The sequence below is a fragment of the Bos mutus genome, chromosome 21, assembly GCF_027580195.1.
Source record: "Bos mutus isolate GX-2022 chromosome 21, NWIPB_WYAK_1.1, whole genome shotgun sequence".
In the NCBI taxonomy this organism is placed as follows: Eukaryota; Metazoa; Chordata; class Mammalia; order Artiodactyla; family Bovidae; genus Bos; species Bos mutus.
The window spans coordinates 28,556,906-28,628,994 of NC_091637.1; the positions used below are offsets into that span (position 1 = coordinate 28,556,906).

The 72,089-nt window shown below is 41.4% G+C and overlaps 1 long non-coding RNA gene across 1 annotated transcript; it reads left to right on the forward strand.

Annotated features, from left to right (window-relative positions):
* Positions 1–5,475: 5,475 nt before the first annotated feature.
* Positions 5,476–58,938, forward strand: LOC138984409 (uncharacterized). Its single transcript, XR_011461673.1, has 4 exons — positions 5,476–5,626; positions 37,385–37,526; positions 46,447–51,725; positions 54,019–58,938. It is a non-coding gene; the product is annotated as an uncharacterized lncRNA (long non-coding RNA).
* The last annotated feature ends 13,151 nt before the right edge of the window (positions 58,939–72,089 follow it).

The window sequence follows — 72,089 nt, forward strand, 5'->3', positions numbered from 1 at the left end:
TTGGCCAGGTGTCTGTTCACATCCTTACCGAATTTTTTATGGGGTTGTTTTAGAGGTCTTTATCTGTTTTGAGTCCAGACGCTTTATTAGGTATGTAGTTTACAAATATTTTTCTCCCAGTTCATGGTTTGTTTTTTGACCTTATGAATCAGGTCTTTCAGAGTAGAAATATTTAATTTTATAAAGTCCACAATATTTTTTTCTTTTATGCACTTGCTTTTTGTGGGCTAACCTCAAAGCTCATGATCTGCAGACCAAAGCCAAGGTCATGAAGATTTTCTTCTTTGTTTTTCAGTAATTTTGATAGTATTTTAAATATTTTGTATTTTAAATTTGTATTTTATAGTCATTTCATTTCATATGGTTTCCAGTTAATTGTTCTGTAACAATTTTGGAAAAGTCATGGGCTGTTTGGTTCTGTTTCAGTTTGATTTTCCCCAGTTTCATGGAGGCAGCAGAACTGCCCTCAGGGGGCAGGGCCTCCGCTGAAGGCAAGGGTGGCTTGATCTGCGCTTTCCCATTGGCTGGCAGGGAACGTAAGCCCACCTCCTTGAGTCACCCTGGGGATGTGCGTTCTGCCTTTGGACTTGGCTCCCAGCACAGCTGATGGGAGCCCCATCTCCTGAGAACCTGCCCTGGCTTTGGTTTCTGGAACTCGAGGGTGGGGGTGGTCAAGTCCATGCTAATGGGAGCCAGGATCCCTCAGGACCCACCAGGACTTCAGCTTTGGGACATTGTGGGGTCCTGTTCACTCAGACAGGAGCCTGGTCTCCTCAGGACCTGCTGGTAGGTGGTCCTGCTGAAGAAAAAGGTGAAGAAACGTGAGGAAGAGTGGGGGAAAGGTGCCTGTGTGTGGTTGACTGCTGAGGAGTGTCTGTCTTCAGAGGGCCGGGTGGGGAAGGACTTGGTGTGGAGAACCCAGTGTATGGCCAGTTTTGTGTGTGTGGTGTGGGCAAAGTACAGTGCTGCTCTTCAGCACGTGGTGCCCAGTTTTCCCAGCACCGTTTATTGAGGGGACTTTCCTTTCCCTGGTGTATGTCTTTGGCTCCTTAATTCTTGTGAGTTAACAAGAGTACATGCCCTTAGAACTTTTCTGGGCTCTCTATCCTGGGCCTCTGGTCTGTGTGCCTGTTTTTGTGCCAAGTCCACACTTCTTTATGGTGGCTTTGTAATGTAATGTAAAGTCTGGAAGTGAGATGCTTCCAGCTTGTTCTCCTTTCTCAGGTTTGCTTTGGCTATTCTGGGTCCTTTGTGGTTCCTCACACATCTTAAGATTGTTCTGTTTCTATGAAAAATGTCATTGGAATTTAGGTTGTTGTTGTTTAGGCGCTCAGCCATGTCCAACTCTTTACAACCCCGTGGCCTGGCCTGCCATGCTCCTCTGTGCATGGGATTTCCCAGGCAAGAACACTGGGGTGGGTTGCCTTGCTCTTCTCCAGGGATATCCCACACCTATCACCCTCCAATTCTGCATGAGCTACACTCTGCATCTATTATCTTTTAATTTTATGCTAGTCACATCCTGATGCTTAACTTTACAGCACTTTATCTGTAAACACCCCTTGTAGTTTGTTTTCCCCTCTTTGCATTAAGGAAAGAAAGCTGTAGTGCAATCCACAAAAGACAATGGACCTAACTACTGGAACAGAATCCCAGACCCAGGTTACCTGAAGCCAGCCTATTGACTGTTTTGAAACAATGCAGAAAGAAAGAATACAGGATCCTTACACCTTTGCTCTTTATCTCCAACCTCTGACTGTGAGCCCCGACTATCATCATCTCCTTGATTCCCCATGGCAGGGGCACAGTTCCTGAGGCACGGGCCTACTGTGTTCTTTACTCTGCCAGCTTGGGGATTAAAGCCATCTTTCTATTTCCTCCAAAAAAATTTATTTCCACGAAGGTGTAAGGATCGTGTATTCTTTTTCCTTTTTGCATTGTTTCGAAACAGCCAATAGGTTAGTTCTGAAAAGAAGAAAACTTAGTTATCAATTCAGACTGTAGATTAGGAACAGTTAAAGTAGAAAGGGACTCAAAAGGCAAAAGAGAAAAAGAAAACTCTTATTTCACTGCAATGTAAGCAATATCTTTAAGTTTGCTGTTGTGGGAAATGGCCACAAGGAGGCAGGATTTCTTCATGCCCTACTCCTGTTACTGCAGTAACCAGTGCCTCAGCATTACTCCTAGGTCACGATTGTAAATTAGAGTGGCATGTGCCAGAAGAAACCATCAAAAGTTGTGTCTCATTAATCCTTGGTTTGTTTGTTTGTTTGTTTTTTCATTTAATGTTTACCTTTTTTTGGAGGATAGTTGACCTATGTTTATGTGATTAAAACAAGATATGATATTACTACACTACCTAAGGGGCTTCCGAGGTAGCTCAGATGTTAAAGAATCTGTCTGCAGTGCAGGAGATGCATTTTCCATCCCTGGGTGGGGAAGATACCCCTGGGGAAGGAAATGGCAACCCACTCCATTCTTGCCTGGAGAATTCCATGGACAGAGGAGCCTGGTGTGCTACAGCATATGGGGTCACAAAGAGTAGGACACAACTTAGCGACTAAACAACAACAATCCTGGCCTGGATTCTTACAAAAAACTGTGAATTGGTCTCTTCAGCCTTTGTATGTTCCAGTCCCCCACACTTAGACACCCTTGGATGCCTCTTCCCACGTGTCATTTTCTGCTCAAATATCTATAATGGTGGGACTCTATTGTCTGCTCTTCAGCATCCCTTAAGGCCCAAATCTGCTCCACTAAGAGTCTGTTATGCTCCAAAAAGCTGGCTCACTCATCATTTGTTAAGTACACATATTGCTTTCTCTTCTTTGGAGCTTTGTTTATGCCTAAAAATGTTCTCTGTTCTGCATTACTACTGTTAAAACCCTTACCTATCCATTTCAAGCTTTAACCATGTTCATAATTCTAATTTCCTCCTACCATCTCCCCACTCACACCAGACGGCTCTTACTTGAGTTCTTTTAACACAGTGCACTCCTTTGACCATTTCCTTCTTGTTTGTCTTTAATTGTATGCTGCCTTCAACCATTTTTCCACTTTCAACTGGATTTTAACCCTACTTTTGAAAGGGGATTACATTGTCCTCAGTTTTGGACCATCCAAACCTTCCATCACAATGCTTTACAGGTCGTGGACATTCAGCAACCCTCACATTGGAGAGACAGTAACACCAAGTAGGAATGTATAAACTGGAGAGTCAGGTGGACAGGGATTCCAGTCTCAGGGAAATTTCTCAGTAGCTGTGAAATTTGGGCAAGGTAGTTAACTTCTTTGAGACTCAGATTCATTTTCTATGGGCATAGTATTGTATCTGATACACAGGAAAATACATGTAGAGTTTAACATTTATTAAGTATCTAACATATGGCAGTGGCAAGTGTTTGTTTCATAGAATTTTTCTTCTGGAATACCTTTAATTCCTTCTAACTAAAGACATTTTAAGTCTCTCTTTTTTAGTCTTACTTATGCTTACAATAATTTGCTAGCAAGGCAAAATTGGCACAAAGAAAGCCATTTTATAGATAGACCTGATATTGTATTTACAATAAGGTCTATGTTTATTTTGAAAATACTGTGAAGTAAAAGTCGCTCAGTCATGTCCAACTCTCCAGGCCAGAATACTGGAGTGGGTAGCAGTTCCCTTCTCCAGGGGATCTTCCCAACCTAAGGATCTAACTCAGGTCTCCTGCATTGCAGGAGGATTCTTTACTAGCTGAGCCACCAGGGAAGCCCTGAAAATACTGTAGTACTTGGCAATTAAATAGATTCACGTATATTTATTGAGCACCTGTTTTGCATCACTGTTGTAGGTATTGGGCATACTGCAGTGAATAAGATACAGCCCTTGCTCTCTACTTTCATTCTAATGTGTGAAGTGATTCCATAGACATCTAAGAAACATGGTGAAAAGCTTGTGTAAAAATGGGGCCAAACCTGCTTTTTACAATCCCAAATTCCATTTTTGGGTTATAAAACTCAACTGTTATGGCAGTTTTGGGGGAGTCCAAGAATGGTTACCTGGATTTTTATTAATCTTTTTCTTTTTCTTTTGTAAATTGAAGTGTAGTTGATATACATTTGTTACTCAGCCTTACCGCAGTAAAACCAACTACTGACACCTGGCTGTGGTAAAGCAAAGTGCAGCGTTTATTGGAAGGCACCATACAAGGAGTCTGGGACAGCTACTGCTTAAAAAGCCTGCAATCGCCAATGGGCAAGGTGAGGGAGGTAAGCCAAAGGGTACATGACCACCCCATGCACAATTCTCCGACTGGTTAATGGCGAGGTAACAGGGCGCGTCACAGGAGTTAACTTAGAGTTAGGCATTGTCCTTAAGCATCATGGACTCAATGGACAGGAGTCTGAGCAAACTCTGGGAGATAGTGAAGGACAGGGAAGCCTGGTGTGCTGCAGTTCAAGGGGTCACAGAGAGTCAGACTTGACCAAGCCACTGAACAATATTAGGCTCCAGTAGACCTGGAGGCTATGTACTCTGGTCATGAAGTAGTGAACTAGTTAGCATCTTCCACCTGGAGGTTTTAGCATCTGTAAAACTACTCAGGAAATGTACTCAGCTGCTACCATCTAGGCACTTATCAGAGGAGCTAAAGCAGAGGATATGGGTGAGGGAGTCTGTCCCTGGGAAGGCAGCATTTGGTTTCGCTTGGTTACACATTGTATGTTACAGGTGTACAATATCAAGATTCACAATGTTTAAAGGTATACTCCATTTATAGTTGTAAAATATTGGCTATATTCCCCGTGTCTTGTAGCTTATTTTACATAATAGTTTGTACCTCTTAATCTCCTACCCTATAATGCTTCCCTCTCTTCTCACTGGTAACCACTAATTTATTCTCTAGATCTGTGAGCCTGCTTCTCTTTTGTTATATTCAGTAGCTCCTCACATTTTTTAGATTCCATGTACAAGTGATATCATGCAGTATTTGTCCTTGTCGAACTGACTAATTTCACTTAGCATATGCAGGGTGTTTTGTTACCCAGGCTTTTAAAAGCTAGGACTCAAAGAAGCAATGTCGTGGAGGCAAGCTGAATATGTATTTTTCCCTCTGGTCAAAACTAGGTAAATCTTTAAGTCTTTGTGTGTGGCAGCTGGATCTGCGCTTTTTTCCATTTCTATTCAACTAACCTAAAGTAGTTGTCAGGCAGTGAAAGTTGTTCCTTGCTGGCACGTTGACAGGAGCTCCCAAAACACTGACACCCTTCCTTTGCAGCCACTTAGGTGAGTCCTGTCCATAGCACAAGGGTGCTTAGTCCTCTGCGCCATCCGCTTCCTGGGAGTCCAGGTCGAGTATGGGTGGCGGGGGCGCCCAGGTCGGGAGGAGCCGGGGGCGTGGAGGGCGTGGTTGGGGCGGAGCGCGGGGCGTAGAGGGCGTGACCTGAGTGTGGTGTGGGTGTAGTGGGCGTGGCCAGGGCGGAGCATGGGACGTAGAAGACCTGGCCCGGGCGGGGCGAGCCGCAGTCTGAGTGCTCCCTGGAGCCTGCAGAGTCTTACTCCGTAGAGGGTCGCCGTGAAGATTTTGAGGAGCCCGAGCCGTCGGCTGGCTCAGCATAAGCCCAGGCCGCCGCCGCAGCTCGAGTCCAGGTAAACGCGAGGGGAGGTCCCGCATCCAGGTGCTTGCGAGGGGGTTGCACTCCCCGGGCCGCAGCCTCTGCGCGCCTCCTACACCCTCCCGCGCTGGGGTCCTTGGCTTTCGGAGCTTCAGGCCGTAGTAGCCTGCCGCAGCTCCATCCGGACCTTGGCGTCGGCCCCCTCCCGGGACTCCTGCGTGCTCCGCGGCGCCCGAAAGCGGCCAAAGCGCCCTGAGGCAGCCCCCTGCTGCAGATCTCCCACCTGAGCCAGGAGGCAAGCACAGAGGAGGGAGAGAGAGAGAGTCATAGTGGCATCACCTGGGCGCCCACCTTCCGCCCTGGGAGAGGCGTTCCGTGCCGCACCCCTCCTGGCCACCAGCTAACTCGCAGAGGAAGGGGAATGGATGCTGTTTGAGTATTTTCAGCTGTCTGCAAAGCTGGTAGATGCTGTTGTTACCTGCCAAGTCGAAGGGTATTCACTTCCAGCAAGACATTAATTAAATCTGTTCTCTGGCTATGAGCGTGTTTTTTTGTTGTTGTTAAAGTTTTAATTTTGGCCATGCAGCGCAGCTTGTGGGATCTTCTGCTCCCCAACCAGAGATTGAACCCTGGCTTCTGGCAGTGAAAGCACTCAGTCCTAACCACGGGACTACCAGGAAATTCCGTCACCTCCCTCTGTTTTTTTTTTTTTTTAAGAGTTAGATCATTTGCAGTGAACTTTTGATGGTTTTAGTTATTGAATTAGGGTGGAATTGGTGGTGATGGGGAAAGAGTTCGCAGGGTGAAAAAATAGGAATACTAATAATAATAGAAAAAGAGGAGGAGGAGAAGAAATAACTTTTCTTTGCTGTTCATTACTTGCCAGGCACAGTTTTAAGCTCTTCTATTGATTCGTTTACTTGGATGGTAAGGATGGGAGTTTACTGAACTCCAAGATGGGCTGAAACACAAGTTGTGAGAATTGAGACATCTGGGAGGAGGGATGGAGATGAGTCATAGTGAAACAGGGGGATAAATGGTGAACCAGGGAAAAGAAGGAAATCAGTAGAGTGGAAATTTGAAAAAAGTTCTCGGGGTTGGGAATGGGGGTAAAACATTCAGAGTACATGGAGTAGCTGATTTGAACTTTGAGATTTCTGTTGTCAGGGGTAATTGGAGGATAAGAAAAGAAAGAAAAGATTTGAAGGGGGGGTTGTATTCAGTGATAGTAAAGCTGGAAAACCACAGGAGAAAACTGCTAAGATGCAGAGGAGAGGAAGATGGATCAGGCAATGCAGATAGGTTTGAGGGGATGTCACTGCTGCTGCTGCTGCTGCTGCTGCTAAGTTGCTTCAGTCGTGTCCGACTCTATGTGACCCCATAGACCACAGCGCACTAGGCTGCCCCGTCCCTGGGATTCTCCAGGCATAACACTGGAGTGGGTTGCCATTTCCTTCTCCAATGTGTGAAAGTGAAAAGTGAAAGTGAAGTCGCTCAGTCGTGTCCGACTCTTAGCGACCCCATGGACTGCAGCCCACCAGGCTCCTCCGTCCGTGGGATTTTCCAGGCAAGAGTACTGGAGTGGGGTGCCATTGCCTTCTCCGGGGGGATGTCACTAATGGAAAACAAATTCAGAACATGGACTCTGTAGGGGGCAAACTAGGCAGACATCATGAAAGTCTGTCTACTGACCTGGCTTGGATGGAGCTCTGGCAGAACCACTGTAAGTGTTCCTAAGCCAGGGTAGAGTTGAGCTGTGGTTGGCTGGTGGGTGGGAGAGTTGGTTGACAATCAGACAGGGAGGAGACATATAGGTGGGTTTGATTTATCTGCTTTTAACCCCTTGCTAGTTGTAAATGAGAGACCAGCTATAAGTGTGTGAAATGAGTATTAATTAACAGCAGGTAGCTCTGACTCTTATTTTCTTAAACTGAGAGCATCAAAAGTCCTTTTGCAATGACCTGCATTATCCCCAGGAAGCTCCATAACTCATGTCCCCAAGCCTTGCTCCTTGTGCCAGGAGATTTAGTGGGGCTGACTGGCAAGCCCCTCAGGAAAGCCTATGGAGTTCAGCACTGACACTGCATTTGGTGCCACTTTTTAAGCCATTTCACTGTGTGTAAAGGTCCATTCATTTACTCTAATGTGTACTTTCCAAAGCTTTTATGAGGTGGTCTCTTGAGCTTTCCTATTCATCCAGGAGTTGATGCAAAGTAGTTTGGAATAGATCCAAAAATCAGTAAGTGGAAGAAACTCCATAGCTGTCATATTTTTTTTTTTTTTTACAATCTTTTATTTTAAATTGGAGGATGATTACTTTATAATCCTGCAACGGTTTCTGCCAAACATCAACATGAATCCTCCATAGGTATACATATGCCCCCTCCCTCTTAAAAACCTCCCTCCCCATCCCACCCCTCTAGGTGTCACGGATTGGGTTCCCTGTGTCATACAGTGAATTCCCACTGGCTGTCTATTTTACATATATACAATGCTACTCTCTCAATTCTTCCCACCCTCTCCTTCCCCAACTGTGTCCACAAGTCTGTTGTCTATGTCTGCACTGCTGCCCTGCAAATAAATTCATCAGTACCATCTCTCTAGATTCCTATATGTGCGTTAATATACATTATTTGTCTTTCTCTTTCTGATATACTTCACTTTGTATGATAGGCTTTAGGTTCGTCCACCTCATTAGAACTGACTCAAATGCATTCATTTTTATAGCTGAGTAATATTGTGTTGTATATTTGTATTACCACTTCTTTATCCATTCATCTGTTGGTGGACATGTCCTAGCTATTGGACATACTACAGGACAAGCTTCCATGTCCTAGCTATTTTAAATAGTGCTGCAGTGAACACAGAGGTACATATCTTTTTCAGTTATGGTCTCCTCAGAATATATGTCCAGTAGTGGAATAGCTGGGTCATATGGTAGTTTTATTCCTAGGTTTTTAAGGAATCTCCATACTGTTCTCCATAGTGGTTGTATCAGTCTGCATTTCCACCGAGAGGGTGAGAGTGTTCCCCCTTTTCCACACCCTCTCTGGCATTTATTGTTTGTGGACTTTTTGATGATGGCCATTCTGACCAGTGTGAGATGGTACCTCATTGAGTTTGGATTTGCATTTCTCTAATAATGAGCAATGTTGAGCATCTTTTCATGTGTTGATTAGCTATCTGTATATATTCTTTGGAGAAATGTCTATTTAGGTCTTCTGTCCACATTTTGATTGGGTTGTTTGTTTTTCTGGTATTGAGCTTCATGTGCTACTTGTATAGTTTGGAGGTCAGTTCTTTGTCAGTTGTTTCATTTGCTGTTATTTTCTCCAATTCTGAGGGTTGTCTTTTCACCTTGCTTATAGTTTCCTTTGTTGTGCAAAAGCTTTTAAGTTTAATTAGGTCCCATTTGTTTATTTTTGTTTTTATTTCCATTACTCTAGAAGGTGGGTCATAGAGGATCTTGCTATGGTTTATGTCAAAGACTGTTGTGTCTATGTTATCCTCCAAGAGTCTTATAGTTTCTGGTCTTACATTTAGGTCTTTAATCCATTTGGCATTTATTTTTGTTTACTTTGTTTGTTTTTGTTTGGTGTTTATGGTGTTAGGAAGTATTCTAATTTCATTCTTTCACACTAGCTGCCCAGTTTCCCCAGCACCACTCACTGAAGACACTGTCTTTTCTCTATTGTATATTTTTGTCTTCTTTGTCAAAGATAAGGTGCCTGTAGGTGGGTGGATTTATCTCTAGGCTTTCTATTTTGTTTTCACTGGTCTATATTTCTATTGTGCCAGTACTGTACTGTCTTGATGACTGGAGCTTTGTAGTGAAGTCTGAAGTTAGGTTAATTTCTCCAGCTCCATTCTTCTTTCTCAAGATTGCTTTGTCTATTCAGGGTCTTGTGTTTCCATACAGATTGTGATATTATTTACTCTAGCTCTGTGAAAAAAATACCATGGGTACTTTGACAGGGATTGCATTGAATCTATAGATTGCTTTGGGTAGGATAGTCATTTTCACAATATTTATTCTTCAGCCCAACAACATGGTATATCTCTCCATTTGTTTGTCTTGTCTTTGATTTCTTTAATCAGTGTCTGAGTTTTCTGCATACAGGTCTTTAGGTAAGTTTACTCCTAAGTATTTTTTAAATTAAATAATTTTAAAATGAAACAAAGATGAATATTTGTAATGAAAAAAGGAACAATTCACAAATAAGGTATTCATCATAAACCATCAGACAGCTAACAACAAAGAAACGAGGATACACAAAGCAAAAATCAGAAGAAATATAAGTGAAAAGAAAAAAATATACAATCATAGGCATATTATCATTTTGCTGAGAATATTTTATCAAGTGCAGAAAAAAGTAAGCATCTTGAATGATGTCATTAATAATTTAAATATAATGATTTCTATTTATATTAATCTTATATCCTACACAAATAAATTTCCAATTTTGTATCTCGTACGTTGTTATTAGGTGTTCATAGGGCATTTTGAAAAACTAGCAAAAATAAGCTGACTAAATTTGAAAATGTGAAATTCTTTTTTTTTGTAATTCATTTATGCCAGTACACTTATTATTGGTTTTGAAATTTCCATTATATGTTACTGTAAAATATTGACTACAGTTCCCTGTGCTATACAGTTAACCTTGGTTGCTTGTTACATATCTATTTTTTAATAGAAATCGAGCATTCTATTCATAGTCAAAGAAGTGGAATCAAAATGTCATAAATTTTTTTAGGCAAAAGTTCATAAAATTTCTAAATATATATATTATGCATATTATTAATATGTATACAAGGGCTTTTCTACTATGCTTGATAAAGTCTTGAGAAAGAACATCAAAAAGAGGAGATGGAAAAATTGGAAAACATAAAGTGAATGAAATAGGAGCACTGAATATGAAATAGAAAAAGTAAAACAAACTAGATAAAAGTAAAAGATCCTGATATAGTCCAGTGGCTTTTAAACATGGCTGCTCATTAAAAATATATCTGGAGCTCTGCTGAAAAAAAAGCAGTATATGGGCATTTGTATTTTTCAAAAAATCCCAAGATAATTCTGATATGCATATGGATTTTAAAAAGTGATTACAGGTTTTTCTATTAAATGGTAGTTTTGGTGATACAGAATTCTGTTATTTTTCTGTTCACCAATCCTGATACAGTGGTATTAAGTGAGTGATCACGATGATGTGATCACTCACCTAGAGCCAGACATCCTGGAATGTGAAGTCAAGTGGGCCTTAGGAAGCATCACAATGAACAAAGCTAGTGGAGGTGATGGAATTCCAGTTGAGCTATTCCAAATCCTGAAAGATGATGCTGTGAAAGTGCTGCACTCAATATGCCAGCAAAATTTGGAAAACTCAGCAGTGGCCACAGGACTGGAAAAGGTCAGTTTTCATTCCAATCCCAAAGAAAGGCAATGCCAAAGAATGCTCAAACTACTGCACAATTGCACTCATCTCACACACTAGTAAAGTAATGCTCAAAGTTCTCCAAGCCAGGCTTCAGAAATATGTGAACCGTGAACTTCCAGATGTTCAAACTGGTTTTAGAAAAGGCAGAGGAACCAGAGATCAAATTGCCAACATCCACTGGATCATAGAAAAAGCAAGAGAGTTCCAGAAAAACATCTATTTCTGCTTTATTGACTATGCCAAAGCCTTTGACTGTGTGGATCACAATCAACTGTGGAAAATTCTGAAACAGATGGGAATACCAGACCACCTGACCTGCCTCTTGAGAAACCTGTATGCAGGTCAGGAAGCAACAGTTAGAACTGGACATGGAACAACAGACTTGTTCCAAATAGGAAAAGGAGTACGTCAAGGCTGTATATTGTCACCCTGCTTATTTAACTTATATGCTGAGTACATCATGAGAAATGCTGGGCTGGAAGAAGCACAAGCTGGAATCAAGATTGCCAGGAGAAATATCAATAACCTCAGATATGCAAATGACACCACCCTTATGGCAGAAAGTGAAGAGGAACTCAAAAGCCTCTTGATGAAAGTGAAAGAGGAGAGTGAAAAAGTTGGCTTAAAGCTCAGCATTCAGAAAACGAAGATCATGGTATCTGGTCCCATCACTTCATGGGAAATAGATGGGGAAGCAGTGGAAACAGTGTCAGACTTTATTTTGGGGGGCTCCAAAATCACTGCAGATGGTGACTGCAGCCATGAAATTAAAAGACTCTTACTCCTTGGAAGGAAAGTTATGACCAACCTAGATAGCATATTCAAGAGCACAGACATTACTTTGCCAACAAAGGTCCATATAGTCAAGGCTATGGTTTTTCTTGTGGTCATGTATGGATGTGAGAGTTGGACTGTGAAGAAGGCTGAGCGCCGAAGAATTGATGCTTTTGAACTGTGGTGTTGGAGAAGACTCTTGAGAGTCCCTTGGACTGCAAGGAGATCCAACAAGTCCATTCTTTAGGAGATCAGCCCTGGGATTTCTTTGGAAGGAATGATGCTAAAGCTGAAACTCCAGTACTTTGGCCACCTCATGCAAAGAGTTGACTCATTGGAGAAGACTCTGATGCTGGGAGGGATTGGGGGCAGGAGGAGAAGGGGACAACAGAGGATGAGATGGCTGGATTGCATCACTGACTCGATGGACGTGAGTCTGGGTGAACTCCGGGAGTTGGTGATGGACAGGGAGGCCTGGTGTGCTGCGATTCATGGGGTCGCAAAGAGTCGGACACGACTGAGCGACTGAACTGAACTGAAGACTGGAGTGTCTGTTTCCCCCGTCCTGTGGAAGTCATGTAATCAAATCCTGCTGGCCTTCAAGGTCAGATTCCCTGGGGATTCCCAGTCCCTTTGTCCGATCATTAGGCTGGGAAGCCTGACCTGGGGTTCAGAACCTTCCCAACAGTGGGAGAACTTCTTTGGTATTATTGTTCTCCAGTTTGTGATTCACCCACCCTGCGGGTATAGGACTTGATTTTATTGTGATTGTGCCCTTCCTACCATCTTGCTGTGGCTTCCTCTTTGTCTTTGGACGTGGGGTATCTTTTTTTTTTTGATAGGTTCCAGTGTCCTCCTGTGGATGGTTGGTCAACAGCTAGTTGCGATTTTGGTGCTCTTGCAGGAGGAGAGTGCAAGTCCTACTCTGCCATCTTGAACTGGAAGTCTCCTCCTAAGAGTTGTATTCTTTTTGTAGCAATGGTGAATGGGATTGTTTCCTTAATTTCTTTTTCTGATTGTTCATTGTTAGTGTATAGGAATGCAAGGAGTTTCTGTATATTAATTTTATATGTGACTTTACTGTATTCATTAATCAGTGCTAGTAATTTTCTGGTGGTATCTTTAGGGTTTTCCATGTAAAGCATCACGTCATCTATGAACAGTGAGAGTTCTACTTCTTTTCCAATCTTGATTCCTTTTATTTGAATACTAGTGGCAAGAATGGGCACCATTGTTTTGTTCCTGATTTTAGAGAAAATTCTTGCTGTGTTTCATTTTTATTTCAAGAGTAAGTAAAAAAAAGCACAATGGAGCAAAATATCCTAATATTGATGGCCTCATTTTAACAGCAGAGACATGAAAAGAGGGCTTTCACCATTGAGAATAATGTTCGCTGTGGATAGACCATATATGGCCATTGTTTTGTTGAGGTATATTCCTTCTGTGCCTACCTTCCGGAGAGTTTTTTTTTTTTTTTAATCATAAATGGGTGTTTGTCAAAAGCTTTTTCTGCATCTATTGAGATGATCATATGGTTTTTATCTTTCAATGTGTTAATATGGTGTATCACATTGATTGATTTGCGTATATATTAAAAATCCTTGCATCCTGGGATAAACCCCACTTGATCATGATGTATGATCCTTTTAATGTGTTGTTGGATTCTGTTTGCTGGAATTTTGTTGAGGATTTTTGCATCTATGTTCAGTGATACTGGCCTGTAACTTTCTTTTTTTGTGGTATATTTTCCAGTTTTGGTATCATAGATTGAGTTTGGGAGTTTTCCTTCCTCTGCGATTTTCTGGAAGAGTTTGAGCAGGATAGGTGCTAGCTCTTCTCTAAACTTTCAGTAGAATTCGCCTGTGAAGCCGGCTGGCCCTGGCCTGCTGTGTGTTGGAAGATTTTTTTATTATAGTTTCAATTTTCATATTTGTGACTGGTATGTTCCTATTTTCTATTTCTTCCTGATTCAGTTTTGGAAGGTAAAACATTTGTAAGAATTTGTCTCTTTCCAGTTTGTCTATTTTATTGGCATATAGTCGCTCATAGTATCTTATTGATCCTTTGTATTTCTGTTATCTTTTGTAACTTCTCCTTTTACATTTCTACTTTCTCTAACTTCTCCTTTCTCCATTTTATTGATTTGCATCTTCTCCCTCTCCCCCCCACTTTTTTTCTTGATGAGTCTAGCTAACAGTTTGTCAATTTTGTTTATCTTCTCAAAGCACCAGCTTTTAGTTTTATTGATCTTTGCTGTTGTCTCCATTTCTTTTTCATTTATTTCTGCTTTGATCTGTATGATTTCTTTCCTTCTAACTTTGGGTTTTTTGTTTGTTTTCTAAGTGCTTTAGGTGTAAGATGAAATTGTTTATTTGGTAGTCTTTCTTGTTTCTTGAGATAGGTTTGTATTGCTATAACCTTCCCTCATAGTATTGCTTTTACTGCATCCCATAGGTTTTGCATTGTTGTGTTTTCATTGTTAATTGTTTCTATGCATATTTATGTTTCCTTTTTGATTTCTTCAGTAGTCTGTTGGTTATTGAGAAGCATGTTGTTTAACTTCCATGTGTATGTGTTTTTTTAATAATTTTTTTTTTCTGTAGTTGATGTCTAATCATATTGTTGTGGTCAGAGAAGATGCTGGAAATTATTTCAGTTTTTAAAAATTTACCATGGCTTGATTTATGGCCCAGTATCTGATCTATCCTGGAGAATGTTCCATGTGCACTTAAGAAAAAAGTGAAATCTATTGTTTTTGGATGAAAACAAATATTGATTTGTGTATATCTATTAGGTCCAACTAGTCCAGTGTATCATTTAAAGCCTGGTTTCCTTATTTTCTGTCTGGATAATCTGTCCATTGGTGTGAGTGGGGTGTTCAAGTCCCCCCTATTATTGTGTTACTGTTGATTTCCCCTTTCATAGTTGTTAGCATATTGAGATGCTCTTATGTTGGGTGTATATATATTTATAATGGCTTTGTGTCTTGTAACGGTCTTTCAATTTTTTTATCTGAGATGAAATTGCTAATCTTTCTTTTGATTTCCATTTGCATGGAATATCTTTTTCCAGCCCCTCACTTTCATTCTGTATACATCCCTGGGTCTCAGGTGGGTTTCTTGTAAACAACATATATAGGGGTCTTGTTTTGTATACATTCAGCCAGTCTGTGCCTTTTGGTTGAAGCATTTAGCTCTTTACATTTGCAGTGATTATTGGTATGTATGATGCTGTTACCGCTTACTGTATCATTTTGGATTTGTTTTTGTAGGCCTCTGTTTTTGTGTGTTTCCTGTCTAGAGAAGTTCTTTAGCATTTGTTGAAGAGCTGGTTTGGTTATGCTGAATTCTGTTAGCTTTTGCTTGTCTGTAAAGCTTTTGATTTTCCTTTGAATCTGAATCCAGATCCTTGCTGGAAAAAGTAATCTTGGTTGTAGGTTTTACCCTTTCATCACTTTAAGTATGTTCTGCCATTCCCTTCTAGCCTGTAGAGTTTCTGTTGAAAGATCAGCTGGTAGCCTTTGGGGCTTGTGTTCCCTTGTATGTTATTTGTTTCTTTTCCTTTGCTGCTTTTAATATTTTTCTTTGTATTTCATTTTTCTTAGTTTGATATGTGTCTTGGCATGTTTCTCCTTGGGTTTATCCTGTATGGGGACTCCTGGGCTTTGTGGACTTGGGTAGCTATTTCCCTTCCCATTTTAGGGAAGTTTTCAACTATAATCTCCTCAAATATTTTCTCATGGCCTTTCCTTTTGTCCTTCTCTTCTGGGACCCTTATGACTCGAATGTTGTTATGTTTAATGTTGTCCTGTAGGTCTCCGAGAGTGTCCTCATTGTTTTTTATTCTTTTTTGTTTATTGTGCTCTGTTTCAGTTATTTCCACCATTCTGTCTTCCAGCTCACTTATGCGTTCTTTTGCCTCATTTACTCTTCTGTTGGTTTCCTCCAGTGAATTTTTTCCCTTAATTTACTTGTGTTTAGTTGAAGGATAATTGCTTTACGATATTGTGTTGTTTCTGCCATAGATTAACATGAATCAGCCATAGGTAAACATATGTACCCTTCTGCTTAAAAACCCCCCTCCCACCCCTCACCCCATCCCACTCCTCTAGGCTGTCATAGAGCCCTGGTTTGAATTTCTTGAGTCATACAGCAAATTCCCACTGGCTGTCTATTTTACATATAATAGTGTGTATGTTTCCACACTACTCTCTGCATTCATTCCACCCTTTCCTTTCCCATGCCCCCGTGTCTATAAGTCTGTTCTGTATGTCTTTGTCTCCATTGCTGACCTGCAAATAGGTTCTTCAGTATCATCTTTCTAGATTCCCTATACATGTGTTAATATACAGTATTTATTTTTCTCTTTCTTACTTTACTTAGTATAATAGGCTCTAGGTTCATCCACTTCATTAGCACTGACACAAATGCATTCCTTTTTTATGGCTGAGTAATATCCATTGTACACATGTATCACAACTTCTTTATCCATTCCTCTGTTGATGGATGTTTAGGTTGATTCCATGTCCTAGCTGTTGTAAATAGTCCTGCAATGAACACTCGAGTACATGTGTCTTTTTCAACCATGGTTCCTTCAGTGTATTTTTTATTTCAGTTGTTGCATTGTTGATTGTTTATTCTTTAATTCTTCAAACTCCTTGTTAAACATTTCTTGCATCTTCTCTATCCGTGCCTCCATTTTCTTTCCAAGATTTTGGGTCATCTTTGTTTTCATTCCTCTGAATTCTTTTTCTGGGAGATTGCCTATTTCCTGTTGGGTTGGAGAAGGGTTCTTTATTTCTCAGTGCTTCCATTTGTTAGTTTCCAATTGAAAGCAGAAAAGAGACAAATATAATCACTGATCATTGATGAGAGTCTTTCCCAAACTCACTTTATTTGAAATTTCTGGTACCATCACCACTAGGATCATCCTCACCATTAAGATTAAAAAATCTCTTTCAGATAAATTTTCCCAAGATCATGTCATGGTGTTATCTCCTAATTCATGTGTTCACAAACATCTTTTGCATTGAAAAGAGAAAGTGCCAGGCTAATCAATATTGCATTCATTATGCAAATAAAAGTTTTATAGAGATAAGGTTGTATGGAGATGAAATTAACTGTGACAGTTCAGGAGGAGTTTTACAGGAAAAGAAGATTAACATGTTAGGTCTTCAGTGGCTGTCCTCACTGATGTGTATAATGTTGGGCAAAATGAAATCCCTATGTGCCCAAGCTCAGTGGAGGAATGTTTATTGAGCCATAGAAATTTGAGTAGGGCATGTCTCTCTAGTTTATGACAGCCCATTTTCTTTTCTCCGTGTGAGGATGAATGGGTTCGTTCTTGTCTAATAATTGTTCTTTTTGATTGTTTTATTATTTATTTTTTGTATACTTGTTAAGAAACTTGTATAGAAAAAATGTGTTACCTGTTCTAAACTAAGTTGCTATTATTCTTCAGGCCAGAGTAGACTATAACATTTTATTTTTTTCAGATATTTATGTGTACGAGAAAAGGGATGATTTTATGTAGAGGGAGACCAGATCAAACTTAATTTACTGGATTCTTCTACAGAGGTTAAGATGTGCAATCTTTTACTGCCCACAAGTTCTATTTTCAAGCTTGATTTCCTTTTGAATGATTTTTGCAATGATAATACAGAAAAGTTATTTTGTGTATTCACTTTTTTCTTCTTTTACTCAAAGGAAACAGATGTCTAACAAAAGTGAATTAAAGCTGACCTACAGTGCAAAAAATAGCACTTAGCACAGCAAAGGGAACATTGGAAACAGAAGGAAGAGGAGAGGAAAAAGGATGATGAGGAGTGGAAAATGAAGGAAAAGGAGTTGAGAAAGAAGGAAGAGGAGTTGAAAAAGAAGAAAGAGGAGTAGATAAAGATGAGAGAGGAGAGGCAAAAGAAGAAAGAGGAGAGAGAAATGAAAGACGTAAGTACCGGGTGCTGCAGTGTGGTAGGGGGAAAGGAAAACCACTTGATTCCGAGAGGCTGGTCAAATGGATAAAGAGAAGCCTGTAGAAGAATGCCTTTACGATACCTGAATAAAATGAGTGATGTCTAACATACTCACAGTAGTAAGGGCATTGCCATCTGCTGTGTACTGGTCAGGTACCACATAAATGGTAGATAACCTTTGGTCTAAAGGTCCCCAGCCCCAGGTTTACCCCAACCCCAGACTTCAACAGAACTCTGAAAATGGTCTGTGATATCTCTACCTTTCACCGTCTCAGATCCCTATGCTTGACTTGGGAATAGCAGTGTGCAGTCATGAGGTTTAAAGAAGTTAGTCTTATAAAACACTCAACAATACCTGGGATATAGTTGCTCCTTAATAAGTGTAAAGAATCTGCCTGCAGTGTGGGAGACATGAGCTCAATCCCTGGGTCAGGAAGATCCCCTGGAGGAGGAAATGGCAACCCACTCCAGTATTCTTGACTGGAAAATCCCACGGACTGGGGAGCCTGGCCAGCTACAGTCAATGGTGTCGAAAAGAGACATGCCTGAAGTGACTAATACTAGTAAGTGTTAGTGTCATGGGAAGGTTTTAGAAAAACGACTGGCCAGAACATTTTAGGAGGAAAACAGAAAATGATTCAGGGGACTACCATGATTTCCTGAGGGTATATTTGTCAGAGTAAATAAGAAGTCTGGGTCTGCTGAAGGGAGAGCTCTATGTCTCTCCCTTAGTGAGAGTGGGGATAGTATAGCAGAGCCTGCCATAGGAGACATGACATCTAGAAGAAATGTTAGTGATCTTCCTTTGAGGCCCCTCTTCATGCCAGCAAGGCAGCAGAGACCCAGAGTGGAAGTGGAGCTTGTCTGCCTGCGAGACCTGAAATCCAGGACTCTGCTTTTTTTTTTTTTCCCTCATCTTTAGACAATTTAATAAGCACACTATAATGGAAAAGTTATTCTTTCTAAATCTTCTCTCAATTGCTCTCACTATTTCTAAAGAAATTATAAAGTATATTCTTTTTCTGTTATATTCTAAAATATTTTTTAAAATTTTTTATTGAAATACGGTTGTTTTATAATGTTGTGCCAATCTCTGCTGTACAGCAAAGTGACTAGCTGTACACATATAGACATTCTTTTGTATATTCTTTTTCATTATGGTTTATCACAGGATTTGCATTATAGTTCCCTGTGCTATACATTAGGACCTTGTTTATCCATTCGAATGTAGTCATTTGCATTCAGCTACCACAGGCTCCCAGTCCATCCCTCTCCCTCCCCTGTTCCTACTAGCAATCACAGTCTGTTCTCTTATGAGTCAGTTTCTGCTTTGTAAATATGTTCATTTGTGCCATATTTTAGATTCCACATTCAGTGATATCATGGTATTTGTCTTTCTGACTTATTTAGTATGATAATCTCTAAGACCCTACATGTTGGTGCAAATGGCATTATTTCATTTTTTTAATGATGAAGTAATATTCCATTGTACATAGACACCACATCTTCTTTATTCATTCATTTGTTGATGGACAGTTAGGTTGCTTCCATGTCTTGGCTACTGTGAATAGTGCTGCTATGACCATAGGGGTTCATGTATTTTTCTGGATTATAGTTTTATCTTGGGTGTATTCCCAGGAGTGGGATTACTGGATCATATAGTAATTCTACTTTAGTTTTCTGAGCAAACTCCATACTGTTTTTCATGGCAGCTGCATCAGCTTACATTCCCACCAGCAGTGTCAGAGTGGAATCCAGGACTCTTGGTTCTCGGTTCAGTGCCTTTCTGTCATAGCATGTTTTTTTCCCCTTCTATCTCAATCCAAAAATAGTTTATTTTTTAATTCTCCAATTTGTTGTGACAGTGTAGAAATAGCCCACATCTTGTACAAAAACCAGATGCCACATGAGTAGTTTCTAAGCAGGACAGTTTGTATAGTGTGATATGCTATGTGTATAGACAGCAGACCTGCTTCCCTCCTCAAGAGTTTTTCTTTAAAGGATGAAAGAATGTATTTTGAAGACTTACAAGCTAAGTGCTGTTTCCACTATAAGGCTAAGAGACCAAGGTAAAAAGATGTTTTCTAAAACATTATTTTTCAGTAAAGTAAAACATAATTGCATTGCCCTCTATCCTCCTGGCATTCTCTTGGTACATTACGCTTTGACTGATGCCATAGTTCATTTGCCCTTGACAGTGAGCATAATGCTTTTCTTTGGAGATATTTGCTGTTGTCCATGCCATTTCCTTCCCTAGGAGATCTTCCTGACCAATGGATCAAGTCCAAATCCCCTGCATTGCAGGGAGATTCTTTATCATCTGAGCCACCTGTGCCTTTCTGCATAGGGCATACATGATAGAAAGTTACAGAAAGTTATAGATAATATGCCTTAAGTTTATTCAAAAGGAAAAGACTAGACAGATCTTTTTCTGTTCCCTGTATATGAGCTTCATTAGAACTTCTCATGTTCATTACCACCAGCACCCTGCTGTCCTTGAAAGGATGAAGAAAGGTCAGATTTTGTTGTTGTTGTTGCTGGAATATAGAAATGGTTTTGTCATGAGCACTGGGTTGCCGGTAGTTTAGATAATGCCTTGTCATGGTGGTGGTGTAAAGGAGCTTTCTGAAGCGGGTATAGCTGGTGGGAATGTCCCAAAGGGTATATAAATCTTAGATTCAACAGCTATAGAATTACAGTTTCCAAAGGCAGAACATTTATTCATTGAACACATTTCTTATTATTTGAGCATTGACTTCTAGATGTGAGGATCTAATGGTAAACAAAGTAAGCATGCATCTGCTCTCAGTGAAGCTGACAGTCCAGTTATGACTTAACTCTTCACTGTCGCATGCGAACTCTTCACATGCTATTCCATATTGGCTTCCTTGGGTTTTTTTTTCCCCTTTTGTATTCAGTAGTGACAGTGGTGATTCCCTTTTCTGTCATTCCCCTGCCCCCTTTTCCTTCATTCCCTGTTTCAACCTTACAATAGGTGAATGTTGATGTAGATCCTTACTCTGCAAGGTCCTCCTCCTTATTTTAGTTCTGTCTTTGCCTCTGTTGTATGCATAAACTTTGGAACTTTGTTAGTTCAAATGTTTGAACTAACAAACATTTTTCCACAAAATTGGGAAAGTGAACATTCATATCTTCCAAGATTAAACTGCCGTTTCAGAATTCTTATGGATTACATGAGAGAGCCTGCTTCTTCTACCTTATCGATCCGCATAAAGGGAGTTTCTCCTCTGATGACAGGTAGTACCTGAGTGTATTCTAAGCCTGTGCTGAATAGTAACAGAGCCCAGCACTATGTGCAAAGATGTGTTTTGCTTGTGGTCAGGGTGTTGGTATACCATCTGAGAGTCAAAGTTGCGTGAACTCTTTCTGCTTTAGATGCCACCATGGAAATTATGCTTCACTGCTTTACAATGTACTTTGCACTCCCGAAAAAGATAATGTGTCTGTTAGGGAGTCCAGTTTGTCCCTGGGGAGAAAGGTGTGTCTAGTAAGTGGTTAATTGGCTGTTGACCACAACAGCCTCACTGCTGGAAACACACAAAGCCTTGTTGTGAGGTGGCTGCATGTCAAATAGAATGTTACATGTTTCAGATGTGGGGCAAATGCTTTAAGTCGTAACTGTGTTATGAAAAAGGAAAGAAACCTGAGTATTTAATTCCGCTCCCCACCCCCCCGAATTCCACTAGTAACCTTCTTTAACCTGTATTTTAACTTGTTTCTATCCTATAAAAAGACAAACCGAGCATAGGATGTTACTGTCAGAGGCTTACACACATGTGTTTTTAAGGCAGTGTATTCTTAGTGGGAAAGAATGTCTCTCTTCAAACTAACTTTTTGTTTTATATTTTTCTACATGCATAATTTTCTCGTTTGAATTAATATGTGTAATGAAAGCCTAAGAAAATTAGAGTTAAGTAACATTACTTACACAGGTATTGTTCACATGCCTTAATAAACATAATTTGGATTTGGCATAATCCCAAATGTGAGCCATCAATATTACAAACACACACTCATCATGAACTAGTAATATGTCTTCCCAGAAGGGACATGGGATCTAAAAAATACAAGGCAGAATTTTTGTTTAAAATTCACATCCCAGTTAGAAAATTTTTATCTCGACGATTTCTTCTGAAACTCAGGAAAACTCTGGTATCAGTGGTAGAGGCAGGAAAAAGCCTTCAACCCAAAGAAAAGTACTGGATTAGTAATTACTAAATGGAGTAGTTACAATGTTTTTTATCCTTTCTACCCACGATTATATCTATTTAGGACTTTTGCCTGGTCTCTGCAGCCGTGCATTTATCATTTTCAGTTTCATCCAGGAGAAGCATACTTTTAGCTCTGTTACGCACTTTTCTCTCTGGCATTTACTTTTGTAGGCTGATACACAGCAGACGAAAGAACAAGTTTAGGATGACTCTGACCTGGATTATAAACACTGAGAGACAGAGGCCCTGCTGCAAAGTATGGCAGTCTGTCTGGAGCTCCCTCTAGGTACTTCAGAATGCTTTGTGTTACTGTTTTCTCAGATTTGACTTGCGTGTGATGTACCATGGGCTTCCCTGATAGTCCAGCTAGTAAAGAATCTGCCTGCAATGCAGAAGACACCGGTTTGATTCCTGGGTTGGGAAGATCCGCTGGAGAAGGGGTGGGCTACCCTCTCCAGTATTCTTGGGCTTCCCTTGTGGCTCAGCTGGTAAAGAATCCACCTGCAATGTGGGAGACCTGGGTTCGATCCCTAAGTTGGGAAGATGCCCTGGAGAGGGGAAAGGCTACCCACTCGAGTATTCTGGCCTGGAGAATTCCATGGCCTGTACAGTCCATGGGCTCACAAAGAGTGATTGTACCATGTCCAGTGTTTACTATTCTTTTACATCTCTTTTTGTTTTCATATTTTAAGAAATACTTTGGCTTATGGTTCAGGTATATTTGCTTTTGAAATTGAGGGGCCAGAAGGAGATAGGAGGACAGATTGTAGAGTTGCTGGCAATTTGCTGCTTATTGGCTGATGCCCTGGTCAGCCTTCTCTATTGTGTTACTATTAGAGTATCTTATACTTGTTAAATGATTGATGTTGTTGTTCAGTTGCCCAGTCTGGTCTGACTCTTTGCGACCCCATGGACTGCAGCATGCCAGGCTTCCCTGTCTTTCACCATCTCCCAGAGTTTGCCCAAGTTCATGTCCATTGCATTGGTGATGCCATCCAGCCATCTTATTTTCTGATTCTCTCTTCTCCTTCTGCCCTCAATCTTTCCCAGCATCAGGGACTTTTCCAATGAATTGGCTATTCACATCAGATGATGTAAATAAATGAGCTACCCCATGGTAAATTCAAGAAATCTTGAATAAAAATGTTGTTTTTCATTTCCATTGCTAAATCCCAACCTCTCTCTGCCAGTGTAAATACTGTGAATCTGGTTATGAATTTCATAACCACCACAGGCACAGAGTGATGAAAAATAGAATGCTCAGTAGGAAATTTGAAGGAAAACTTAAAATGCTGACAGATTAGCAGCTAATTCACACGTTTAAATTTCTTTGATTTGCTGTATATCTTGGCTTCATTGGCATCTTTACTGCAGCGCCCTTCTTCCAACTCATTATCCATTTCCTCATTTTATCCACAGTTTGGATATTGAGCTATTTGTTTTATTTATGTTGAAGGTAACTTGTTCATAATGTTTCTTATGTCACTTAACCATATATCGCTCATGGATAAGCTATTTTTTTTTCTTTATCCATTTGCTCTTCATACATTTCAGAGTAATCCTAGGATGTCTGTAAAACTATATGATATCCAATATAGTAAAACAAAAGCTTTAAAAGTAATACATACAAATAAAAACAGTATCAGATTTCCTTTTATAAGTGGTTCATCTTTTAATTCCATCATTGGCTTTTATATTAAAATAAATTTTCATTTATTTCCATAATTACTTAAATTAACAATAAAAATTATCCTGTCTACAATAAATGGTATTCATATCAATATAAATAAGAAAAAGCTATATATAATAATAATATAAATTATTTCTGAATATCATTCAATACATATACACAAAACTAAAACACCATGGAAAAGCATTTTAAACCTCAGTTTGTAGTAGGTAAAATCATATCTATAACAATGGTATCATAAACACCAATGAGACGTTGATTGTTTTGTTAGCTTCCTTGTTGTATGGAAGAGGTAAGCTGTGGGATATTTGAGTGATGGAGCTTCTTTGAGGAGCTGACAAGCCTTTTTATTACTTAGTTGCAAGTGATAACGTATTAGACACTGTTCAATTATATTTTTGCTTCAAAATAGCCTTTGAAGTTCTGTTGAATGTGAACACTGGTTAAACACAACAGTAGAATATCTTCTCCCCTAACCTGCGTAATGGAGAAGGAAATGGCAACCCACTCCAGTGTTCTTGCCTGGAGAATCCCAGGGACAGGGGAGCCTGGTGGGCTGCCGTCTATGGGGTCGCACAGAGTTGGACACAACTGAAGTGACTTAGCATAGCATAACCTGCATAAAGCCAGCAATTAAGCCTTAAGAGTAAAACGGATGAAGCATCCTTAAACCATGATCAAATTCTGAACTACCCCTGCATCTCTGCCAAAGGGCCTGGCCAGGGTAGACCCCATTTTCAATTTTTATCCATGTCTCTGACCTACCTTCTGACTTATGCAGAGGGTAATCAGTGGATTAATTGTAGAACCACATGAAAATTCCTGGTATCTTAACAGATCCGCCATTGTGTTATAGGATTTGGACAGAATAGTTAAACCCTTTACCTTATGAAATAAAGGAAATTGCACATGATTGAAACCAAATGGGAATCTGCACTGTGTACTGAGGTTTCTTTCTGCCCATATGTCTTCTTTGGCATGTGTGATACTGAAAAGCCATTTTCCTCTGGCCTGGAGCCACCTTAGCTGGTTGGTGTAGCTTCTGTGTGAAGGACATTTGGCTTGTACTTGAAGGATAGAGAAAAAAATGTATTTGCATTTTCTTTAGTGTTTTCCTTTTCTTACTCTTGCTGTCAGATTTCCAGCCTGCATTGATCTTGATCTGTGGGCTTGTTTCTCCTATCTGCAGAATGGCTGCTCACCTAGGTGCACACGGCGGTGCTTTCTAGAACTGCCAGCTGTGAAGGAACACAATTCCCAAGCACAGTAAACAGCACAAGGGGATGAAACTAAGTGTAAAATAAAGCAGCCTGGCATTTTGCTTTGTTTTGAAAGAGATTTTTAACTGACCGGGTTCAGTGCTAAGTGCAGATTTCATAAAAATGCGAGGCAATTGACATTGAGGAAATGATTTTTTTAGAAAAACTGAGCACAAAGTTGGCTCAAGGAGAAGGCATTAAGAATAGCTTAGTAAATCTTGTCCCTGTTTTGAACTTAGGAACATTCCGTGCAAATTTATGTTTTTGTTTCCATAATATATATATATGAGAGTTCAATTTCAGAAGAATGTTGTATTTCAGTTTTTAAATTCCCCTTGAAATGCCTTTTTCTGTGGAAGAAACATCTTTGAAAATAGTTACTATTAACTCTAACATTTCATAAAACATGAGACTGAGAGAAGAGCTTGGTAATTCCCAAGAATATAACTCTGTCATCATAAATGTGCATATTTGTGTAGAATTTGGACTTTTTGAAAAATGGAATATCTTTCAGACGATAACTCGGAACCAAATCAACACGTCTGGTTCTACCTAAAGGGTACACATAAATTCTGTCATTCATTTGCCAAAGTTTCAAACCAAAATTGCAGTTTCTTTTCAGAGCCAAAATTGCCAAACATTTCTCATATAAACCCTGTAAGTGGTGCATTTGGAAATTGTAATACTTAATATGCCCTTTTATTAAAAAAAAAAAAAGGTTAGTGCTTTAAAAATATCAAGTATAACAAAAATTTCTTTTATTGATTTTATTGATTTTTAAGAGCAGTTAAGTAAATTTTCTAAATTGAGTGAATAGATAGTAGATATATTTAATAATTTTTCAATTATACTAGTATGATTTAATTTCTAAACTTAAGAGTGTCATAATTTGTGTTCCAATTTCTGCTTCTGTTGTTACAGCCTACTTCTCATTTATAGTTTACACTTGTGGTACTTTTCTCTTTCTTGTAATTAGTTTTGATATAACCAGTTAATCATTTCTCATTGAAACATACTGAACAAAGAATGGTTCTTGGGTTTCAAAAAAGTCTATTAATAAAAAAATTTGAAAGACTGGTCTTACATATAAATATCAGTGAAAACATTCTAAACATACTATTTGCAACTGGAATCCAAAGCAATATTAAGAAGATAGAATGTTATGCTTAATTGGGATGGATTCAAAAATTCAAGGATATTTTTGTACAGGAAGATATGTTACCTTAATTCAGCACATAAAAAAGTCAAAGAGGGAAAAGTAAACATTTGCAGTATATATTGAAATGATACTTTCAAAATATAAACATCTAGTCTCATATTTTTAAACTTAGTAAACTAAAATAGAAATGTTTTTCTCAAAATGATAAAGAATATTAATTTCAAACCAGGAGCTTACATCTTTTATACATGAGAGTGAAGCGTTGGCACTTTATAGATCTTAAAGAAAAATTGCTTACGTTTAGTTGAATACATGTCTCTCTTCCTCGGGAAATGACAGGTTCCTTAAGAGCAGGGAGTGACATTTGTAGTTCTGTCCTATAGTAGGTATTTGTTAAATGTTTGTTGAAAAAATCAAGTATCACCCTACTTTTTACAGATGAGGGCACTGAGGCACAGAGAGTAAATAATTTTCTCAGGTTCACACAGGTTGTAGCTACAGTGCTAGGCTTGAACCAGGGCAAGTTGATGCAACTTTCCCCAGTCTATACTTTAGCCCTGCATCATCTCTAACAAAGATTGCCATATGATACATGACCTACTCCATATGGCTATTGCTTTAAACAAATTAATATCTGTAAAGCACCAGGAAAGGAGTCTGGTATATATTGAGAATATGTGAGTTTTAGCTATTACTGTTTGATTTATCCCTACCCTTAATCCCCAACCTTCAGATACTCAACCAGAAATAAATCCATTTAAGTGATAACCATTCAGCCCACATTTATCTTTCTTATGCACAAGGATGCCACACTAGGGCTCTTCTTGTGTTTGATGAGATTCTTTAGGCTTCCCAGTGACAAAGCTAAAGCAGAGACTGCACTGGCCTGTAGAAACTAGGAGAGTACTGACATCAGAAAGTTCACTGTACACTAGGGCACAGCCTACGCATTGTCCCAAACCTGATTCAAGAGGAAAACTTTCAAAGATAAAATATGTATTGATGTGATAACATATTGTGGAGTCTCTTATAACACCATCCCTCAGTTCTACTTTCCGATCAGTCAGGTACACTCAAGCTCCCCTGCATTTTATTTGTAATAGTCTCTTACTATAGGAACAATATCAGTTCATTTTATACAATTAGAAAATATAGACAAAAATAAAAAAAATCATATTCCTACAATCAGAGAATATGCACTCACACTCTTAATAGCTTAGTGTATATTCTTTCACACAATATATATGTTATCATGTAAATGACAAATGATATCATACTGTACAAACTGTTGAACTTTCTTTTCTATTCAAGTATCTCTATTTATCATTTCAGTGCATTTTCATCTTATCTAGTGTCTGTATCATCTACACATTTCCCCAGGTGTTCCCAACATAATCCTATTATATTTAAAATTAATGCCTGTTTTCCCAGCTGTCAATATCTATCAACCAAAACCCTTCCATCCATAGATTTTCTCTGGAGAGGTGGGGCCCCCCTCAAGGGAACCTTACAGAAGTACGCAGTGAGTGGATTGAGGGAGGGTCTTTCTGGCTTCCAACTTCACGTACACTCTAGATCAGAGTTGGAACAGGATGTCTGCTATTCTCTGCTCTTCGATTTGAACATTAGGCCTCCATATAGTCAATATTAAGCCTCATGTAAACACAATACTTTGGGTAAAATTCAGATATTTGATAAACTCTGCCTTTCCTTGATCCCCTAACTATCTAGTGAACAATGAACTCAAGAGTAAGGCAATTAGAATAATGTATCCATGATCAACTTGTATTGGCTGCACCTATTCACCACTTTTGTCTCATGATTTGAGGAGAGGAAGATGTGCTCAGGGGCCACGTGGGCTTAATGCCCAACAGAAAGTCCTTAGGACCTTCAACTTCATCCACAGTTGGGACTCCATTGGATTCTCTGAAACTACATGCACCTCAGATTATTTTTATCTCTTTTTGGTGGAAACATTGCTATCTTTTAAGGTGCTCTGATGAATCAGAGGCTAAAGGGAAAACCTTAAGGAGGTTATAATAAAGATGAAAAGGTATGGTAATGCAAAACCTTGGGGGAAATTTAATAAGACTTAAGATTTTGTATATATGGAATTGCTTGAATGATCTTTACGTAAAGAGCAGTTGACAGATGCTCCCAGCTAATTGGACTTCAGGGAGACTGAAATCAGTGGATTGCAGGCTGATTAGAAGCCAGTCTCTTTGGAAATTAAAATAAAGTGTGTATTACTGGGTTTTCTCTTTATGTAGCATATGGACTGATGATTAAAAACTGTTGCTGTCCTGTCACTGTGTCTCATGCAGAGAGCACTGTGGATACCCATAGGGTTACAGTAACAGTTGGAGCATCTGCTTTTAGCAAGGGGTTGCTGAACTTCTAGAGAGACTGCTTGCTTGACCACAGGTCCTCTATGGTCAAGATCTGGGGACATACACGCTTGCTCTCTGAGAGGAAGTCTTATTTATTTTTTTTTTAATTCAGCTCAGATGGACTTCCTGTATGGCTTAGTGTGGCCCATGTCTGAGCTCCAGGTTAGGGTTTTGCTGTTGGCCAATGGAGGGAAGTTTCTCACACAGTAAATTAAGAAAGAGGCTTTTTAAAAAGAGCTTGGTTAAAGTAAATACTTCATTGTTCCAATTTTATTCCTGACATCAGAAAATCTTTATCATCATCACTGCCCATCCAAAGTAAGGAAATCCTTGAGGTTGGGGAGCAACATCAATGATTCTGAAAGATTGAGTGATATGATGGATTTCTAAATGTCTTTATTATTCAGTGTATTGCTTTTGGAAATGGCACTTAGAGAAAGTTTTGGGATAATACTCTGGAGATGATCTGTTTGGCATGATGCTCTCATTGGCCCAAACTATTTTGTCCAATTAGTGACTAGTGATTTGTTTGATAGAGAAGACAAAAGCAACAAGAATTCAGGAAAACTGTAGAACTGGGAGGAGCTCAGTACACTACCCTCAGGGGGGTCTCTCCACCCTGAATAGAAAGAAGAAGAAAGAAAATGGGCTCTGATGTGGTTGCTTCAGGGATCAATAAAAGTTGCTAAGCTCATTTGCAGAGAAGGTTACTGGACTTCTTTTTTATTTCTCAGCACAAGCTAGCAGAATGGTAGTCCTCTTTCCTAGTTTAATGGAAAAATAGTTGACGTGTATCACTCCTTAATGCGCACAGCAATCACTCTTCAATGTGCACAGCGTGATGGTTTGATTTACGTATATTGTGAAATGATCTTCACAATAGGTTCAGCTAACATGCACTATCTCATGTGTGCTAAATCACTTCAGTCATGTCCTACTGTTTGTGACCCTGTGGACTGTAGCCCGCCAGGCTCCTCTCTCCATGGGATTTCCCACGCAATGCTGGAGCGGGTTGCCATGCCCTCCTCCGGGGGATCTTCCTGACCCAGGGATTGAACCCACAGCTTTTATGTCTCCTGCATTAGCAGGCAGATTCTTTACCACTAGCACCATTGTCTCATATGGATGCAATAAAAACAAAAGAAAAAACATTTTCTCCCTGCAGTGAGAACTCTTGGGCTTTACTTTCTTAGCACCTTTCCTGTATGTCATATAACAGTGTCAGCTTTCATCATCATGTTGTATAGCATAGCCCTAGTACCTAGTAGTAGAAGTAGTACATCTACTTCTGCTTTATTGACTATGCCAAAACCTTTGACTGTGTGGATCACAGCAAACTGTGGAAAATTCTGAAAGAGATGGGAATTCCAGACCACCTGACCTGCCTCCTGAGAATCTGTATGCAGGTCAAGAAGCAACAGTTAGAACCAGACATGGAACAACAGACTGGTTCCAAATTGGGAAAGCAGTATGTCAAGGCTGTATATTGTCACCCTGCTTATTTAACTTATATGTAAAGTATATCATGTAAAGTGCCAGCCTGGATGAAGCCCAAGCTGGAATCAAGGTTGCCGGGAGAAATATCAATAACCTCAAGATTTGCAGGTGACACCACCCTTATGGCAGGAAGCAAAGAACTAAAGAGCCTCTTGATGAAAGTGAAAGAAAAAAGTGAAAAAGCTGGCCTAAAACTCAACATTCAGAAAACTAAGATCATGGCATCCAGTCCCATCACTTCATGGCAAATTGATGGGGAAACAGTAGAAACAGTGACAGACTTTATTTCCTTGGGCTCCCAAATCCCTGCAGATGGTGACTGCAGCCATGAAATTAAAAGATGCTTGCTCCTTGGAAGAAAAGCTATGACAAACCTAGACAGCATATTAAAAAGCAGAGATTACTTTGCCAAAAAGGTCCGTCTAGTCAAAGCTATGGTTTTTCCAGTAGTCATGTATGGATGTGAGAGTTGGGCTATAAAGAAAGCTGAGCACCAAAGAATTGATGCTTTTGAACTGTAGTGTTGGAGAAGACTCTTGAGAGTCCCTTGAACTGCAAGGAGATCAAACCAGTCAATCCTAAGGGAAATCAGTCCTGAATATTCATTGGAAGGACTAATGCTGGTATGGATGTGAGAGTTGGATTATAAAGAAAGCTGAGTGCTGAAGAATTGATGCTTTTGAACTGTGGTGTTGGAGAAGACTCTTGAGAGTCCCTTGGACTGTAAGATCAAACCAGTCAATCCTAAAGAAAATAAGTCCTGAATATTCATTGGAAGGACTGATGCTGAAGTTGAAACTCCAATACTTTGGCCACCTGATGTGAAGAACTGATTCCTGGGAAAAGACCCTGATGCTGGGAGAGATTGAAGGCAGGAGGAGAAGGGGACAACAGAGGATAAGATGCTTGTATGGCATCACTGACTCAATGGACATGAGTTTGAGTAAGCTCCGGGAGTTGGTGATGGACAGGGAAGCCAGGCGTGCTGCAGTCCATGGGGTCGAAAAGAGTCGGACACGACTGAGCAAATGAACTGAGTACTTGATTATCTTACAACTTGATTTTGTACCTTTTGACCACCTTCATCCAGTTTCGCCTACCCCCACCCTTTGCCTCTAGTAACCACAAGTCTGATCTCTTTTTCTATACATTTGCTTTTTTGCATTCTACATATCATTGAGATTATACAGTTTTGTCTTTTTCTGTCTGATTTATTTCACTTACCATAATGTCTTCACAGTCCATCCATGTTGTCACAAAGAGGAGGATGTCCTCATTTTTTGTGGTTGAATAATATATATTTGTGTGTGTACTACAATTTCTTTATCCATTCATGCATTGACATCAGCATATTCAACATAGGCTTTCTTCAATGCAGAAGCAAATCTGAAAATTCTGGGACCATGTGATGGCGTCATGCCATCCAAGACTGAGTTCTTCACAAGTGGCTTGTAGAGGTGAAGAGAGTCGGGCAGACATGCCCTGATTTATTCTCTCATTTTTTAAAAAAAATAAAGGAAAAGCTGTTTCTTAGGGAACCAACTTGCCCTCACACTTCTCACCCATCTTCAGAAAAGGCAAATAGGACTGTTTATTTGTTCAGTTGTTCATCACACTCATTCAGTAAGTAGTGGAGAATTCATTGTACAGCACAATAAGTGCTAGACCTCCAAGGAGGGCAAACATCAAGGAATTCTTCTAAATTTCCAGTAAATTGACATATTTAACTTGAAGCCATCTAAGGAAGTGTTTCTATGAAATTAATATTTGTACTCTCAAATATTTGTACTCATAGAGGTGAGCAATAATAAAGCATTTTTCCAGGTCATCTACAATTTGTATATTCCTATGGGAGAGGTAATGGCACCCCACTCCAGTACTTTTGCCTGGAGAATCCCATGGACGGAGGAGCCTGGTGGGCTGCAGTCCACGGGGTCACTAGAGTCGGACATGACTGAGTGACTTCACTTTCACTTTTCACTTTCATGCATTGGAGAAGGAAATGGCAACCCACTCCAGTGTTCTTGCTTGGAGAATCCCAGGGACGGGGAAGCCTGGTGGGCTGCCATCTATGGGGTCGCACAGAGTCGGACACGACTGAAGCAACTTAGCAGCAGTAGTAGCAGCATGGGAGAGGTGCTTTTGATTCACTACTACTGTACCTAGAGTTTTGACACATATTAGGTCCTTCGTAAATAGGGGAGGAGAGAAGGAGGGGAGTGCAGTGTAGACTGTATGTGAAGGGAAATGGAGGAGGAAGAGGAAGGGTGTGGGGTGTAGACTGTATTGAAGGGAAATGGAGGAGGAGGTGGTGGAGGTGGAGGAGGGTTGTAAGGGTTGAATGCATGTGAAGGGAAATAGAGGAGGAGGAGGTGGAGGTGGGTGTAGAAGAATGTGAAGGTGGCCATAGGAAAAGAGATCTGCATCTGGGTGGCAAGTATGGTCTTTTAGATAGCTGAGATTCCTGGCTCCTGTATCTGGTGGCTTCTATTGAGTTTACTTGGCAGCTTATTAGAAACATACATACCTAAGGCACAGGTTTTAGTTGAGGTCTGGTCACTGCATTTTTATGATGCTTTTGGGGTTTGAGGACATGTTTGGCGGAACCATTGATCTGATAAAAGGACAGAAGGTCTGAAGGAGGATTGTCACCATACAGAAGGAAAGACGGACAAGATGAGGAAGGGTGAAATGGCTTTGATGTTACATACGGATATATCCAAAAAGCATGTGAAAAGTTAGGACTTAGATAGAGTTCAAGGATGTTGAGGACTGGAGTTATCTTTTGCAGAAGATGTGTGGACATCTTTGGGATCACCTACAGTTAGAGTATAGAGGTGAGAGGAGAAGAAATAACTCTGGTTGGGGGAATGTCTGTCTTTATGGGGATGGAAAGAATAAGGAGCCTTCCAAAATTATAGTGAGAGGCGGAAATAACAGAGTTTTAGGGTCAGGAACACTGAAAGAAATATCATGCTATGAAGGAGCCAGTGGTCACCACAATCATAGAGATCAAGTGTGAGAAACAGGAACAGACCTTGGGATTTGGTGACTTGGTCATAATTTTCACCATCATCATTTCTGTTATTACTGCTTGTGCTATTTTATTAATATTTCCCTAGGCTGAGTTCCTAGAGGTGAAGGGAGTTCTAGAGTAAATATTGTGTTTGATTCTTGCACCATGTTGGCATACTGCTTTCCCAGAGAACTTACTCATTTAAAAATGCCACCAGCAGTGGATGAGAGTACCTCAGCCACATTGAGCACCAGCATTACAAATGACAGTTCTTAATTACTGCCTTCCAAGTATTTATCACATATCTCTTTCTTATAACCAAAACCAAAAAAAAAAAAAGTTAAAAGCAAAGATGCTCTTTAAAGGAAGAATATTAAGGCAGCCTACTCTGGAGTCTAAAAATGATGGGAAGAAGAGTGGAAACCACCACCATGCTGCTGAACAAGAAATTAACCACTCCTCTGAGAGCAAGGTTACACAACACAGACATCATGTCTCTTACTCCAGGTTATACTTTCAACAGAGGGCCAAGGCTTGTTTTGCTTTGTTTGTTTGGTTTGACTTTTCACTTCCCTTTATCTAATCAAGTGAAGCTGAGCAAATAAACTTGAGCCAATGAGAATTTTATAGGAGACTGGATAGTGATGATTAGTAAAAGATTTAAAATATAAACTTCTGTTTGTCTCTTGTTAGGTCACTGCTAGTTTAAAGAATTTTGATGTTTTGCCTATTCTTTTTCTTTAAAAGAAATATTGAAAAGCAGATGGTTCCCTAAATTATAAACTGTTACATGGGAGGCCTTTTTAGATAAGATGCCAGAGGCTGTATTGTTTGGTGTTATTTAGGGTCAAATAAGTGAATGATCCAGAGAAGGCGATGGCACCCCACTCCAGTACTCTTGCCTGGAAAATCCCATGGACAGAGGAGCCCGGTAGGCTGCAGTCCATGGGGTCGCTCAGAGTCGGACAGGGCTGAGCGACTTCACTTTCACTTTTCACCTTCATGTATTGGAGAAGGAAATGGCAACCCACTCCAGTATTCTTGCCTGGAGAATCCCAGGGACAGGGGAGCCTGGTGGGCTGCCGTCTATGGGGTCACACAGAGTCGGACACGATTGAAGCGACTTAGCAGCAGCAGCAAGTGAGTGATCATTTTCCATGGTGCAGTGAGCTTCTCTACCTAGAGTTTTGAAACTAAGTTGAGAAATGTGACCTTAAACAGTGTGTCCAGAACTGCCAATCCATTCATGGGAGCATGGAGCCATGGTAATGCCAGATTAGCTAAGGAGTTACTGAGTTATTCAGGATCTGTGCAAAGAGCAGCTTCTGTATAAAAGAGACCCTTGTAGAAGTATTTTAGGGAAGTTGAAAGCCTCTATTCCAGTGTTGTGTAAAGGGATAGCACTTGGATCTGCCAAGATATGCAGACCCTAAGGCTGGCCCAGGAGAGACCCAGAAGTGGGGACATAGTTGGAGAACATACCTAAGGGGAAGGTCTTTGCCATGGAAGGGCCACACCTTCTGGCCACACTTTCTGGACTAGCTAGGGCTGGGAACAATTGTGCAGTACTCAAATCACTTCAAGCTAAGTTTTGAAAACTGAGAAGGTTCACAGTAACAATACTTTTAATTAAAGGAAGACCAGGTCATCTCCCCAGGCAACCAAAACCTACCCAAGGGCCCATACAAAACGATGAGGAGTGTGAGTCATGTTTTACTGTCAGAGATAATCTTCCAATCTACTATTTTAGAGAATCAGTTTAGAGCACTCATAAATCTGCATTCCCTTGATTTTTTTGAAATAAATATAAGCTTTATGATAATCAGTGAGAAAGATAAAAAGTAGAGCCACTACTCTGTGCCAGGCACTGAATTAAGTACTTTATGAATATTAGCTTCATTTAATCTTCACAACCATTCAGTGATATGTACCCATTTTGCAGATGAGAAACATGAGGGGTTTGTCTCTTGTCCAAAGCTTTTACATACCATGTGGCTGCTAAGGGACAATGCAGGGATTTGAACCCAGTTTCTCTGAGCATGTGGCTTAACCAGTATGCTGTGCTGCTTCACTAGCTGGTTTCAATTTTCCATGGTGGATTACCAGATGAAACTGGCTGGTCACCCAGCAAGACAGGCCAACAGCTTATGTTTGCATGTTATGAGCCAGAGGCGTGGAATCCCTGGCTGCAAGTGTAGGTTTCTCTTCACTGGACTTTGGAGATCTTTGGGTTTCACTGATGCCCTTGGATGTCTAAACTCCAGGGTGATCTCTCCATGCCAAGTGTGAGCCCAGTTTGAAGGGATGAGGGAGCATCACCACCCCATGCTTCCTTTCCGTCTCTTTGCCTGAGATAAAGATCAGCCTCTTGGGGCCTCAGAAAGATGCTCTGGACTATTAGATAGCAGGAGAGACTTTGCCTCAAGCAGTCCTGGGGTGTCTGCAGATGCTTCAAGAAAGACCCATTTCAGGAAGATAAGCTTACTTCTCTGATCCAGGGAGAATTTAAAATAATACTGCATTTCTTCCTCTGAAACCTTGAGCCTTTTGCCTTGTTGGTGATTTTGTTTCTAGTACCTTTCGTGTGTTTTCCCCTAATGCTGTGTGAGAAGGTTGCGAGGGAGTTCTGGGTCCCCAGCCTGACCCTGCTATATGCTCTGTGGTCCAGACATCTTGAGTGAGTGAGGGCACATGGCCCAGGCCTGTGTGGAGCATAGTGGGGCTGCAGAGACAACCCGGTGGGCTTGTTCTCTAAACCAGCCTTTGTTTGTTTTTCTTCAACCCTGTGCTCATCTCAGGTTTCACTTCAGTTATTTTAGTGATTCATAGAAAAAAGAAATTTTTGTTTTCCTAGAATGCTTGGGAAATTGTACATGAAAATCCCTAGCTGTGGTATGTTATTTCATTTGTTTTATTATTACTGTGTACTGGAAAAAATACAATGTCTGTGCCATTACTAGTAATAACTTTTTTTATTAAATGTTTTTATTTTTTATTTTTTAATTGACTTTATTTTTTAATATAAATTTATTTATTTTAATTGGAGGCTAGTTACTTTACAATATTGTATTGGTTTTGCCATACATCAACATGAATCTGCCACAGGTGTACTCGTGTTCCCCGTCCTGAACCCCCCTCCCATCTCCCTCTCCATACCATCCCTCTGGGTCATCCCAGTGCACCAGCCCCAAGCATCCTGTATCATGCATCGAACCTGGACTGGCGATTCGTTTCACATATGACATTATACATGTTTCAATGCCATTCTCCCAAATCATCCCACCCTCGCCCCTCCCCCACAGAGTCCATAAGACTGTTCTATACATCTGTGTCTCTTTTGCTGTCTCGCATACAGGGTTATCGTTACCATCTTTCTAAATTCAATATATATGCATTAGTATACTGTATTGGTATTTTTCTTTCTGGCTTACTTCACTCTGTATAATAGGCTCCAGTTTCATCCACCTCATTAGAACTGATTCAAATGTATTCTTTTTAATGGCTGAGTAATACTCCATTGTGTATATGTACCACAGCTTTCTTATCCATTCATCTGCTGATGGGCATCTAGGTTGCTTCCATGTCCTGGCTATTATAAACAATGCTGTGATGAACATTGGGGTACACGTGTCTCTTTCAATTCTGGTTTCCTCAGTGTGTATGCCCAGCAGTGGGATTGCTGAGTCCTATGGCAGTTCTATTTCCAGTTTTTTAAGGAATCTCCACACTGTTCTCCATAGTGGCTGAACTAGTTTTCATTCCCACCAACAGTGTAAGAGGGTTCCCTTTTCTCCATACCCTCTCCAGCATCTATTGCTTGTAGACTTTTGGATCACAGCCATTCTGACTGGCATGAAATGGTACCTCATAGTGGTTTTGATTTGCATTTCTCTAATAATGAGTGATGTTGAGCATCTTTTCATGTGTTTGTTAGCCATCTGTATGTCTTCTTTGGAGAAATGTCTGTTTAATTCTTTGGCCTGATTTTTGATTGGGTCATTTATTTTTCTGGAATTGAGCTGCAGGGTTGCTTATATATTTTTGAGATTGTCAGTTGCTTTGCTTCATTTGCTATTATTTTCTCCCATTCTGAAGACTGTCTTTTCACCTTGCTTATAGTTTCCTTTGTTGTGCAGAAGCTTTTAAGTTTAATTAGGTCCCATTTTTTTATTTTTGCTTTTATTTCCAATATTCTGGGAGGTGGGTCATAGAGGAAACAGGATAGTCCCCTAAAGGTCCAGACAGAGCAAAATGGTGTGTGGTGGGAGGGGATGTTGGGGATTGGGGGAATAGGGGTGGAGGATGGAGCTTGTTTTCTGAGCCTGGACTTCTGTCTCCTACCATTGGCTTTGGTTCTCCTTGTTCTCAGGCCTTCATACTGGGACTGATGCTGTTGGCTTCCCTCATTCTTCGGCATCCAGGTTTGGAGAGGAACCACACCACTGACTTTCCTGGACCTCCAACTTGTAGACGACAGAGCAGCTCTGGGACTTCTCAGCTTCCAACATCATGTGAGCCAGTCCCACCTAAAAACTCTTTTTAGCTGTCTATATGTATCCTATGGTTTTTTTCTTCTGGAGGATACTAACTAATAGAAATGCTTTTTATTTTATTTTTAATTAGAGGATAGTTGCTTTACAATATTGTGTTGGTTTCCACCATAATATGAATCAGCCACAGATATACATATGCCCCTTCCTTCTTAGACCTCCCTCCTCTCAGGTTGGTTTATTTATCTTCCTTGGTTCTTATCTCGTCACAACAAAAATATGGAGCAATGGACCAAAATGTATAGTACAACAGACAAGTGAAAGCTCAGTTCACCTTAAGCATAAGAGCTTTTATTAGACTGACACTCCCCAAAGAGTCCTTCTCATCCTTGCTGTCCAGCTGTCTTGGCTTCCTCCAGTCCCCCTCCTTTTGGTTATGCCTGGTGCAAAGTAGGGCTTGTACCCACTACCAATCAATGAAAGGGAATACAAATGGGCATACGCTCAAGGCCGATTGACAATTTCAAGTTGTATAACAGCAGGCTGTGTTGTTTATGTCTTCCCATAATTCCATCTGATATAATTAGATGTAGAATATTCATGAGCCCTTGATGCACTCCTAATGCCTAAGGTTATTTGGAGAAGCCCCTGTGGTCATTTTGTATCTACTGTGTGCCTAGGGCCTTGTTCAGGAATTGAAAAGTTTCTATGGTTATTTTGCAGCATATTTGTGAGCTCTCCTGGGTGCATCTGGGATGGAGTTTAGAGATGGCTTGCATCCTTTCAGCCAGGCCTCCTCTAGGTGCTCATGTCTAACTTTGTACCTGACACTCTCACCTCCAATCCCATCCCACCCTTCTAGGGGTCACAGAGCACTGGGTTAGAGGTCCCTGTGTCTTACTGCTAATTCCCATTGGCTCTCTGTTTTATGTATGGTAATGTGTATATTTCAGTGTTACTCTTTCACTTCATCCCTCCTCTTCTTACCCCACTGTGTCCACAAGTCTGTTCTCTGGGTCTGCGTCTCCACTGCTGCCCTGCAAATAGGTTCATCAGTACCATCTTTCTGGATTCCGTATATATGCTTTAATATATGATACTTGTTTTTCTCCAACTGATTTCACTCTGTATGACAGACTCTAAGTTCATCCACACCACTGACTCAAATTCATTCCTTTTGGTGGCTGAGTAATGTTCCATTGTATATATGTATTAATACCAGAACTTCTTTATCCATTCATCTGTTGATGGACATCCAGGTTGCTTCCATGTCCTAGCTGTTGTAAATAGTGCTGCAGTGAACACTGGGGTACATGTGTCTCTTTCAATTATGGTTTTCTTAGGGTAGGTTTTATATGACCAGTAGTGGGATTGTTGTGTCATAGGGTAGTTTATGGAGCTTTCCAAGTGCCAATGCAGGAGACAGAAGAGACGTGGATTTGATCCCTGAGTTGGGAAGATCCTCTGAAGGAGTGCATAGCAACCCACTCCAGTATTCTTGCCTCGGAGAATCCCACAGACAGAGGAGCGTGGTGCCCCAGTCCATAGGGTCACAGAGTTGAACATGACTGAAGCAACTTAACACACACACCTGGTAGTTTTATTCCCAGTTTTTATTTTATTTTATTTTTTTGAGTGATAAACTTTAATGACTCAGAATGTCATACTGTCAAATTGCAACACGTTGAAAACAGATTTATAGCATTTCAGAGGCTTCTGATGAAAGGAGCCTGCATGCATGCTCAGTCATGTCCGGCTCTTTGCGACCCCCTGGACTGTAGCCCACCAGGCTCCTCTGTCCATGGAATTCTTCAGGAAAGAATACTGGAATGGGTTGTCATTTCCTCCTCCAGGGGATCTTCCTGACCCAGGGATCAAACCTGCATCTTCTCCGTTAGCAATTGATTTTTTTTTTTTCCATATTCTCTTTTTTTTTATTTCATTTTATTTTTTTTTTAATTTTATTTTATTTAACTTTACAATATTGTATTGGTTTTGCCATATATCAAAATGAATCTGCCACAGGTATACATGTGTTCCCCATCCTGAACCCTCCTCCCTTCTCCCGCCCCATACCATCCCTCTGGGTCATCCCAGTGCACCAGCCCCAAGCATCCAGGATCATACATTGAACCTGGACTGGCGACTTGTTTCATATATGATATTATACATATTTCAATGCCATTCTCCCAAATCATCCCACCCTCTCCCTCTCCCACAGAGTCCAAAAGACTGTTCTATACATCAGTGTCTCTTTTGCTGTCTCGTATACAGGGTTATTGTTACCATCTTTCTAAATATTCCCAGTTTTTAAAGGGATTTCCGTGCTGTTCTCCATAGTGGCTGTATCAATTTACATTCCCACCAGCAATGCAAGAGGATTCCTTTTATTCCATACCGGCTCCAGCACTTATTGTTTGTGGATTTTTTGATGATCGCCATCCTGACTGATGTGCGGTGATGCTTCATTGTAGTTTTGATTTGCATTTCTCTAATAATGAGCAATGTTGAGCATCTTTTCATGTGTTTATTGGTCATCTCTATGTCTTCTTTGGAGAAGTGTCTATTTAGGTCTTCTGCCCACTTTTTGATTGAGTTGTTTGAGTTGTTTGTTTTTCTGGTATTGAACTGCATGAGCTACTTATATATTTTGAAGATCAGTCCTAGAGATGCTTTTTAAATACTCAAATTTCTAAATTACTTTCCCCTTAAATTTATTTTGTCAGATTGAGATTGAGGTCACAATGCATTTTGGGTCTCTCTTAGATCAGATCAGATCAGATGCTCAGTCGTGTTCGATTCTTTGCGACCCCATGAATTGCAGCATGCCAGGCCTCCCTGTCCATCACCAACTCCCGGAGTTCACTCAGACCCACGTCCATCGAATCAGTGATGCCATCCAGCCATCTCATCCTCTGTCGTCCCCTTCTCCTCCTGCCCCCAATCTCGCCCAGCATCAGAGTCTTTTCCAATGAGTCAACTCTTCGCATGAGGTAGCCAAAGTACTGGAGTTTCAGCTTTAGCGTCATTCCTTCCAAAGAAATCCCAGGGCTGATCTCCTAAAGAATGGACCGGTTGGATCTCCTTGCAGTCCAAGGGACTCTCAAGAGTCTTCTCCAACACCACAGTTCAAAAGCATCAATTCTTTGGCGCTCAGCCTTCTTCACAGTCCAACTCTCACATCCATACATGACCACAGGAAAAACCATAGCCTTGATTAGACGAAACTTTGTTGGCAAAGTAATGTCTCTGCTTTTGAATATGCTATCTAGGTTGGTCATAACTCTCCTTCCAAGAAGTAAGCGTCTTTTAATTTCATGGCTGCAGTCACCATCTGTAGTGATTTTGGAGCCCAGAAAAATAAAGTCTGACACTGTTTCCACTGTTTACCCATCTATTTCCCATGAAGTGGTGGGACCAGATGCCATAATCTTCGTTTTCTAAATGTTGAGCTTTAAGCCAGCTTTTTCACTCTCCACTTTCACTTTCATCAAGAGGCTTTTTAGTTCCTCTTCACTTTCTCCCATAAGGGTGGTGTCATCTGCATATCTGAGGTTATTGATATTTCTCCCGGCAATCTTGATTCCAATTTGTGTTTCTTCCAGTCCAGCGTTTCTCATGATGTACTCTGCATATAAGTTAAATAAACAGGGTGACAATATACAGCCTTGACGAACTCCTTTTCCTATTTGGAACCGGTCTGTTGTTCCATGTCCAGTTCTAACTGTTGCTTCCTGACCTGCATACAGGTTTCTCAAGAGGCAGATCAGGTGGTCTTGTATTCCCATCTCTTTCAGAATTTTCCACAGTTGATTGTGATCCACACAGTCAAAGGCTTTGGCATAGTCAGTAAAGCAGAAATAGATGTTTTTCTGGAACTCTCTTGCTTTTTCCATGATCCAGCAGATGTTGGCAATTTGATCTCTGGTTCCTCTGCCTTTTCTAAAACCAGCTTGAACATCAGGAAGTTCACGGTTCACATATTACTGAAGCCTGGCTTGGAGAATTTTGAGCATTACTTTACTAGCGTGTGAGATGAGTGCAATTGTGCAGTAGTTTGAGCATTCTTTGGCATTGCCTTTCTTTGGGATTGGAATGAAAACTGACCTTTTCCAGTCCTGTGGCCACTGCTGAGTTTTCCACATTTGCTGGCATATTGAGTGCAGCACTTTCACAGCATCATCTTTCAAGATTTGGAATAGCTCAACTGGAATTCTATCACCTCCACTAGCTTTGTTTGTAGTGATGCTTTCTAAGGCCCACTTGACTTCACATTCCAGGATGTCTGGCTCTAGGTCAGTGATCACACCATCGTGATTATCTGGGTCATGAAGATCTTTTTTGTACAGTTCTTCTGTGTATTCTTGCCATCTCTTCTTAATATCTTCTGCTTCTGTTAGGTCCATACCATTTCTGTCCTTTATCGAGCTCATCTTTGCATGAAATGTTCCTTTGGTATCTCTGATTTTCTTGAAGAGATCTCTAGTCTTTCCCATTCTGTTGTTTTCCTCTATTTCTTTGCATTGATCGCTGAAGAAGGCTTTCTTATATTTTCTTGCTATTCTTTGGAACTCTGCATTCAGATGTTTATATCTTTCCTTTTCTCCCTTGCTTTTTGCTTCTCTTCTTTTCACAGCTATTTGTAAGGCCTCCCCAGACAGCCATTTTGCTTTTTTGCATTTCTTTCCCATGGGGATGGTCTTCATCCCTGTCTCCTGTACAATGTCATGAACCTCATTCCATAGTTCATCAGGCACTCTGTCTATCAGATCTAGGCCCTTAAATCTATTTCTCACTTCCACTGTATAATCATAAGGGATTTGATTTAGGTCATACCTGAATGGTCTAGTGGTTTTCCATACTTTCTTCAATTTAAGTCTGAATTTGGCAATAAGGAGTTCACGGTCTGAGCCACAGTCAGCTCCTGGTCTTGTTTTTGCTGACTGTATAGAGCTTCTCCATCTTTGGCTGCAAAGAATATAATCAATCTGATTTGGTGTTGACCATCTGGTGATGTCCATGTGTAGAGTCTTCTCTTATGTGGTTGGAAGAGGGTGTTTGTTATGACCAGTGCATTTTCTTGGCAAAACTCTCTTAGTCTCTGCCCTGCTTCATTCCGTATGCCAAGGCCAAATTTGCCTGTTACTCCAGGTGTTTCTTGACTTCCTACTTTTGCATTCCAGTCCCCTATAATGAGAAGGACATCTTTTTTGGGTGTTAGTTCTAAAAGGTCTTGTAGGTCTTCATAGAACCGTTCAACTTCAGCAATATTCTTTGGTGTTTGGTAATTGTACACTATTATATATTTGGTAAGAATACTAATGTATTTTCTATTAATAGATAAAACCTAGCTTAACTAATTAATCTAACATTCCACAGATTGTCTTTCTAATGTCACCTGTTGAATGGATGAGCTATAAACTAGTGTGTTTTCTCAAGTTCTCTTTGTGTTTTCTCAGCAGACATTGAAGGATAGGGTGGAATGATACGGAGGTTTAATCCAGTGGAGACTATCTGATCATGGTGAATAAATTGCTCAGAGTTACTTCCATAGCTAACCCTATTTAATTTTTCCACTGTCAGTAATTGGGTCTTTTTAGTGTCAACTGAAAAAAAAAAATGCACAACTTGAAAGTTGAGAGTTATGTTTTATCTGGTGGGCAAAACTGAGGACTGCAGATAACTGAGAGACTGCTCCAAAGAGGCAAGGAGGGAGCCAGGATAGATAGAAGTTTCTGCAATAAAGACCACTTAGTTAGTTGGAACATGAAAGGATTGCTGTTAATAAAAGAAAACCAGATGTCTGAAGGTAAGGAATTTAGCACTTTTCTGTGTATGGGATGATGCTCTCTGAAAACATTCCTTTACTATGCACCTCAGCCATCTGGGGCCAGTATACTGTGTTTGGCATCCTGAGTCTCCTCCAGGTACACCATCGTAGTGGTGGTGGCGGCAGCTTCCATTAGATGTAGCCCAGTGTATTCCCAGGTCATCTGACTTCTTTGCAACTCATGGGCTGTAGCCTGCAAGGCTTCTCTGTCCATAGGATTTCCTAGGTAGGAATACTTGAGTGGGTTTTTACTGAGAAGTGCCATTCCGTTCTCCAGGGCATCCTCCCAGATCAGAGATTGAACATGTATCTCCTGCATTGACAGGCGGGTTCTTTACCACTGAGCCACCAAATCTGGGGACTGAGCCACCAGGCTTACGTAAATCATTTTACAGATATAACAGTCTATTACATGCTGATGATAACTTGATTTTTAACCTCTACCTCCCCTCACTTTTTATGTTTTTTTGTCACAGTTTACCTTTTTATATCGTGTATTAACAAATTTTATAGCTATAGTTACTTTTACTACGTTTGTCCTTTAATGTTTATATTAAGAGTTAAATGATTAACACACAACCATATTCAGTATTAGAATATGCTGAATTTGGCTACATGCTTATCCTTATCTTCATCTACCTGCATCCTTTGTTTTCATAGGAGTATAATGCCCTTTCATGGCAACTTGAACTCATTTCAGTGTTAGTGCTAATGAACTCCCTCTGCTTTTGTTTGTTTGGAAAAGTCTTTACCTTACCTCATTTCTCTCAGAAAAATTTACCAGGTAAAGTATTCTTTGTTGGCATTTTCAAGAGTGTTTATTAATATTATATCTACCCATTCTCTTCACCTGAAAGCTTCCTACTGAGAACTCAGCTTCTAGGAGTACCCTCATATGAGATAGACTTTTTTCCTGTCTTGTTGATTTAAAATTCTACCTTTATCTTTTATTTTAGACAGTATTATCAAAAAACTGGACAAGATTGTTTTGTATTGAAAATTTTGGGTAACTTTTAGCTTTATAAACTTGGATATCAAAATTTCTCACCAGATTTGAGATGTTTTCATCCATTATTTCTTTAAATATGCTTTATGACTCTTGTTTCTCTTCTTCTGAGACCCTAATACTTCTTAAAATGTTTTTTAATCTAAGGGATTTTTAATCTAAAATCTAATCTAATTTTTAATCTAATGTTCTTAGTCTAAGGAAATTATAGAATAATTCACAGAATTTTCACTCTTCATTCATCTTTCTTCTTTGAATGAATGATTTCAAGCTCCTATCTACTACTTCACAAGTTTTCTTCCCCTTGACCCATTCTGCTGTTGATGTTATCTATTGCATTTGTAATTTCATCCACTGTATTCTTCAGCCTAAGAATTTGTACATTTTTTTTCACAATGTTTTCTTTCTCCCTACAGAACTTCTCATTTGTTCATGTATCATTTTCCTGATTTTGGTGAATTGTTGTTCTATGTTTTTTTTGTAGTTTGTTGAGCTTCCTTAAAACAGCTGTTTTAAATTATTTATTGGGTAAATTGCAGATTTCCATTTCTTTGGGGTCGTTAGACACAGTTATTGTGTTCCACTGATGGTCATGTTTCCTTAAAGTTTCTTTTTTAAAAAGATTTTAACTGAAGTATAGTTAACATACAGTATTATATTTGGGGTGTACAGCATAGTGATCCAACATTTTCATGTATTGTGAGTTGATCACTATTAAGTCCAGGAGCCTTCTGTCATCATACAAAGTTACTGCAGTTTTACTGACTGTACTCCCTATGCTGTACATTACATCCCAGTGCCTTATTTTATAACTGGACCTCAAATTTTCATATTCCTTGAAGTCCTGTGTTGCTGTTTTCACATCTGAAGAAAAGTAACCACTTCTAGTCCTTACTGGCTGACTTCAGGAGAGAAACACCCTCTGTGGGCTGTGCTAGGAATTCTCACATCTTTATTGTGGGATCGCCTGCTCCACACCTCTTGTGGCAGAATGCTGACGCACACATACCCTCTCTGGATCCTGCCAAACCTGGCTGAGTGCTGACAGAAAGGGATGCCGAATGGTTCATCCGGTGGTTTCTCCCGGGCCTGCTGACTCAGGTGGCTTTCTGCTCAGGCTCCCTTACTCCCCGAGTGCATTCTCACAGCTCTCAGCATGTGCACAGGGAGGCAGGGGGCATCAGGTGGGTGCTCTCCAAGAGGCAAGGAAGAGCTTTTAATCTGGGAGCCAGCTGACTGGGAAGATGGCAGGCTTGTGCCTCAAAATAGCCATCTTGTCTGGGCCTGGTTGCCAGGATCTTTTATGGATCAGAGATGAGGGGGAGGTGAGGAAACAAAGACTATTCAGTCTTTGCAAATGGCAACCCGTAGGCAGGGGAATGTGTTAGTTTCACTTCCTTTCCTTCACAGGTGGGCAGCTCAGGTTATCTCCCTGAGGCAGGCCATTGTGTATAACAAAAAAGGGTTAAAGTCACAGAAGCAGATCCAGTGTAAATTTAAAATTAACCCTTCTCCATTACCCTTAGTCCTGAGTTGTCACCTTAGGGATTGTGGGGGAAACAGGAAAAATCGGACCATTTCTCGTACCCTCCTCAATGGATCCAGCATCTGATTTTCTGTCCAGCAGCGTGCTGGCACCCACCGCTGGACTCCGGGCCTCCCACACAGTGTGCTGGAACACTCTGCTGGACTCTGGGCCTCCTACAAAGGCTGTCTAGTCTGTGGGCGTTTGTCCAAATCAGTTTTCTTTCAGGGAAGATAGTAACCTATTCCACCATTTTGATGATGTTGCTCCTCTGCCTTCTGATTTTTGTTGAAAAATGGACATTTGAATGCAGTAATGTGGTAACTCTGGAAATAAGGGTCCCACTCTTCCCTGCAGGGTTTGTTGTTTACTGATACTGGTTTTGTTCTAATTGTTCCTCTGTGCTGAGGACCAACCTGAGATGTAAGCTGAAGATCTTCTCAGGTCTTTTCTAAGACTTTGGCTTGTGTGGTGACTTCCTATTTTTCCCCATATAGACATTTGTTTTTGAGTTACTGTCCAGTATTCTTTATGCAAGGCAGGCCTAGTGCTAAACAACTCTCTGTTTTGCCATCTACAGGATTCTTTGTTGATGTGTTTTTCCTTCAGTGCTTTGAATAAATCAACCCCCTGTCTCCTGGTTCAAACTTGGGAAAGGAGTATGTCAAGGCTGTATATTGTACTCTGCGTATAAGATAAATAAGCAGGGTGACATTTGAAATGCTGGGCTGGATGAAGCACAAGCTGGAATCAAGATTGCTGGGAGAAATGTCAATAACTTCAGATATACAGCTGACACCACCCTTATGGCAGAAAGCAAAGAACTAAAGAGCATCTTGATGAAGGTGAAAGAGGAGAGTGAAAAAGCAGGCTTAAAACTCGACATTTAAAAAATGAAGATCATGGCATCTGGTCCTGAAGGAGGGAACAGAACAGGCTCCATCTTGAAAGCAGGACTCCATCTTGGATGGGACTGTGGACTTTGAGCTATATGCCCTGTATCTATGGAAACAACATACAAACTAGAAAATCAGACCAGATGGAAGAGCCCCAGGGCTCATACCTAGACACTCCGTTGCCTAAAAAAATACCCTAACCAAAAAGAATCAAATTCTATTATGCTTATTGGAGTATGACCACAGGCATATTGATAATTATCCACTGTTAACTACCTGGGCTTAAGGCATACGAATCATGGGTTAACTTTGATTGTATCTTTCTTTTCTTTTGTTCAGACTAGTTAGAGAATTTGGGGAGGTGGGTTTGAACACGTACACTTAGGGTATATAAGGTTTTCACAAAAACTGGTCAGGGTCCTTGGCTAAGAGGAGACTCTGCCTTGGGCCCACCAGCGTAATAAATTGCACTCCACTATCTGCATGTCCTTTTGAGTGAGTTTGATTCCTGGAACGCACGGCTACAACATTTGGTGCATTGGCTGGGAAACTCCTCACTTGAGGAGACAAGTCCCATTTGGGACTACTCTGAGGCCTTGAGGCTTGAATCTTCTAGAGGGGGGAGGGTGCCTCGCCCTTCTGGAAGGATTCTGCTTCTCAACCCCCAGACGGCAGCAGGGGAACTGAGTGCTCAGGTGAGGAGGAACCCACCTGGCAGGGTGGAAGAGGGGGCCTGATCACCCCCCTGAGAGGGACTAGAAGGGACACAGACCCACAGGAGCCTGGAATAGGCAGGTGGCAGCGATTGCTTGGTACACAGGTCAACGAGTGTTGAAGGAAATTTGTGAAGGTCATTTAGGAGGTGGTGTCCATGCTGTCTTGGGGAAATTATTACCAAGCAATTGCCAGGGGATTTTTAGGAGAAGAAACTTGGTCCTTGTGTGCTCGTGTTCTACCCTCCCCCAGGAGGTGCCCTATCTGCTGCGAAACCCCCGATCCCCTCAAACTAGTTAGGTAGAAAGAAAAAAGTATATCAGTGAGTATGAATTGGCCTTTCCAGGAGAAGCCTGGGATGTGGGGTATCTAATCGATCTGTGTTTTCATCCTCACCCAGTTAAGCCCACCGGGACAAGAAGGGCATCTAAAGCAAAGGGGAGAGGAGGTTGTGGATGCTGTGGTGCTCTGGTTTAAACGAATAAGGCTGCAAGAGAAACAATGCCTGACTCCCCCCCACCCCCCGCCACCCTCTGGGACTTAGCAGGTAAAGTCCTCCTTGACCCTATTAGACAAGAGGCAGACTGGCAGTTTAAGTGTTTCTTCAAGTGGAATACCAAAAATACCTGGGATACCGAGTGCTTCTTGAGCAAAAAAAAAAAAAGAAACATCAACGAGAAGGTAGGAAAAATGGGAGGAAACGGATCTAAGGCAACTGTACTAGAAAATATGATTAAAAACTTCAAAAAGGGATTTGATGGAGACTATGTGAAGAAGGCTGAGCGCTGAAGAATTGATGCTTTTGAACTGTGGTGTTTGAGAAGACTCCTGAGAGTCCCTTGGACTGCTAGGAGATCCAACCAGTCCATTCTGAAGGAGATCAGCCCTGGGATATCTTTGGAGGGAATGATGCTGAAGCTGAAACTCCAGTACTTTGGCCACCTCATTCGAAGAGTTGACTCAGTGGAAAAGACTCTGATGCTGGGCGGGATTGGGGGCAGGAGGAGAAGGGGACGACAGAGGATGAGATGGCTGGATGGCATCACTGACTCGATGGATGTGAGTCTGAGTGAACTCCGGGAGTTGGTGATGGACAGGGAGGCCTGGTGTGCTGCGATTCATGGGGTTGCTAAGAGTCGGACACGACTGAGCGACTGAACTGAACTGAACTGATGGGACAAAGATGACGCCCAGCCGGCTCTGCACTCTGTGAGGTCGAGTGGCCCGCAATGGGAGTCAGTTGGCCACCAGCTGATACCATGGACTTAAATTTAATAAAGACAGTCTATGCCATAGTTATGGGAAAACCTGGACACCCTGATCAGTTCCCATACATAGACTCTTGGCTAGGGATAGCCCAGGACCCCCCACATGGGCCCGATTTTATATCCAAAATGGGGAGGGGAAGATATTAATGGCTCAAAAAAAAACCAAAGATGAAAAGGAGATCTTACAGGATCCAGAGAGGGAAGAACTTTGCCCGCCACCATACTGGATGATGATCCCACCAACCAATGTTCCCATGGTGCCGAGAGCCTCTCCACAGGGAACTGACCAGAGGCTGGTAAGCATCCCAGAGCCTCCACCCTTCACCAGTCTTCCTGACAGCCCCACAGGTTGTAGAGCTGCCATTCCGGCAAGGTGTTGAAGGAGGAACAGGCTACAACCCATTGGATTCAACCACTGCTGACATCATATGCCCCAAGCTCTATCCTCCGCTCCCTGTAAGTACTTCCAAACAAGGGGAGGGAGACTTTGGAATTAAGCAGAGACTGTGCTCTGCCAGAGAGCCGGAGGGAAAGGCACCACTACAGATGCCTCTTAGAGAAGTCCAACAACCCCCTGTGCAAGGGGAGGACGGTAATTACCATCAAGCTCCTGTAGCTTATTACTACCAGCCTTTCTCACCAACTGACATACTAAATTGGCAAAAGCATACCCCCCGTTACTCAGAAGAGCCACAAGGTATGACTGCTGCTGCTGCGTCGCTTCAGTCGTGTTCAACTCTATGCGACCCCATCCCTGGGATTCTCCAGGCAAGAACACTGGAGTGGGTTGCCATTTCCTTCTCCAATGCATGAAAGTGGAAAGTGAAGCCGCTCAGTCGTGTCCGACTCTCAACGACCTCATGGACTTCAGCCTACCAGGCTCCTCTGTCCATGGGATTTTCCAGGCAAGAGTAATGGAGTGGGATGCCACTGCCTTCTCCAACAAGGTATGACTAGATTGATGGAAGCCATCTTTCACACCCATCAACCAACAATGGGATGATGTCATGCAATTATTGACATCTCTCTTCAGTACTGAGGAGAGATACAGAATTAATACGGAAGCAAAAAAATGGTTATGAAAGATGGTTCCAGAAGGTGTTGCAAACCCAGAAGGGTGGATAGAGCAAGTCTTCCCCGCTGATAAAACCTAAATAGGACCATAACACAGAAGAAGGGCGGATTCAATTAGACAGATATCGGACAGCCATTATACAAGGGCTGAAGAGGGGAGCCCATAAGCCAATGGACGTGTCAAAACCTGCTGGGGTAATTCAGAAGGGGAATGCATCACCTGAATTTTATAAAAGACTGCGAAGCCTATAGACTTTATACACCTATAACCTGGAAGCTGCGAGCTCTCAGATTGTTGTAAACTCGGCATTCATCTCACAGGCATACCCTGATATTAAGCAAAAGCTTCAAAAGACAGAAGGGGTGCTGTCCATGTCCAGCTCCCAGTTAACTGAAATAGCAGACAAAGTGTTCCGGAACAGGGACACAAATAGATAAGAAATATGAAAAGAGATATAAAGAGGAACAAAAGAGAACAGACCAGAGATTTGCAATGCTAGCTGCTGCTCTGGAAAAGTCTATCTCGGGCCCTCCGGAAAAACCTCCTCCTGCCCCAGGGACAAGACAGACCTTCAACCTGTCCCAATGGAGGCCCCAGGCCCCATTACAGCCCAAACCAGTGTGCCCGGTACCGAGGTTTTGGCCATTGGAAGAATGAATGCCCTAAGGCAAGGAGGGAAGAGAAAGCTCCTGCAGTTGTGGGACTTGCCGACTTGAAAATTAAATAGGGCTGCTGGGGCTCAGAGATACCAGGTCCCCGAGAGCCTGTGGTAACCTTAAAAGTGGGGGACCAAAACATTGACTTTATGGTGGATACAGGAGAAGAACTGTCAGTAGTAACAAAACCTGTGGCACCATTACCCAAAAAGACTACCGCTATAACTGGGGAATCGGGAGAAGAGATGATTAAATTGTTCTGCCAGCCCGGAAAATGCCAGATAGGGGGACACCAAGTGATTCATGAATTCCTCTACATTCCTAAGTGCCCAGTACCCCTGTTGGGAAGAGACTTGCTCTCCAAACTAGGAGCACAAGTGACTTTCTCCCCTGAGGAGAGGCCCACCTTCCAGGTGGGCACTATGACATTGCTCTCTCTCTCTCAATACCCACCCCAAGATGAGTGGAGGTTGCATGAGCCTCCGAAGGAAAAACCAGGTGGGCTGGAAGAGCATGAGAGAGAGCTAACTCAATTATTCCCTGAGGTCTGGGCGGAAGACAACCCCGTCTCCCCACAGGCTGGCTAAACATTAAGCCCCAGTGATAATAGAACTCAAGCCAGGCACCATTCCAGTTAGAAAGTGCCAGTACCCCCTACTGATAGAGGCCCCGGCCAGCATAATACCCCACATCAATAGATTGGAACAAGCGGGTGGGCATTCTAGCAGAGTGCCAATCGGCTTGGAATATGCCAATCCTGCCAGTCAAAAGAGGAGGACAGGACTATAGGCCTGTGCAAGATCTCAGGCTAGTCAACCAGGCTATTGTGGCTTTACATCCCACTGTTCCAAACCCCTATACCGTACTTAGCCTCCTCCCACCGAGGACTAAAGTTTATACTTGCCTTGATCTCAAGGATGCCTTTTTCTGTATACGCCTCGCTCCAGCATCACAGCCCGTCTTTGCCTTGGAATGGGAAGACCCAGTCAGGGGAACCAAACAACAACCTGGACTCGTCTCCCACAAGGGTTTAAGAATTCCCCAGCCATCTTTGGGGAAGCCTTGGCTTCTGACCTGGACTCATTCCATTCAGAAGAGTATGGTTGTTGGCTCCTACAATATGTGATGACCTGCTACTGGCTGCCAAGACCAAGGAAAAATTCTGGGAAGGGATGAAAGCACTGCTCCAACTGCTGATGGAAGCAGCTTACCGGGTGTCAAAGAAGAAGGCACAGATCTTCAAGGAGGAGGTAAGGTATCTGGGGTTTGTTTTAAAGAAGGGCACAAGGTTATTAGACCAGTTCAGAAAAGAGGTGATCCTGAGAATCCGAACACCTAAGACTTGTTGGCAGGTCCAGGAGTTTTTGGGAACTGCTGGGTTTTGCAGAATCTGGATTCCAGGATATTCCCCAATGGCCCAGCCTTTATATGAACTCCTGACAGGGCCTGAGGAGAATCTGCTAAATTGGACTGAAAAACAACAAAAAGCCTTTGATGAACTAAGGTTGGCAATTATATCAGCCCCCGCTTTAGGGCTGCCAGACCTTGCTAAGCCATTTACTCTATATGTAACTGAAAAAGATAAAACAGCAATGGGAGTGTTAACTCAGATGGTGGGGACGTGGGACAGGCCTGTAGCTTCTCTCTCAAGGCGTCTTGACAATGTTGCCACCGGGTGGCCCGGATGCCTGCAAGCAATTGCCGCAGTTGCCCTACTAGTACGAGAAGCTACTAAATTGACTTTAGGCCAAGATCTGATCGTAAGAGTCCCACATGAGGTCAACACACTCTTATGAGGAGATCCCCACAAATGGCCATCAAACTCCCGGATTATTCAGTTTCAAGGGCTGTTATGTGAAAACCCTAACCTCCGTATTGAGCCTTGCCAGACTTTAATCCCAGCCACACTCCTTCCGGTGGGAGAGGGTGGATCTTCTCATGACTGCGGGGAAGTCTTGGAAGAGGTCTACGCTAGCAGACCGGACCTCCAAGACCAACCGATTCTGGACCCTGATTGGGTCCTATATACTGATGGCACTAGCCTGATAAAACAAGGACAACGGCTGTTGGGTTACGCTGTAGTCACAGAAAAGACTATCATTGAAGCTGGCTCCTTGCCACAACACTGGTCTGCTCAACGAGCTGAGTTATGGGCCTTGATTCGCGCACTCCAGCTGTCAAAAGGCAAGAAAGTAAACATCTTCCCCGACTCCAGGTATGCTTTTGCCACACGTGTACATGGGGCTCTGTATAAGGAGAGAGGCCTTTTGACAGCTAGTGGAAAACATACCAAAAATAAGGAAGAAATTCTGAGCCTATTAGATGCTATCTGAGAACCAGACAGTGTTGCAGTCATACACTGCCGAGAACATCAGAAAGAGGATACCCGGGGAAACCCAGGCTCGGGGAAACAGACTGGCAGATAAGACCACTAAACAAGCAGCCGAGGGCGTGGGGGTGACAAGTGAGCCCCTGTTAAAGCTCTCGTATTGGTGGAGCTGCCTGAGCTAATGCTGGACTCTCCAAAATACACTGAAGCCCAAAACCAACGAGCCAAAGCAGAAGGGGCTATCAAGACTGAAAAGGGATGGTGGGAATTGCCAAGTGGCAAATTACTGGTACCAGAGGAGCTGGCACCTACTCTGGGAAGCCAAACACACCAAGCGACCCACCTAGGCCATAAACTGGAAGAGCTAATTCGAAAATATTTCTTGGTTCCCCGCCTCTCTCCCCTATGTGGGACAGAATCTCAGAACTGCACCGCCTGCTCACAGGTCAATGTTGCCTTTTGGCACAGACAGAAACCTCTGGGGATTCAGCTAAAAGGCAGGCTGCTCTTTGAACACCTGGAAGTGGACTTCACTGAAATGAAACCTCACTGACACTACCATTACCTGCGGGTCGTGGTATGTACGTTCTCGGGATGGGTAGAAGCTTTTCCTGCCTGGACTGAAAGAGCATCAGAAGTAGACCGGTCCCTGCTTCGGGAGATAGTTCCCAGATTTGGATTTCCTACCAGCATTGGATCAGACAATGGCCTGGCTTTTATAGCTGATTTAGTACAAGAAGTAAGCAAAACTTTAAACATCAAATGGAAACTGCACACTGCATACAGGCCCCAGAGTTCTGGGATGGTGGAATGGACCAACGGAACACTTAAAGAGACACCCTCCAAATGCATCATAGAGACTGACTGCTCCTGGGTGGACTTGGTTCCGATGGCTCTACTCAGACTTAGGATGACCCCACAATCTCATGGCTACTCTCCATATGAAATTGTATATTGGAGACCCCCTCCCATAATAAAACAGGTGTCAACCAATTTGCCTCAGGTAACGGGGGATGGGATTTCACGGCAGATGGAACTGGGTAAGGTAATAAATCAGGTAACTAAGTTTGTACAAGAAAGAGTGCTGTTCCCTTGGAGGAACAGATTCATGAGTTTACACCTGGTGACCAAATATGGGTCAAAGATTGGAAACATGATTCACTAGCCCCTCGGTGGAAGGGCCTATACTGTTACTCTAACTATTCCTACTGCAGTTAAAGTTGCAGGTATTGCCCCTCGGAGCCATCATACGAGGGTGAAGAAAGCATACCATGCAGACCCAGAAAACACTGAGTGGACTGCACAGAGGGACCCTGCTGACCCTCGAGAGACTAAGATCATCCTTAAGAAGAAAGAAAAGAAGATCCCAGATGAGCCCCTTCAGGATGAAGCCACATAATAACTCCTGCTGCTTGTCCTCATCAACATGATTTTGAATTTAACTTCAACTCAGGACAATGTTTTCATCTTATGGGCACATTCCTACATGGACTTCCACAACACCTCCAACTGCTGGATATGTGGGGCTATGCCTCTGTCTGTGATGGATGGACTTCCTTGGTGGTGTCACTGCTCTGCCAAGGGGATTTTAAACCACTCTGCTCTTCTCTAGGATGACAAAGAGAGACTTTCCTTTCTCCTGTCAATCATAATCTCTCCCTGCTCTCTTGCTGTAAGCCAGACCTACAGTCAATAGACTCGGGTCATGGGGTTATTTATGATGTAAACACCAGTTTCACAGAAGTAACAAAAACCTATACCTCGTATTTAAAGAAAACAAAAAACGCTCCCTGACCAGCAAGGGAGGACAGGCCTCTAGGTATGTTGAACAGTTCTACCAAGTTTGGGATGTATATTTCTGGATGACCCCCAAAAAGGGTCAATTAATTACTCCCGCTGCTATACGCTGGGAACAGAAAGAACAAGGGTAGGGTTTGGTGACCATCGCTTAGACCCAAAAGAACTAAAATAGGGGTACCTATCCCCCGAACAATGTAAACGAACATTTGAGGTCACATACCACCCCAACCAGTCCATCCACTGGCCAGGCTCTGATTGGAAATAAAACCCTGGAATCTGCTGGGTGGCGCCCAATGGAACCTATTGGCTTTGGGGGCCTAACCTTTGGCCTTGGTTACCAGTCCGCTGGGTAGGCCGCTGCACACTGGGATTCGCTTTTGCCCATGGCAGCATAAAGCCTAACCTACAGCAAACCCTGGTAAATCATGCTAGGTGGACAAGGTCTGTGTTTCAATGGCATGAGTAGATTGCTGCCTTATATGTACCTTCTATAGGGACAACAGATATTATGATTAAAGTAGAGGCCTTGACTAATTTCACAAAACAGGCCCTTCTAGATAGTGCTAAAGCCATCCAGGCCTTAAAAGAACAAATACAAATGAGAAAAGCGGTAATTCAAAATTGAATGGCTTTGAACATGGTCACAGCAACTCAAGGAGGGAACTGTGCTATAATTAAGGTTGAATGTTGTGTATATATTCCTGATTTATCTGGCAATGTATCAGCTGCTTTAGATGACATGAAAAACCGGGTAAAAGCAATGTCAAATGAAAACACTCTTTTCTGGACTTTGGTTCTATCTTGGGTGAAGGGTAATTGATGGAAAACTATATTTACCATTGTTATAGTTGTCTTGATAGTTCTGCTTTGTGGACCCTGCATTTACAATGTATCATGAACTTTGTAACCCAAAGGTTGGTGTCGTTCTCCCAAATTGGCGGTCGGAGAGCCAGGGTGCAATATATCCCTATGAGTGATGCTCACACTGTGAGTTAAGAGCATCAAGAGGGGAGATAAAGGAGGAAACAGACAGAATGGGTTCCATCTTGAAAGCAGGACTCCATCTTGAGCTGGACTGTGGACTTTGAGCTATATACCCTGTATCTATGGAAACAACATACAAACTGGAAAATCAGACCCCCGGATGGAAGAGCCCCAGGGCTCATACCTAGACTCTGTGTCGCCTAAAAAAATACCCTAATTATCTGTGTAACCAAATATAATCATAAATTCTATTATGCTTATTGGGATATGACCACAGGCCTATTGATAATTGTCCACTGTTAACTAGCTAGGCTTAAGGCATACAAATCACAGGTTTAAGGCACATGGGGTTAAATTTGATTCTATCTTTCTTTTCCTTTGTTCAGACTAGTTTCAGAGTTTGGGGAGGTAGGTTTGAGCACGTACACTTAGGGTATGTAAGATTTTCACAAAAACTGGTCGGGGTCCTTGGCTAAGAGGAGACTCTGCCTTGGGCCTGCCTAGTGTAATAAACTGCACTCCACCGTGCACATTGTCCTTTTGAGTGAGTTTGTTTCCCAGAACGTATGGCTATAACAGTCCCATAACTTCATGGCAAATAGATGGGGAAACAGTGACAGACTTAATTTTGGGGGGCTCCAAAATCACTGCAGATGGTGACTGCAGCCATGAAATTAAGATACTTGCTTATTGGAAGAAAAGCTATGACCAACCTAGACTGCATATTAAAAAGCAGACATTACTTTGCCAAGAAAAATCTGTCTAGTCAAAGCTATGGTTTTTCTAGTAGTCATGTATGGATATGAGAGTTGGAATATAAAGAAAGCTGAGCACTGAAAATTGATGCTTTGTAACTGTGGTGTTGAAGAAGACGCTTGAGAGTCCCTTGGACTGCAAGGAGATCCAACTAGTCCATCCTAAAGGAGATCAGTCCTGGGTGTTCATTGGAAGGACTGATGCTGAAGCTGAAACTCCAATACTTTGGCCACCTGATGTAAAGAACTCACTCATTTGAAAAGACCCTGATGCTGGGAAAGATGGAAGGCAGGAGGAGAAGGTGATGACAGAGGATGAGATGGTTGTATGGCATCACCAACTCATTGGACATGAGTTTGAATAGGCTCCAGGAGTCGGTGATGGACAAGGAGGCCTGGCGTGCTGCAGTCCATGGAGTCGCAAAGAGTCAGACGCGGCTGAGCCACTGAACTGAACATTTTGTAATGAGGCGAACACCACGTTTCTCCTGAATAGTATCAGCTGCTTCCTACTTACAGAATGCTACTAATGTATTAATCATACGCACAGGAGTACTGCTATGTATGATTTGATGCTGAGCAGCCTTTCAGAGGAACACGGGTGTAATACTTGGTGATGGTTGTCACTGAGGTACTCATTTCATAAAACCTTAATCAATATCCTGAGGGATTCTGAAGGAAATATATACCAACCTAATACCACACTTAAAAAACAAAAACTTGACCGAAAAGGATAATTAATCATTAAATATTCTAAACTCACCTTTCCAAACTAAGAACTTTTACATAGAATGAGCTTTAAATTACAATGTTAGCCATGGCTAAGATGGTGCTTTCAATGGGGGTATATCACCATGATGATGGTGATGTTTTCTCTTGCTCTAAGCCAAACCCTGTGGTTATCTGCCCTCCTTTCTCCGAGGCACACACTCTAGTAATTCCATCTAAGGACACCCCAGTGAGCTGTGCACTATACTCTGTGGATGTTTGAGCCTACTGATCCAGTCAGCCTGACTGGGACCATCACTTTGCTGTTGAGAATTTTCTTTGTACAGCCCCATTTCTTTTTAATCTAACAAAAGAACAGCTTGCTTTTAACAAGTAATCTTTTTCTTGTGATGATGAGCTTATTGTCAGGAAAAACAATTTGTCTCACAAAATAATCTGAATCACAAGCAGATTTCCCACACAACTAGTGAGAAAAGTCTATGTGTAAGTGATGTTTCAGCAACATTCATTTCAGAGTTATGGCTACACTATATTTTTGTGGATAAAAAAAAACAGCCTCTTAATTATCTGTAGTCAGTAGGTAAACTGAAAAAAAAAAAGTATCTTTAAGTGGATACTAAATCAAGTTAGTTTGAAGGGAAACTCTAATGCAAAACTTGTCTAACAAACAAAAATAAATTGGTTTTTCCATTAAAATCAAAGCCCCCAGGACTCCCCTGGTGGTTCAGTGGCTAAGACTCCATGTTCCAACGGGGGCACAGGTGTGACCCCTGGTCAGAGAACTAGATCCCACGTGGCACAACTAAGACCCAGCACAGCCAAACAAATAAATAAAATGAACAAATACTAAGAAAATTGAAGCCGCCCCTCCACCTGCCCCCCAGTCAGAATGGGAGAAAGTGCAAGCCATGTGTCTATTCAGGGACTTGTATCCAGAATATGTAAACCCTTGTGGCTAAATAGTTCATAGGCAGATAAAATAACTAAAATCCTGGCAACGAATTTGAATACACATTTCTCCAAAGACATAAAAATGACCCACAAGCAAATGAAAAGATGCTCAATATCATTAATCATTAGGGAAATACAAATCAAAACACTTCACAACCTCTAGGATGGGTCAGACCATAACGACAAGAAACAAGTGGAGGCAAAGATGTGCAGGAATTGGGACACTTGTCCTGTTTTGGTGGGGAAGTAAAGATGGTAAGGCTGCTGCAGAAAACAGCCTGGCAGTCGTTCATCGGGTAGTTGAAACATGGGGTTACCACAAGGTTCAGCAATTCTACTCCAACATGTGGGCAACAGAACTAAAAAACACATGTTCAGACATAAACCTGTACATGAATGTTTATACCAGCATTATTCCCAATTGTCCAAATGTGGAAACAACCCAAATGTCCATCAACTAGTGAAGAGACCAACAAAGTGTGGTGCATTCATACAGTGGACTATTATCTTGAAAACATCATGCTAAATACAAGAGGCCATTCACCAAAAGACACATATTGAATGATTATATTTATATGCATTATCCAGAGCAGCCAAATTTATACAGACAGTACAGTAGTGGTTGCTTAAAGCTGGAGGCTTGGGTGAGGAGGAGGAGTGACTGCTGAGGGGCCCCATTCAATTTTAGGGGCAACAGCAGTGTTATACACTGTGGTGATCACTGCAGTATCAACCTCCCCCCATTTTTTAATAGTAAAAAAGATAAACCCTTGACTAATATGTATGCATTAAAATGGTGAATTTTATGAGTTCTATCTCACTCTCATTCGTAGCATAACTGAGAAAATAACTGCACACTGCATCTGATTTCCTAGGGCAGCAGCAGTGGTAATAATGTGCAGAAGGGGGACAGTGAGAGGCAAGGATGGAGGTTGGGGGTGGGAGGGAGGGAAACGGGACACAGCATCCCTGTGTCCTGGTACAGGGACCTGAATGGAGGTCAGCCTGGACCTGAACCTCTGGCTCCGTTTAAAATAAGTAACCTAAAACAATAAAATTAAAAAATAAAATAAGTAACCTCAGTTACTTTGTATGTTGGCATCTTTCATTTTGCTCCAATTTAAAAGGTCAGAGCCTTCAAAAACATTCAGTAGTATCCAGTACCTAATATATTTAATAGTAACAGAGCAATAACTGATCTATTTTTTCAACATTTATTGAGGTACAGTTGACTTACAATGTGTTGATTTCTTCTGAACAGCAAAGTGACTCAGTTACATAAATGTATATTCTTTTTTGTATTTCTTTTTCATTATGATTTATTACAGGACATTCAATATTGTTCCCTGTGCTATAGAGTAGGACCTTGCAGTTTATCCATCTTGTATATAATAATTTGTATCTGCTAATCACAAACTCCCAATCCTTCCTTTCCCTACCCCCTAAACAATGCTATGTTTTTGACAAAGAATTATTATAATGAGGAAAAGTTGTTTTCCCTTAGATTTTTAGAACCTCACAGTTTGTACCAATTATATTTTAATTTTCTTTCTAAATGCCTTAATGGAAAAAACATGGAAATCATCAACTATGAAACAATAAGCCTTATACATGGAATTTATTTTAGGTGAATTATAAAAATGAATATGTTTTGGTAGTTATTGCATTTGAAGCTCTCTTAGGGGCTAACAGGCAAAATATTTCTTTTTTTAAACTTATTATTTAAAAGAGACTTTTTAAAAATAAAACTTTTTCTTAAATGTGTTTTCCTACTGACATTTCACTCTAAATATTAGATTAAAATGCACATTTAAAAATTCATACTAAGTGAATAATTATTGCTTTCTGGCTCCCTTAAATTTCCTCCCTTAAATTCCCGCACATGCATATATAAGGTTTGCCAGCCTTCTGACATCTGCTCTCCCCACCAGTTGAGGCCATTTTAAAATTCTTTTAATAATTATTTCTGGTTATTCCTGACATACCTGAGCAAACCAATCCAGAGACCCAGCAAAGATGTACTGATGAGTCTCGCTGAATGTATCCACTCAGTACTGTAGTCAAACTGTGTATGTACTGCATTTTATATCACTAATTTAGGGAAATCTTTAGTTGAAATTATTAGAAAGTTATCCTTTGAGGACCCGCCTCTACTTGCCAGTATCACCTGTTGTCCTGAGCATTCAAATACTTCAACTGGAGTTGAAATCCAGTTGTAATTTAATAGCTGTGTGTCTTTGGGGGTTTACATCAACTCTGTTTATCTCAGTGTCCTATGCAACTCTGTTGCTACACCCCCTTCCCCATGAGGGCTTCATTACAGGAGACAATGTGAAGTGAAAAGACCAGCCATGGGCTCTGCACTCATCCTCCTCAAGTCTAGTGTCACTCTGCTTTTTCAATCTTAATACATATTGTCACTACAAAAATTAAACACCCCACTCCAGTACTCTTGCCTGGAAAATCCCATGGACGGAGGAGCCTGGTAGGCTGCAGTCCATGGGGTCGCTAAGAGTCGGACACGACTGAGTGACTTCACTTTCACTTTAGTACTTTCTAGGGGTGTGTGTGTGTCCGACTCTTTGTGATCCCATGGGCTATAGCTCACCAGATTCCCCTGTCCCTGAAATTTTCCAGACAAGAATACTGGAGTGGGTTGCCATGCCCTCCCGTCCATGGGATCTTCCTGACCCAGGGATCAAACCTGGGTCTCCCACATTGCAGGGAGATACCATTTGAGCCACAGTTTACACTTCATTGAAGAGCTTGAAAAGTAGTTATGAAGTCCAGGTGGGTGAACTTATGATGGTGGAAAGAAAAGGGAAACACACCTGGGAACAGAGCACTCGTGCTGTGACCTGAGCCATCTCTACTCTAATCATCCCATTCAGCACAGTCAGGAGACAAACACAGGCATTGCTTATAGTTGTACCATGGCTTTTAAATGTAATTTTATCCTAAAGGTAAGATCCATGGATGTAACAAAACAACAATAAGCCAAAACTGCATTTTAACTATATTCCTTCAGGAAATTATGAAAGTTCAGAATTTAAAAGCTTACCTTGTTTATATAGCAACTAAGGACATTCAGATGCACTGGGTTTTACTTTTAAAGATGGGAACAGGGGTTTCATTCCTGGCTGGTTTGGGACAACACTCACCAGGGCTTAGAGGGGAGTCTGAAACACTTTAAACAGCAGGTCATTTTCTCAAGCAAGTTTCTGCCTGTAAGCAGTTCCTGCCCTTCTGTTCCCCACAACAGGATGGGGAGTTGGACAGCTACTGAGAGCCACAGAGTCCCACAGAGACCTCCATACATGATGGAAACCAGGCTGTGATCCGACAGCCAGGGGAGCACAATCATTCCTTTAAATTTGCCCCCCAGTCTTCTTTTATGAGGATAAAGTCAAACATGAATTGTCGTCCTCTTAGGGTCCTAGGCTGACAATCTGGTCTACTCTCCCCAACTCCCCACCTGCCATCTCCCCCTCAATTGTTCATCAGGGAAATTAGGAAACACAGCCCTTGGGAGTTCACAGAAATACTCCAGAGTGAAAATTTTATATTCTGTATGTTACTTTGTAAGTTGGAATCAATTTTGGCTTTCAACTGAATGCAAGAATTGCAAAATATAAAATCTTTAAAAACCCAGTTAAATTCTGCCAAATTTACTCATTTTGTGGTGGTGGAATCTCATTTTATGACAAAAGAGGAAGCAAATTTCCTTTCCATAACTGTATGTGGTGAAACACTTACATCAGTCAAAACAAGTGGATATAAAAACCCAACTCAACCTAACCCAACAAAAAAGCCATTTGTGCTATCTCTAAACTTAGAAATTGATCTTTATATATTTGAAATCATTATGTGAAAAATGTAAGCTATGGAGCTAAATGTCAAAATGGTGTCAATCTCCCTGGTATTTTCAGAATGCTAACACCAAAACTGTGGTGCTGGAGAAGACTCTTGAGAGTCCCTTGGACAACAAGGAGATCAAACCAGACAATCCTAAAGGAAATCACCCCTGAATATCTATTGGAAGGTCTGATGCTGAAACTGAAGCTTTGACCACCTGATGAGAAGAGCTGACTCATTGGAAAAGATTCTGATGCTGGAAAGATTGAAGGCAGGAGGAGAAGTGGGTGACAGAGGATGAGATGGTTGGATGACATCACAGACTCAATGGACATGAGTTTGAGCAAACTCCAGGAGATAGTGAGACTTCCTTGGTAGCTCAGACGGTAAAGTGTCTGCCTACAATGCAGGAGACCCGGGTTCGATCACTGGGTCGGGAAGATCCCCTGGAGAAGGAAATGGCAACCCACTCCAGTACTCTTGCCTGGAAAATCCCATGGATGGAGAAGCCTGGTAGGCTACTCCATGGGGTCCCAAAGAGTTGGACATAACTGAGAGACTTCACTTTCACTTTCCAGGAGATAGTGAAGGACAGGGAAGTCTGGCATGCTAAAGTCCATGGGGTCACAAAGAGTTGGACACAAGCAACTGTACAACAACAACAATATATTTATATTTTTCCTTCCAAAAGCGTAATACACACTCTTATCAAGTGTGCATGGAACATTCTCTAGGATACATAACATGCTAGGCCTCAGTACAAGCCTTGATAAGTAAGAAAATGAAACTAATATCAATGATCTCTTCTAACTACAACACTATGAGACTAGAAATCAAAAAGAAAACTGAAAAAGCTACAAATCCTTGGAGGCTAAACAATACGCTATTAAACAGCCAATGGGTCACTGAAGAAGTTAACAAAGTAATACTGCTACTGCCACTGCTAAGTTGCTTCAGTCGTATCCGACTCTGTGCAACCCCATAGACAGCAGCCCACCAGGCTCCCCCGTCCCTGGGATCCTCCAGGCAAGAATACTGCAGTGGGTTGTAATAAAATTAATAAAAATACCTGGAGACAAATGAAAATGAAATGATCCAAAAATCTATGGGTTGCAGCAAAGGCAGTTCTAAGAGGGAACTTGTAGTGATTCAAGTTTGCCTCAAGAAACAAGAAAAACCTCTAACAATCTAACCTTATGCCCAAAGGAATAGAAAAAGAATAAAGGAAATCCAAGTTGAGAAGAAAAGAAAACTATCAGAGGAGATAAGTGAATAAAAAATTGAAAAACAGATAAGATCAAGGAAACAAACAGCTTGTTTTTAGAAGAGTAAAACAAACTGATAAACCTTTAAATGGACATCATCATGAAATAAAGGGAGAGGGCCCTAATCGAAAAAAAAAAAAAACCAGAAATGAAAAAGAAATTATAAATGGCACCACTGAAATACAAAGGATCATGAGAGACTACTATACATGTGCTGCTAGAGCTGGACGCTGCCAGTGGAAGAAAAACACTAGAAGAAAATTTTCAGTTCAGTTCAGTCGCTCAGTTGTGTCTGACTCTTTGCGACCCCATGAATCGCAGCACGCCAGGCCTCCCTATCCATCACCAACTCCTGGAGTTCACTCATACTCACGTCCATCGAGTGAGTGATGCCATCCAGCCATCTCATCCTCTGTCATCCCCTTCTCCTCCTGCCCCCAATCCCTCCCAGCATCAGAGTCTTTTCCAATGAGTCAACTCTTCGCATGAGGTGGCCAAAGTACTGGAGTTTCAGCTTTAGCGTCATTCCTTCCAAAGAAATCCCAGGGCTGATCTCCTTCAGAATGGACTGGTTGGATCTCCTTGCAGTCCAAGGGACTCTCAAGAGTCTTCTCCAACACCACAGTTCAAAAACATCAATTCTTCGGCGCTCAGCCTTCTTCACAGTCCAACTCTCACATCCATACATGACTACTGAAAAAACCATAGCCTTGACTAGACGGACCTTTGTTGGCAAAGTAATGTCTCTGCTTTTGAATATGCTATCTAGGTTGGACATAACTTTCCTTCCAAGGAGTAAGCGTCTTTTAATTTCATGGCTGCAGTCACCATCTGCAATGATTTTGGAGCCCAGAAAAATAAAGTCTGACACTGTTTCCACTGTTTTCCCTTCTATTTCCCATGAAGTGATAGGACCAGATGCCATGATCTTCGTTTTCTGAATGTTGAGCTTTAAGCCAACTTTTTCACTCTCCACTTTCACTTTCATCAAGAGGCTTTTTAGTTCCTCTTCACTTTCTGCCATAAGGGTCGTATCATCTGCATATCTGAGGTTATTGATATTTCTCCTGGCAATCTTGATTCCAGCTTGTGTTTCTTCCAGTCCAGCATTTCTCATGATGTACTCTGCATACAAGTTAAATAAGCAGGGTGACAATATACAGCCTTGATGAACTCCTTTTCCTATTTGGAACCAGTCTGTTGTTCCATGTCCAGTTCTAACTGTTGCTTCCTGACCTGCATACAGATTTCTCAAGAGGCAGGTCAGGTGGTCTGGTATTCCCATCTCTTTCAGAATTTTCCACAGTTGATTGTGATCCACACAGTCAAAGGCTTTGGCATAGTCAATAAAGCAGAAATAGATGTTTTTCTGGAACTCTCTTGCTTTTTCCATGATCCAGCAGATGTTGGCAATTTGAAGAAAATTTTAGTCATTGTTGATTTGGCTGTTTTGCAGATGCCCCAATCAAAAAAGCTGCTGAAACTTAGAAGCTGATTTTGTCACAGTGTAAGTAATGCTCAAAATTCTCCAAGCCAGGCTTCAGCAATATGTGAACCGTGAACTTCCAGATGTTCAAGCTGGTTTTAGGAAAGGCAGAGGAACCAGAGATCAAATTGCCAACATCCGCTGGATCATCAAAAAAGCAAGAGAGTTCCAGAAAAACATCTATTTCTGCTTTATTGACTATGCCAAAGCCTTTGACTGTGTGGATCACAATAAACTGTGGAAAATTGTTCAAGAAATGGGAATACCAGACCACCTGACCTGCCTCTTGAGAAGCCTATATGCAGGTCAGGAAGCAACAGTTAGAACTGGACATGGAACAACAGACTGGTTCCAAATTGGGAAAGGAGTACGTCAAGGCTGTATATTGTCACCCTGCTTATTTAACTTGTATGCAGAGTACATCATGTGAAATGCCAGGCCGGATAAAGCACAAGCTGGAATCAAGATTGCCAGGAGAAATATCAATAACCTCAGATATGCAGATGACACCACCCTTATGGCAGAAAGTGAAGAACTAAAGAATCTCTTGATGAAAGTGAAAGAGAAGAGTGAAACAGTTGGCTTAAAACTCAACATTCAGAAAACTAAGATCTTGGCATCTGGTCCCATCACTTCATGGCAAACCAATGGGGAAACAGTGGAAACAGTGACAGACTTTCTTTTGGGGGACTCCAAAATCACTGCAGATGGTGACTGCAGCCATGAAATTAAAGGATGCTTGCTCCTTGGAAGAAAATGACCAACCTAGACAGCATATTAAAAAGGAGAGACATTACTTTGACAACAAAGGTCCGTCTAGTCAAACCTATGGTTTTTCCAGTAGTTGTGTATGGATGTGAGAGTTGAACTATAAGGAATGCTGAGCACTGAAGAATTGATGCTTTTGAACTGTGGTGTTGGAGAAGACTCTTGAAAGTCTCTTGAACAGCAATAAGATCCAACCAGTCCATCCTAAAGGAAATCAGTCCTGAATATTCATTGGAAGGACTGGTGCTGAAGCTGAAACTCCAATACTTTGGCCACCTGATGCAAAGAACTGACTCATTTGAAAAGACCCTGATCCTTGGAAAGATTGAAGGCAAGAGGAGAAGGGGACAACAGAGTATGAGTTGGTTGGGTGGCATCATTGACTCAATGGACATGAGTTTAAGTAAACTCTGGGAGTTGGTGATAGACAAGGAGGTCTTGTGTGCTCCAGTCCATGGGGTCACAAAGAGTCGGAAAGGACTGAGTGACTGAACTGAATTGAACTGATATATCAATAAAATAGACAAGCTAGTAGAAACAGACAAATCCTCTGAAATGTACAATCTCCCAAGATTATAACAGGAAGAAATAGAAAACATTGACAGACCAATTACCAGTATTGAGAGTTAACCATAATTTAAAGCTCCCAACAAACAGAAGTCCAGGACCAGATGGCTTCATGGGTGAATTCTACTAGACCTTCAGAGAAGAGTTAATACTGACCCTTCTGAAACCATTCCACAAACACTGCAGAGGAAGGAATACTTCTGAACTCATTCTGAGGCCAGCATCACCCTGCTGTCAAAACCAGACAAATAAATCTCAGAAACAAAAAAGTTGCAGGCCAGTAACATGGATAAAAATAGATGTAAAACCCTCAATGAATTAGCAAGGAAACCCAGGGATTCAGAATCTACCTATCAATGTGATACAACACAGTAACAGATCAAACAAAAACCATATTACCATCTCAGTAGATGCAAAGAAAGCTTTCGACAAAGGTCAATAGCCATTTATGATAAAACCTGAAAGTGAGTATAGAGGAAACATACTTCAGCATAAAGACCATGTACATAAGTGCACAGCTAACAGTCTCAGCAGTGAAAAGATGAAACATTTCTTCTAAGATCAGAAACAAGATAAGAATGTCCACTTTGCCACTATTATTCAATACAGTTTTAAAAGTCCTAGTGACAGCAATCAAAGAGAAAGCAATAAAAGGAATCTAAATTGGAACTCATGTCTCATCCATCTGAAAGTGAAAGTCACTCAGTCATGTCTGACTCTCTGCGATCCCATGGACCATGGAATTCTCTGGGCCAGAATACAGAATGCTGGGCTTCCGTCATAGCTCAGTTGGTAAAGAATCTGCCTGCATTGCAGGAGAGCCTGGTTCAATTCCTGGGTTGGGAAGATCTGCTGGAGAAGGGATAAACTACCCACTCCAGTTTTCTTGGGCTTCCCTTGTGGCTCAGCTGGTAAAGAATCTGCCTGCAATGTGGGATGCCTGGGTTTGATCCCTGGGTTGGGAAGATCACCTGGAGAAGGCTACTCACTCCAGTATTCTGGCCTGGAGAATTCCATGGACTGTACAGTCCATGGGGTCAAACATGACTGAGCGACTTTCACTTTTACTTCAAATTGGAAATTAAAGTGTCACTGTTTTCAGATGAAATGATACTATGCACAGAAAATCCCAAATGACTGCTAGAGCTCAATGAATTTGATAAGTTTGCAGGATACAAAATTAATATACAGAAATCTGTTGCATTTCTGTACACTAACAAGCTATCAGAGAAATTAAGGAAACAATCCCATTTACAATCACATAAAAATTAAAAAAGAAATAACTAGGAATAACCTCACCTAAGGTGGTTCAACATCTGTACTAAGAAAACTAAAGACTCTGGTGAAAGAAATTGAAAACACCACAACTATATGGAAACATAGACCATGTTCTTGGATTGGAATTGTCAATATTGTTAAGCTGACCATACTAACCAATGTCACCTGAGATTCAATGCAATCCCTATCAAACATCACTGGCAGTTTTCAATGACTGGAACAAACAATTTTGAGATTTTTATGAAAAAACAAGACCTTGAATAGCCACAACAACTTTAAAACTGAAGATATCCCATTCCCTGACTAAAGACAATACTACAAAGCTGGTCGAAGCAGATAATACTGGCCCCAAAAGGATACACAGACCAATGGAACAGGACAGAGTCTAGATAGAAACTCATGCACTTACAGTCAATGAAGGATACGAGAATATACAACAGGGAAAGAATATTTCTTTGATAACTGGAGGGAAAATTGGACAGACATGTAAAAGAATGTAATCAGAATATTCTATAAGAACATGTACAAAAATAAAATCAAAATGGATTAAAGACCTAAGCTTAAGACTAGAAACCACAAAATTCCTAAATGAAAACATAGGCAGAACATTTAATATAAATCATAGCAATAGGATTGTATCTGTCTCCTAAGAGATACAAAAGCAAAACAGAAACATATGGGAACTAATTAAACATAAAAACTTTTGCACATCAAAGGATAACATGAAAAAATGAAGCAACAACATGCCGAAAGAGAGAAAATATTTGCTAATTATATGACCGGTAAGGGTTTAATATCCAAAGTACATAAAATAGCTCATACAACTCAGTCAAATAAACAACTAGATTAAAAAACGGGCAGACGTCCTGTTGGTGTTGTTCTACTGAACAACTCAGTCATGTCTGACTCTTTCTGATCCCATGAACTGCAGCATGCAAGGCTTCTCTGTCCTTCATTATCTTCCTGAATTTGTTCAAACTTCTGCACATTGAGTCAGTGATGCCATGGAACCATCTCATTCTCTGCTGAGCCCCTTCTTATCTTGCCCTCAGGTCTTTCCCAGCATCAGGGTCTTTTCCAATGAATCAGTTCTTCCTATCAGGTGGCCAAAGTATTGGAGCTTCAGCTTCAGCATCAGTCTGTCCAATGAATATTCAATGTTGATTTCCTTCAGGATTAACTGTTTTGATCTCCTTGCTGTCCAAGGGATTCTTGATAGTCTTTTCCAACACCACAGTTGGAAAGCATCAATTTTTCAGTGCTCAGCCTTCTTTATGGTCTAACATCCATACATGACTACTGGAAAAACCATAGCGTTGACTATTCAGAACTTCGTTGGCAAAGTGATGTCTCTGCTTTTTGATACTCTTCTAGGTTTGTCATAGCTTTCCTTCAGAGGAGCAAGTGTCTTTTAATTTCATGGCTGTGGTCACTATTCCCACTGACTTGAAGCCCAAGAAAATAAAGTCTGTCACTGTTTCCATTTTTACCTATCTATTTGCCATTGGCACCTCAACTCAAAAGGCCTGGGGTTCCATTACGGACAGCTGCACTCAGGAAATGTCCTATGGCCAGAACTGGAGGAAAAAAATTGCAAAAAGAGCTGATGTTCAGGAAGCCAAGCGCAAAAGATAACTTGTCCTTACAACTTCTAAGGAAAAAATAAAAAAAGGAATAATCACACTCAAATCTCCCCACCAAACAAGATGCTCAGCATCCCTCAAGGCTTCAGGAATTCCAATCAAAAGGACAATGGGGAAGTAAATCGCAACAATCACAATGGCCAAGGTCACATCGGCAGGCAATAAATGTGGGAGAGAGGCTGGAGGAAAAAGAATCCCCTTAAGACTGTCAATGTGAACAGACATTGACAGCAGCCAATAGAATGGACACTCTCTGAATGCCTGAAAAACTATCAAGTCAGGCTAAGCCTAGGATCTGACATTCCCACACCTTGGTCTACATCTTGAGAACACCATCGATCAAAAAGCACAGGCACCCAAACAAACCTCCAGAACTGCTTCCTTCCAGTAGCCAAGATACATAACTATCAAAATCTCCAATGAGAGATTAAAACTTAAACAAGATATAGTATACATATCCAGTAGACTATTTCTTACTCATAAAAAACAGACATTGAAATTAGGGAATTATAACACTAGAAGACACAGGGATAGATCTTGAAAGATCATAGACAAAGGGAATTCAGTCAGGCAGAGGAAGATCCTGGTATGAGGACTCAGTAGGGCAAATGAGAGCAGATGTACAAGTTAACAAGTTGACAACCTAGAAAGAGACTGAGAATTCAAAGTCAGACAAATGGTTTTGGAATAAATAAATAGAGGGGCCTGGAACCATAGTGGGTAAGAACCTAAAGCAACAACAAATCTGTAATGTAATAGATCATCCACATGGATCTTCCTACTCCTTACTTCCTTCCTTCCATCCACATAGATGCAGAAATCTGTACCTCTAAGAGACAATCCACAAAAATTATCTTCTGTTTCAGTTCACTTCAGTTGCTCAGTTGTGTCCAACTCTTTGCAACCCCATGGACTAAAGCATGTCAAGCTTCCCTGTCCATCACCAAATCTGGGAGCTTGATCAAACTCATGTACATCAAGTCAGTTATTCCATCCAACCATCTTGTCCACTTCTCCTCCTGACTTCAAACTTTCCTAGCATCAGGGTCTTTTCCAATGAGTCAGTTCTTCTCATCAAGTGGCCAAAGTATTGGAGCTTCAGCTTCAGCATCAGTCCTTCCAATAAATATTCAGGACTGATTTCCTTTAGGATTGACTGGTTTGATCTCCTTGCAGTCCAAGGGACTCTCAAGAGTCTTCTCCAACACCACAGTTCAAAATCATCAAGTCTTCGGCACTCAGCCTTATTTATGGTCTAACTCTCATATCCATACATGACTACTGAAAAAACCATAGCTTTGACTATATAGATCTTTATTGGCAAAGTAATGTCTCTGCTTTTTAATATGCTGTCTAGGTTGGTCATAACTTTTCTTCCAAGGAGCAAGCATCTTTTAATTTCATGGCTGCAGTCACCATCTGCAGTGATTTTGGAGCCCAAGAAAATACAATCTCTCACTGTTTCCATTGTTTCCCCATTGATTTGCCTTGAAGTGATGGGAACGGATGCCATGATCTTTGTATTTTGAATGTTGAGTTTTAAGCCAGCTTTTTTACTCTCCTCTTTCATTTTGATCAAGAGGCTCTTTAGTTTCTCTTTGCTTTCTGCCATAAGAGTGGTGTCATCTGCATATCTGAGGTGATTGATATTTCTCCTGGCAATCTTGATTCCAGCTTGTGCTTCATCCACCCTGGCATTTACCATGATGTACTCTGCATATAAATTAAGTAAAAAGAGTGACAATATACAGCCTTGACATACTCCTTTCCCAATTTGGAACCAGTCTGCTGTTCCATGTCCAGTTCTAACTGTTGCTCCTTGACCTGCATACAGAATTCTCAGGAGACAGATAAGGTGGTCTGCTATTCCCATCTCTTGAAGAATTTTCCACAGTTTGTTGTGATCCATACAATCACAAGTTTTAGCATAGTCAATGAAGAATGACAGTCACAATTACAGAAACTAACCAACTGATCACTTGGATTACAGCCTTGTCTAACTCAATCTCCTATCTACTTGCTTTCTAATCACAGAGAAGTATATCTGAGTTAGAAAATGCACAAGGATGTGGTGCTAACCACTCTGCTCAACCTTATTAGGCAAAGAGTCACAAAAAACCATAGAGATACCCCCATAGATGACTTAATACCTGCCTGAATCAGGCAGCTGTGCTGTGACAAAAATCACACTATGGCAAATGGAAGACTCTGCAGGTAGTATTGGCAAGATGTTAAAGAAAACAGAAGGAAAGCAGTGCCTACTGTATTCTGTGAGACCTCCCTGATTTGGGATGGTGTCCCATCCATGGAGGCTGAGCTGGCTTGGGTCCCACTGGTGAACCGCAGTGGGGTAGACACAGCCTGGCAGGGTGCCGTTCACTGAACAACTTTTAAAGGTCTACCGTGTGCTATGTCTGGCTGGGACAATAGTCCTGTGTGGCATCAAAACCCCGAGGAATTTCAAGGCAAAATTCAGCTGGCTTCAATCTCTGCTGGAGTTGGGGACCCCAGCTCAAGCCTCCTCCACCCTGGGAGTGCCAACTCCTAGCACTTAAGCAGCCTCTGCAGTGTACTGTGGATCCTGAAGGGATTACTCTGCATGGTCCCTTTGTGTATGAAGCTTTAGGGGGAAAACGAGTGAGGCTCAAGCATTTCTCTGTCTGCTCAGGCAAATTTCACTCTGTTTCACAGCCCAGGAAGCCAACTTGCCCTTAGGCTCTGCCCTGCCCCCAACCAAAAACAAACAAACAAACAAAAAAACATCAGAAAGTGCTTCCCCCTTGTGGACATATTCTGTAACTACCACTTGATCACCCTTGTTTGCAGGCACCTCAATTCACAAGGCCTGGGATTCTGATAATGACAGCTGCCCTCAAGAAATGTCCTATGGCCGGCACCTGAGAAATAAATTCCAAACACAGCCAAAGTTCAGGAAGCCAACCGCCAAAGGTAAATTCTCCTCACACCCTTTAAGGAGAAGAAGAAGAAAAATAAAAACAGACCACCCAAACCTCCCCTATCAAACAAATGCTCCGCATCCCTTAAAGCTGCAGGAATGCCGATCAAAAGGAGAATGGAAAATCAAACCCCCAAACTCACCATAGCCAGAGTCACAAGTCTACAGGCAATACATATAGGAGAGTATCTAGAGGAAGAAGAATCCCCCAAGGCTGTTGGTGGCAATACACATTGGCAGGAGCCAGT